At 45.6% G+C, this 72,089-nt stretch overlaps 5 non-coding genes across 5 annotated transcripts; 1 reads left to right on the plus strand and 4 right to left on the minus strand.

Moving 5' to 3' along the window:
* Window positions 1-13,924: 13,924 nt before the first annotated feature.
* On the minus strand, window positions 13,925-14,007 carry trnal-cag (transfer RNA leucine (anticodon CAG)). The gene has a single exon. It is a non-coding gene; the product is annotated as a tRNA-Leu (tRNA).
* A 3,742-nt stretch (window positions 14,008-17,749) lies between these two features.
* On the minus strand, window positions 17,750-17,832 carry trnal-uaa (transfer RNA leucine (anticodon UAA)). The gene has a single exon. It is a non-coding gene; the product is annotated as a tRNA-Leu (tRNA).
* A 13,567-nt stretch (window positions 17,833-31,399) lies between these two features.
* Window positions 31,400-31,471, minus strand: trnaw-cca (transfer RNA tryptophan (anticodon CCA)). Its single transcript has one exon. It is a non-coding gene; the product is annotated as a tRNA-Trp (tRNA).
* Window positions 31,472-40,616: 9,145 nt separating this feature from the next.
* trnar-ucu (transfer RNA arginine (anticodon UCU)) lies at window positions 40,617-40,707 on the minus strand. The gene is given in 2 exon segments: window positions 40,617-40,652; window positions 40,671-40,707. It is a non-coding gene; the product is annotated as a tRNA-Arg (tRNA).
* A 10,967-nt stretch (window positions 40,708-51,674) lies between these two features.
* On the plus strand, window positions 51,675-51,747 carry trnaf-gaa (transfer RNA phenylalanine (anticodon GAA)). Its single transcript has one exon. It is a non-coding gene; the product is annotated as a tRNA-Phe (tRNA).
* The last annotated feature ends 20,342 nt before the right edge of the window (window positions 51,748-72,089 follow it).

Here is a 72,089-nt window from a genome sequence, read left to right on the forward strand (position 1 = left end):
TATACAGCACTGATATAGGCCCTTTGGCCCACTGAGCCTGCACTGACCATCAACCACCCATTTATACTAATCCTATGTTAACCCAGAATTCCCTACCACATCCCCACATTTCTCCTATCACCTACCCTGGGGCCAATTTACAACAGTCAATTTATCTATCAACCCACAAGTCTTTCGTTGTGGGAGGAAACCAGAGTACCTTGTGGAAGCCCACATAAACAACTTGCAAACTCCACACAGGCAGTATACAGAACTGAATCAGGGTCATTGAAGTTGTGAAGCTGCAGTGCTCACCACTGCACCACCCTTAGAATGTGGATAGAGTCAAAAGTGAGATTGGATGGACAGAAGCAGTCTGAAAAGATGGCTCAAACAAAAGGTGAAAACCCTGAAATGTTAACTCTGTTTCTCTCTCCACAGATGCTGTCAGAGGTGCTGAGTATTTCCAGCACTTTCTGTTTTTATTTCAGCTTTGTAGGATATTGTTTTGATCTGAAAAAAATGCATGATCGGCTGTGGGTGCCAGTGAAATTCCACAGGAGCGAATAAAAGTCATGCCAACGGTGGCTCGTTGGTCTAGGGGTATGATTCTCGCTTTGGGTATATAAGTGATTAATATGTGAGAGATCCTGGGTTCAAATCCCAGACGAGCCCTTCTCTGTTGCCATTTTTAGTTTAAGGTCATCGATTGCTTTCAGCCTTCCAGAAAGCGGAATCGATTTCCAAACTGAGCCTGCTTGAGGACCGGGGAACTGGATTCAAAGAGCTTGTCGACAACATTGAAATGAACAAAATATACAGATTGTCAAGTGGGAATATAAGGTTGCAACAGTAACTAAAGGCCTGCTCGGGTCAGCAAATGAAACCCGACCCAAGCCTGACAGCACCACATCCGACCTGGTCCGAGTCCTTTCATTGTTTTCCCGTGCCCGAACTGACCACCAGAATGTTCAGTTAAACTTGCTTCCGTTTTTCACTTTTTAAGCTTGTGCAGATAAGGCAACAAAAACTGTAACTGGACTTGAAAGGTTGTTTAAATGTACATTAAGATTAGAGCTACGTACCGGAGGTGATGAGCCGAAGATTGTTACCATAGAAGTTAGTGATTGTTAGGTCACTAGTTAAAGAGAAACTCATGGAGTTGTGCCCAGACAGGTTGTCCCACACTGTATTGATTAAAATATTGCCCGAAGGCTAGAAAATATCATTATACATTCCCTAGACTCCTGCTTTACAGGTTGAAATACTTTCTGCAAGTTTATCCAGAGAGCAGCTGAGATGCAGAGACCAGGAAGGTCTTGAGTGATTAATTATTATAAAATATACATTCTTATATTAAAGAGATTGTGCTCTACCTTCGATGGAATCGCTCACTGCAGACTAGTGCGGAGTGTTTCCCGCCTTGATGTCCTGGCTGTCACTGGATCTTGAGTCCAGGCCTCTGGATTACTGGTCCAGTAATCTTTGAAATTTCTCCCTTGATCTAATATTTTAATCTGGTAAGTCAGATTTTACAAAAAAAAATTAAATGATTTAAGACTGCTTCATGTTCAGCAGTGCCAAATGAATAAAGAAATTCAAATATATTCAAAATTATATATCAACTATTAAATACTAATACCCAGCTTTGAATACAAAAAAATGCCTCTAATTGTGTTCTGGTCTGGAATGGAATTCTTCAGTGTTTCTGTTTAGCTTGGATTGACTCATCGATTTTCTTGTTTTTCACTTTGTCGATGCCTTTGAATAATTGTGGATTCTTCTTCAGGGAGTCTTCTTTCACCAGGTAGTTCTGACCTCTGATGATGTTGATCGTAATCAGCTTCAATTTGCTGATAGTTTTGGAAGTGAGCAGATTTCCTTTGCTTGAGTTTACAACATGGAACTTAGTCTGACGTGTGGACCCATGGGAGGATTTGAAAGCTGCCCTTGCATTGGAGCATACAGTTGCATCCATCCAAACAGAGGTACAGTAGAAGTGACATATTCAGTTCAGTCTGTCGATCATGGGACTTTTAATCTCAGGGTTGTGAGTTTGAGCGCCATTTAGTTTTTCCATTTTTTAGGCTTCATTAGCAGAGAGTACAAGGAGTGTTTGAAATGAAATTCAGCAACAGTCTGAGAAACTCTCTCTTTCATTCGGGACTCTTAACTCTCTGCAGCATCTCGCTGTGAAAGATTGAACTTTATCTCATTTCTTTTTCAGCTGGGAGTCAGTGCGGCTCAGTGGGACTTCTGGCTGTCTCCCACCTCACAATCCATCAGTGCTGAGAAAGCAATGGGAAATATTACTCATGGCTGAGTAAGCAGAGGACACCGATTTAAGGTGAATGGGAAAAGAACCAAAGGCAACATGAGGAAAAACCTTTTTTATGCAGCAAATGGTTAAGATCTGATATGTACTGCCTGAGAGTGTGACGGAGGAAGATTCAACCATAGCTTTCAAAAGGATATATGATAATTATCTGAAGGGAAAAAAAATTCAGGTTTTCATGGAATACATGAGGATGTGGCATGAGCTGAGTTGCTTGTGCAGAGAGGCAGCACAAGCACGATGAGCTGAATCCCTCCTTTTGTGCTGTAAGTATTCTGTGATCTATGATTCTATACAAAGTGAAACCAACACTCACATATGAGAAACTGACAGGTACAGTGTAAACCCCACACTAACAAACCAGCAAATGCCAGGGACAGAGTAAAACCAACAGTCCTAGACAAGAAACTGACAGATACTGTGTGAAACCCAAAAATCACTTATCAGGATTTGGCAGTTAATGTGTAAAAACCTCTCTTCAATATCCATCCTGCAAGGTACAAAGAAAATTAGGTACAAACTCGGGCTCATACTTCGAAGACTGAGAGATTAAGAGCAAAACACAGACTCACCTACAAGAGGCTGACAAGTACAGAGAATAAAACAGAGAGGGTGCAGATTAAAAACACATGCATGTAACGGATACTGATAGGGATAGAATCAAACCCTTTCTCACACATGACATGAAAATTGGTGGTGTCGTAAATAGTGAGGAGGAAAACCTTAGATTACAGGCCAATATAGATCGTCCGAGGCAGAGAATATAAGAGCAGGGAGGTTATGACGGAGCTGTATAAAATGCTAGTTAGGCCACAGCTGGAGTACTGTGTACTGTTCTGGGCACCACACTATAGGAAGGATGTGATTGCACTGGAGAGGGTACAGAAGAGAGTCACCAGGATGTTGCCTGGGCTGGAGCATTTCAGCTATGAAGAGAGACTGAAAAGGCTAGCGTTGTTTTCCTTAGAGCAGAGAAGGCTGAGGGGAGATAAGATTGAGGTTTCCAAAATCATGAGGGGCATTGATGGGTTAGATAGGAAGAAACATTTTACCTTAGCGGAGGGGTCAATAACCAGGTGGCATAGATTTAAGGTAAGGGGCGGGAGGTTTAGATGGGATTTGAGGAAAAACATTTTACCCAGAGGGTGGTTGGAATCTGGAACGCACTCCCTGAAGAGGTGGTAGAGGCCGGAACCCTCACAACATTTAAGAAGTATTTAGATGAGCACTTGAAATGCTAGAGCATACAAGGCTACGGGCCAAATACTGGAAAATGGGATTAGAATAGTTAGGTGCTTGATGGCCAGCACAGACACAATGGGCTGAAGGGCCTGTTTCTGTGCTGTATAACTCTATGACTCTATATCAGAAACTGATAGATCTGGACAAAAGCTGATGTTCACATCCAAGTTGTTGAAAGATATGTGGTGAAACTCACTTTTTTTTATTTCCAAAATATACTTTATTCATAAAAATCTGTAAAAATTACATTCCCAAACAGTTTAAAACAGCATCAAGTCAAAAAATACAAACACTGCAAAGGTGATCAGTTACCTTCTGTACAATCATGAGTTGCCTCACAACCCTTCCATTTCATTGTCATGCCATATACATTTTTACATTTACAGCACACAAAATTTCTCCGATACAGTTCGAGGGATTTCCCATGGATCCAGCCCCTCAGTTCAGCTTGGTGGGGGGACCTTACACTGTGGTCTTTCCCCATTGAGCCTTTGCTGCGGCTGCCCCAAGCTTTAGTGCGTCCCTCAGCACGTAGTCCTGGACCTTGGAATGTGCCAGTCTGCAACATTCGATGGTGGACAACTCTTTTCGCTGGAAGACCAGCAAGTTTCGGGCAGACCAAAGGGCGTCTTTCACCAAATTGATAGTCCTCCAGCAGCAGTTGATGTTTGTCTCGGTGTGCGTCCCTGGGAATAGCCCGTAGAGCACAGACTCCTGTGTTACAGAGCTGCTTGGGATGAACATCGACAAAAACCACTGCATCTCTTTCCACAAAGTTAACTCACATAGCAATAGCAGAAACAGTCACAAACCAAAAACTGAAACATACAGAGTAAAAACCCACATTCTCACACCAGAAATTCACGGCTACAAAGTGAAGCTGACTCTCTCCTCCCAGGCACTGACAGGTACAAAAGAAAACACGCACTAACATATCAGGAAATGAAATGTAGGAAATAAAACCTGATTATCATGTCAGAGATTGGCATTAATGACAGTTGTGGTACCTAGAATGCTCTGCGCTCCAGAATTTGCCTTGTCTCTGATAAGGAGCAGGCGCGGTAGTGGCTGAGCTCCATCTGCAGCTGGAGCGGAATATTCACAAAGTGCAGGGAGACCGCGCCCGTAGCGGGTGCACACAGCTGGAGCAGGGCGTCAAGGCCACAATAGGATGGAACAATCCCGTTTGTGTCCCTGCGGGTGGTGGTGAAGCTTTTCCCTGTGAGGCTTCCCGAAACTGCCCGCCAGCAAGGTCAACTGATCAGAGAACGTCTGTAAATGGATAGGAATTGGGGCTTGGGCAGGGAGCGTCTCAAAATGAATAAGATTTGGGGACTGGGCAAGGAGCGTCTGTAAATGGATAAGAATTGGGGATTTAGCAGGGAGCGTTTTTTCGTCCGTTCGTGGGATGTGGGCGGCGCTGGCTCGATCTCAGCTGCAGTAATGTGTCCAGTTCTGGGCACCAGGTTTCAGAAAGGACATCAAAGCTTTTGAGACAGTTCGGAGGAGATTTACGAGAATGATCCCAGAGATGAGGGGTTTCAGTTCTCTGGACAGGGTGGTGAAGCTGGGATTGTTGGCCAAAAATGTCAAGGGGAGGTGAGGAGCGATCTTTTTACCCAGTAACTGATTCGGATTTGGAATGAATTGTCTGACAGGGTGCTGGAAACAGATTCAATTATAACTTTCATAAAGGAATTGGACAAATATTTCAAAGTGAATTTCTCCAGGACTATGGGGAAATAGGCAGGGGGTTGGACTAATTGCATCATTTTTTTCACAGATTCAGCACAGGCACAAAAGACCGATTGGCCTCCTTCTGTGCTGTATGATTCTATGAAATAGTGACAGTCAGGGCAAGTCTGTATAAGAAGGAGAAATGGAGACAGGTCAGGGAGAGCACATCACCAAAACTGAGAGATACTACATTGGACAGGGAGGGTCGGAGGGGGAGAGAGCATGTACATACAGTCAGAATCAGCACCTTCAGGGGAAGAGAGAGAGAGGAACCAGTGAGTGTCGAACTGAATCCAGCCAGAGTCAACCTGCTGAAACACCAGTGAGTTCACACTGGGGAGAGATCATTCACCTGCTCCGTGTGTCGGAAGGGGTTCACTCAGTCATCCAACCTCACTGAACATCAACTTGTTCACACTGATCAGAGACCTTTTTAATGTCCTGACTGTGAGAAGAGCTTTAAAAGCAGTAATGATCTGCTGAAACACCAACACATTCACTCTGGGGAGAGGCCGTTCCCCTGCCATGTGTGTGGGAAGGGATTCACTCAGTCATTCAATCTGCTGCAACATCAGCAAGTTCACATGTAACTGCAGGGGTTGGATTCTGCTGTTGTTGCTGCTATTCATCACTTTCAGAGACAAAGTTGGGTCTTACTTTATAACCAGTGTAGTCCAGAGCAAAAGCGTCTTCTTAATGTTGAGATAAACGGGAGAAGAAAGCGGGAAGTGGAGGCGAGGATGGGGGAGGTGCTGCACCCTCACTTTAATGGTGCACCCTCCCTCCCCCGGGGTCCTCGCTGCACGCCCGCCAGGCCTGGCGGCTCTGATTGGGGTCCTGAGAGCCCCTGAGACTCGGTGCAGCTGAGGCTGCGCTCACCCCCGCTCAGCTCTGTTGTGATATTTAAAATACGAAAGGCCTGTTAGACTGAGAGCTGATCTGGAATTTAGAAAGCAGCATTACTGGAGGCTCATTGCTGCTCAGCACAATCTCACCCCCGATCCTGGGAATTGTTGATTCTACACCCTGTAGTTCAGTTCTTCACTTAACTAGAGGGGGAGATGTGTGAGCAGAAAAACAGAGCAAATTAAAAAACACAGCTGGACAGATGTGCAACAGGTCAATCCACTGTTACAATAACTCCATCACTGACTCCCTCCTGACAGTAATCAGCTCTTTCACAGAGACTGTGGGTGGCTCTGAAAAGAGCCTTTGGTTTATTAGATGTCATTTTGGCCGCTTTACTTTTTCTGGGAGCTCTGAGCGCTGGTTTTCTTGGGCAGCAGCACGGCCTGGATATTAGGCAGCACCCCGCCCTGAGCGATGGTCACCCCTCCCAGCAGCTTGTTGAGCTCCTCGTTGTTGCGGACGGCCAGCTGCAGGTGTCTGGGGATGATGCGGGTCTTCTTGTTGTCCCGGGCCGCGTTACCGGCCAGCTCGAGGATTTCAGCGGTCAGGTACTCGAGCACAGCAGCAAGATAGACCGGGGCTCCAGCACCCACACGCTCAGCATAGTTGCCATTTCTCAGGAGCCTGTGAACACGGCCCACCGGGAACTGCAGTCCAGCCTGGGAGGAGCGAGACGTGGCCTTGGACCGAGCTTTCCTGCCGGTCTTTCCTCTTCCAGACATTTCCACAATCTCACAAATACTTTCACAAAGAATGGATAATTTCTCAGCTTTTGTCATAAGCTTAAAACAGTCAGGTTGGCTGAGTGGTCTAAGGGGCTGTGTTCAGGTCGTAGTGTTTTCTGGAGGCGTGTGTTCAAATCCCAAATCTACCAAGTTGTGTTTTGACTGAACTGGAGGGATTTGGGAGCAGCGGTGAAGGGAAAGCATGGAAGAATATTGAGAAGGAAAATGAAAATGGACCCAAAGGTGTTTCTTCAATACATTAAGGTAAGAGGCAACTAAAGAAAGAGGAGTGCACTGAAAAGACCAAAAAAATCACAGTGATTTTTGACATCTTGCCAGGATTGAGTGGCGCGTGCACGGGATGATGTCATTTTGCAGCGCCAACGTCATCACATTTCCGCAACAAATCCATCTTCGTGCATGCGTGGTAAAGCGTCATTGGGTATCTAGCCACCCCATCCCCCCACCACTTGGCTGGAGGAAGTGGCTGAATGGGAGATTTTGAAGCTGTAGCTCTCCCCCCTCGGCAACACACTCCAGGCCTCGACGATTCCCCCCCTCAGTCGCTCGCTCCAGACCACGCGGCTCCCCCACTCCCCTGGCCAGTTGTTCCTCACTTCGCACTACCCCACTCTCTGGCCACTCGCTCCAGGCCGCGCCGCTTCCCTCCTCTCAGCCACTCACTCCTCCGTCGCCCTGTCACCCCTTGCGGCCCTCCTGCTTCTACAGGTGGCGCCTGGTGAAGAAATGTGGGAGCGAGTGTCACGGCCAGAGCTAGCAGCTGTGGGCTGGGCTGGGACAGGGTGGGGGGTGGGGTGTGGAGAGCGAACAGCCAGAGTGCGGAATTTCGCCAGTAGGGAGGAGGGGGAGAAAGCGAGTTGCAGAGGGGGGAGAGCGGTCAGTGAGGTGGGAGCTAGTAGCTGCGTTTGGGTGAAGTCAGTCCTGGTCAGTTATATAAACAAATCACAATAACGAATTGGCAGCACATTTTATCCTCTGCCCGATTTTCCTTTCCATCGATCGGGGTGCTAATTCACTATCTTCCAATGGAAATTCAATCATAAAATTCCTTTTGTATTTAATAGGATTACTGAAATGTTAAATGGATCTGAGGATTACAGTTAGTATTAGCAAACGCACCCGAGTGAATTAGCACCCCAATCGATGGAAAGGAAAATCGGGGAAAGTATAAAATGTGCCGCCAATTTCGTTATTGAGATTCGTTGAGTAATTCGATTCTGCCCAGCACTGAAATTGGCGGCTTTTTTGAATTCAACCTTTCTGCCAGGACGACAATTTAAGCCAATGATTTGCTGTATTTTCTAATTCGAGGCTCGGCAATTGGTTAAGACATGCGAATGGGAAGAGGGTGACCAATCAGAAGTGGGCTCCGGATAGCGCGGGCTCAAACTGCGGGAATTCCAGGTCCCTGAATGACTGAGCTGAAACTGATCAGTTTCACAAACCCTGTCAGTTTCAGTGCAGGAAACACCGTCTCGGGGGAAATAACATCACAAGTGGGTCTGGTTCCAGTGACCGATTCAACGGCTGCTGCAAAACTCCCGGATTCCCTCATTGCAGCGAAATCATTTTGAAATTCTATGAAAACAATGAGTGATTCTGGAGGAGTGATGTGGCTTTTCACTGAGGGCATGTGTCGACTGGGGAAATAACTAAGTGTAGAGTCTCGGGCACTGTTTACACAGCCCGTTTAGAAAATCAAATCCACTGCACATCCTTGCTACAAATGAAATGTCAAATTTGGGGATTCTAGTTTTGTATCTCGAACACAGCACAGATTTATTCCAGACAGTTCTAAACAGCCTATCCCAGCTCCCGTTTCCAGGTCACTGCTCTCTCTGTGAGGCGGTGGGTGGCTCTTAGAAGAGCCTTTGTTGTGTGTTTGCTGGAAAGGGTCGAGTTGTTCAGCCGCTGAATTCGTAGAGAGTGCGGCCCTGCCGTTTCAGAGCGTACACCACATCCATGGCAGTGACCGTCTTGCGCTTGGCGTGTTCAGTGTAGGTGACCGCATCCCTGATCACATTCTCCAGGAAAACCTTCAACACCCCGCGAGTCTCCTCATCGATCAAACCCGAGATCCGCTTGACCCCGCCACGGCGAGCCAGGCGGCGGATTGCTGGTTTGGTGATGCCCTGGATATTATCACGAAGCACTTTGCGGTGCCGCTTTGCTCCGCCTTTGCCCAGTCCTTTCCCTCCTTTACCTCTGCCAGACTTTCTTTTATTAATTTCCAAAATATACTTTATTCATTAAAATCTGTAAAAAAAAAATATATTACAAAACAGTTCCCAAAAGCACCAAGTCAAACAATACAAAGAGTGCAAAGGAGATCAGTTTCCTTCAATACAGGAGTGAGTTGCATCACAACCCTTCCATTTCATTGTCATGCCATGTACATTTTACAGCAAACAAATATTTTCTGGCTACAGTTCGAGTGGTTTCCCATGGATCCAGCCCCTCAGTTCAGCTTGGTGAGGGGACCTTACACAGTGGTCTTTCCACATTGAGCCTTTGCTGCGGCTGCCCCAAGTTTTAGTGCGTCCCTCAGCACATAGTCCTGGACCTTGGAATGTGTCAGTCTGCAACATTCGGTCGTGGACAACTCTTTGCGCTGGAAGACCAGCAAGTTTCGGGCAGACCAAAGGGCATCTTTCACCGAATTGATAGTCCTCCAGCAACAGTTGATGTTTATCTTGGTGTGCGTCCCTGGGAACAGCCCACAGAGCACAGACTCCTGTGCTACAGAGCTGCTTGGGATGAACCTCGACAAAAACCACTGCATCTCTTCCACACCTGCTTTGCAAAGACACATTCCAGAAAGAGGTGGGCAACGTCTCTTTTCCACCACAGCCACCTCGAGGGCCGCGTGTGGATGGGGTGAGACTTCGGGTGTGCAGGAAGGATCTGACAGGGAGGGCTCTTCTCATCATCAGCCAGGCTACATTTTGGTGCTTGTTTGAAAGTTCTGGTGATGAGGCATTCTGCCAAATGACTTTGGACTTCTGCTCAGGGGACCATCCGACAGGATCCACCATCTCCTTTTCCCGTCGGGCCTTGAGGATATTCCGTGCAGACCACTGCCTGATGGATTGGTGGTCAAAGGTGTTTTTCCACAGAAACTTTTCCATGAAGGATAGGCAGTACGGCACAGTCCAACTGGATGGAGCATTCCGCAGCAATATGACCAGGCCCATCCTTTGCAACACCGGGGACAGATAGAACCTCAACACGTAGTGACACTTGAAGTTTGCAAACTGGGGATCTACACACAGCTTGATGCAGCCGCACACAAAGGTAGCCATAAGGATGAGGGCGACGTTAGGTACATTTTTCCCGCCCTTATCCAGAGGTTTGAACATCGTGTCCCTCCGGACTCGGACCATTTTGGATCCCCAGATGAAGCGGAAAATGGCTCAGGTGATCGCCACAGCGCAGGAATGCGGTATGGGCCAGACCAGCACCACGTACAGCAATGTGAGCACCTCGCCCTTGATGACCAGGTTCTTACCCATAATGGAGAGAGATCGCTGCTCCCACATGTTCAGCTTATGTTGTACCCTGGCTACTCGCTCCTTCCAGGTTTTGGTGCACGTCCCAGCCCTTCCAAACCATATCCCCAGCACCTTCAGGTAGTCTGACCTAACGGTGAAGGGGACAAAGGATCGGTCAGCCCAGTTCCCAAAGAACATGGCCTCGCTCTTGCCGTGTTTAACATTGGCTCCCAAGGCCAGTTCGAGCTGGTCGCAGATGCTCATCAGTCTGCGCACAGACAGTGGATCCGAGCATAAAATGGCGATGTCATCCATGTACAGGGAGGTTTTCACCTGAGTGCCTCCGCTGCCTGGGATTGTCACCCCTCTGATGCTCGCATTCTTCCTAATAGACTCAGCAAAGGGTTCAATACTGCAAACAAACAAGACAGGGGAGAGAGGACAGCCCTGTCTGACTCCAGATTGGATCGGGAAACTTTCTGATTCCCACCCATTGATTGAGACTGCACTACTGATGTTTGTGTAGAGTAGTTTGACCCAATTGCAGATTCCCTCCCCAAACCCCGTTTTGGAATGCACATCCATCATGTAAGTGTGCGATATCCTGTCAAAAGCCTTCTCCTGGTCCAGGCTGATGAGGCCGGTGTCCACCCTCCTGTCCCGTACATAGGTGATCATATCCCTGAGTAGCGCAATGCTATCAGAGATTGTCCTGCCTGGTATAGTATAGGTCTGATCAGGGTGAATCACCAACTCCAGAGCAGACTTGAATCGACTGGCTATGACTTTTGACAGAATCTTGTAGTCAGCATTAAGCAGTGAAATGGGCCACCAATTTCTTATTTCTGTCCTCTCCCCCTTCCGCTTGTCGATGAGGGTGATGATGCCTTTGCTCATGGATTCTAACATACTGCCAGCCTGGAGCATACTCTTGTTTACTGCCAGACATGTTGATTCTTGCCTCAAATCAGTGCACAATAAAAGACACTGATTCCGTCAGGCTCCTTTTTATACAGGCCACCCGGACCTGGCTGAGAAAGGTAGAGTGAGAGCAGGGAGGGGAGGAGACAAGAGTGAAGATTAAACAGAGAGCTAGATGGAGGAGACACCCAGAGTGACAGACAGAGAGAGAACGGCCCCTCATCTTTCAGCTCCACCTCCATTTTCCTCCGGGCTGCCAATTTCAAACCCTTTATTAACAGTAGAACCGAAACCCAGTTCTCCACACAAACCCTTCCAGACTCGGTCTTCATAGTCAAGGCTTTCCAGAAAGCCGGAGCTTTTAAATATGGTCCCGATGCAATTAACACTCAGTAATATTCCCACCTAAACACAGTCCATTCTTTAACAAGAAACCTCCTCAGTAACATCACCATTTCCACACACATCCGCTTCCAGCAGTTTACAGCACCTTACTGCAGCTGTTTGGGGAATCTCCTGTGTTAAGATTGGAGTTGGAAAGCGGCCTTTACCCGGCAGTGTTATTGTCTCACACTGAATCTGCTAGATATCCTGTTCTCTTTATTGCGAGAGAGAAAGCACGGATTTAGGAAATGTTCATTTGAAATGATCCCTATTGAGAACGAGCCCGGCCGTGGGACAGGTATTCCAGTGCAAAGAGCTGTCCATGACCGAGTGTTGCAGACTGGCACATTGCAACGTCCAAGACTATGTGCTGTGGGACGGCATTAAAGCTTGGGGAAGCCACCATGGAGACTCAATGGGGAAAGGCTGCAGTCTAAGGCCCTAGTAGGCCATAGTACAGTGAGGGGCTGGAACCCGTGTAAAACCCCTCGGGCTGTTTGCACCAGAGAATGTTTGATGTGTAATGTAAATACTGTAAATATAACCTGTGCAGGCAGGGATAGTGAGATACATCATGTACATTATTGAAGGAAACTGATCTGTATTGTACCTTATGTAATATTAAAATTGAACTGCTTTGCAATGTAATTGCACAAATTATACGAATAAAATACATATTGTGCAAAAGAAAGCAGCTTTCCTGTCAACACACACCTTGTCTCAGGGCACAACTTTCCTGTGATCTTGTCATACCCAACTTCGCTCTATATCTTCTGACACACACACTTTACAGTCTGTCATTTCCAAAAACAAGCATTCTAAAATCAAAAGACCTTTTGTTTATTTCTCCTTTCTTTTCATTTCTCCTCTATTCTTCTCAATCACTCCCTTCAACAGTCCTATTCAGATCAAGGTGGAATGTGAAGAGTGTCACAACTCACCTGACACTATTATTACCCTTCTTTTCTCTTGTCTCGTTCAATGGGAAAGTTTTATTCACCAGTCTGTTGCTGTTTTACACTCTTGCCATACCATCTGGTATTGCATCCATCTGAATTCTGTGCTTTCATGGCCTTACATATCTTTTCCTCTTCTGGATGATTTGTTTGCTTCAGTTCCATTCAACCAGGCTGGACCACAGGGAAGCTTAGAACCTTTGCCTTGGACGGGTCCACGTTGATCCATTACATTCAGAATCACCTCCTTGAAATAACTCCATAGTACAACTACAGTAACCACACAGCATCTGCTTCAAACACTCCTCCACATTTTATCTGTTCTGACCGTCAACACCTCCAGCTCTTTTGTTTAAGTGGAACCCATCAGGTGTGTATAGGCTCCTTCTATTCTGAAAGCTGTAGCACTGGTTCAGGGAATTCAGCCCTGTTTCTCTACTCGAAAGGATCAGCCATGCTTGATCTGCCTCGTATTTTGCTTTTATTGCAACGTTACAAGACCTCCAATCCTCTGGCACCACACCTGTATCCAGTGAGGGATTGGAAAATGATGGTCAGACCTTCCACTATTTCTTAAAAGCAAACTACTGCGGATGTTGGAAATCTGAAACAAAAACAAGAAATGCCGGATTCACTCAGCAGGTCTGGCAGCATCTGTGGAAAGAGAAGCAGAGGTAACGTTTCGGGTCAGTGACCCTTCTTCGGAACTTCGGAGTTCCGAAGAAGGGTCACTGACCCGAAACGTTAACTCTGCTTCTCTTTCCACAGATGCTGCCAGACCTGCTGAGTGAATCCGGCATTTCTTGTTTTTGTTCCACTATTTCTTCCCTGGCTTCTTTCAACAGCCTGGGGTACATTTCATCTGGTCCTGATGATTTATCCACATTCAAGGATGCTCATCCCATTAAGACTTCCTCTCTCCTTAAGTTATCACGTCCAATACTTCACACTCCTCCTCCTTAATAACAATATCTGCATCACCCTCTCATTCGGGAAAACAGTAAAGTATTCATTAAGGATATTGGCAACATCTTCCACCCCGATACAAAGGTTACATTTTTGATCTTTTATGTGCCCTGCTGTTTGCTTAGTTGCCTCTTACTCTCATGTTTTGTTGCAACATCTTTGGGTCCATTGTTACTTTGTTTGTCCATGTTCTTTCCTGCTTTTTCTTTGCTTTTTGCCGCTGCTCCCAAACGCCTCCAGTTCAGTCAAAACACAATTTGTCAGAAGTGGGATTCGAACCCACGCCTCCAGTGGAGACTGCGACCTGAACGCAGCGCCTTAGACCGCTCGGCCATCCTGACTGCCTGCGATGTGCTATCAATGCTAAGGAAATTATTCATTCTTTGAGAAAGTATTTGTGAGATTGTGGAAATGTCTGGAAGAGGAAAGACCAGCGGGAAAGCTCGGGCCAAGGCCAAGTCTCACTCCTCCCGGGCTGAACTGCAGTTCCCGGTGGGCCGTGTTCACAGGCTCCTGAGAAAGCTAAGCGTGTGGGTGCCGGAGCCCCGGTCTATCTGGCTGCTGTGCTCGAGTATCTGACCGCTGAAATCCTCGAGCTGGCCGGTAACGCGGCCCGGGACAACAAGAAGACCCGCATCATCCCCAGACACCTGCAGCTGGCCGTCCGCAACGACGAGGAGCTCAACAAGCTGCTGGGAGGGGTGACCATCGCTCAGGGCGGGGTGCTGCCTAATATCCAGGCCGTGCTGCTGCCCAAGAAAACCAGCACTCAAGAGCTCCCAGAAAAAGTAAAGCGGCCAAAATGTCATCTAATAAACCAAAGGCTCTTTTCAGAGCCACTCACAGTCTCTGTGAAAGGACTGGTTACTGTCAGGAGGGAGTCAGAGATGGAGTTATTGGAACAGTGGATTGACCTGTTTCACATCTGTCCAGGTGTGTTTTCAGTTCCCTCTCTGGATTTCGCTCTGTTTCTCTGCTCACACATCTCCCCCTCCAGTTAAGTGAAGAAGTGAACTACAGGGTGTCAGAATCAACAATTTAATAAATCCCGCTGCCTTCGATTTTATAAATCCCGAGACCATCCCGGTACATTAACGGGAACTGGTTCGGAGCTGATGAATTAATTTAATAATGGAAGTGTCCGGGTTAATTCTCTGTTTTTCATTTGGACAGTTTGAATTGTGTTTTTTTTTCTCTCTGGTGATCTGAGCGCCGCTTCTCAATGAGAATCTGCTCCCGGAACAGAGTAAATGCAGGAAGGAAGAGGCCATTCTCGGGCTGTGTGTTTCTCTCCTAACCTGATCTGTTTCGACCGCACTGTTCCCAGAGGACGGAATCAGTGAGAGTTGTGCACACACAGGAGCTGAGTCCATTGCAGCGCTTTAATATGTGCCTTCTCCCCGGCCCTCCCTATTCTCCGGACACAGAGCTGTCTGTTTCCCCCGGCGGCGGGATAGAGTCGGGGATTCTCTCCCCGCAGTGTCAGGGTCTGCAACCCCGGGGAACTGGCGGTTTCAGTCAGAGTGACCGAGCTGCCTTACATATCCTGTGTACTAATCTCCAATGGATTCAAATATTAGTGAACTCATTGGGTAATGTTTGTAAATAACCCTCATGTGAACGGACCCGGCTCCATTAATGCCTTCCAAATAAAACTGGGATCCATTTCTTTTCCCCAAATGCCAGCTAACGGATCCCAGGAGCGGGGTTGAGATTGTGCTGAGCAGCAATGAGTCTCCGGTAATGCTGCTTTCTAAATTCCAGATCAGCTCTCAGTCCGACAGGCCTTTCGGGAAAGTGATGTGACAAAACAGAAACCATGTGACCGCCCCTCCAATCTAATGGGTTTGATGATGAACAGAGATGGCAGCTCTTTCCTTTGCTGATTTGGTGGCTCTGAAAAGAGCCCTTGTTACACTTGTTACTGAAGCTGGGTTTTAGGTGCGTTCCCCGCGGATGCGGCGGGCCAGCTGGATGTCTTTGGCCATGATGGACCGGGATCATTCTGGTGAATCTGCTCATTTTCCGGCAGAAGCATCAGTCGCTGTTTGAACTGTTTAAAGTCAGGGGTGTATTAGCAGCCAGAAAGTGAAGGGCAGTTCATTGCTCCCTGCAGCATTATCCGCCTCTTTCAGGAGAAAAGATCAGAAACCGCTCGTTTCTGTCGGTCCCCGAGAAGCCTGTGAGAAGCGGTTAGTCGCTAATTTGTTCCTTTTACAGAGAGGAAGCTGATATTTGTCCCGTTTTAAATTGCTGAACCGGACCTTCCTCCCGCCGCTTACAGTTAACAGATTGACAAATGAAAACGATTCCTAAAATCGCGTCAGGATTTTGTGACGGTAAATACAATAAAACAGAACATAAAATGAGAGGTTTTAAAATTGTTGCCTGAAAATTGAAATTTTCCATCACTTCAATTCCTTCCTGCTCTGGAATTGCCAGGCTTTTTCCAATTGGAAAATCTAAGCCAATGAGAACTTCTATTTACTTATATGTGATTCTCCTATTGGTTAAGAATTGGATTGAGAAGCGGGTGACCAATCAGAGACAGAGTCAAACTGTGGGGATTCCAGGCCCCCAGTAACTGAGCTGAAACTGTTCAGATTGACAAACCCTGGCAGTAGCTTCACACATTGGACACTTCACACTGAGTCATTCAAGGGCTGGTGTGAGAGAAGCTTCAGATCCTGTCATTACTCTCTGACTCATTATTCATCTAGAACCAAACAATTAGTAAATGTGAAGCAGTGAAGAGACTTTTCACTCTCACTGCAGAATGTGTCATCTGGGGAAATAAGGAACTATTATATTCGGAGATTCCAGGTACGTTCCTCCCTGAACAAATCCATTCCTAACATTCCCGATCACAGCCTATCCCAGCTCCTGTTGTCACCCGACTCCAGCTGAATTGGAGAAACTCATGTGTTGGGGTTTGAGTTGTGAGGTGGGGTTTCTCCGCCAGTGTTATTGTCTTACAGACTCTCCCCCTGAATTTGTGAACTGAGACTGCACCGAAGACATCCCCAGTTAGAGTGAGGGCCGGGTATCCCTCTGTTTTATTACAGAGTGGGGAAAGGGCTGGGTGGAGTGGATGTCAGCGAGTCACCAGGGATCCTGGATTTACTCCAACTCATTTCCATGTGGAATCTGCAGGCGGGGCCGGGACAGGGATCATTTGATCAGGGGATCAGCTCTTTCCTGAGAGATGTGGGTGGCTCTGAGAAGAGCCCTTGTGTTCAGATGTTTACAAGTTTCCCGCGCTTTCACTTCTTTCCAGACCCTGCTTTCTGAGACTTCGCTGCTTTCGGCTTGACCTTGCTCTTCCATGTCTGCACTTTCTTCAGCGCCTTTCCGCCCGCCGCACTCTTGCCTTTTTTGACCTTCTTCGTAGGAGACTTTTTCTGAAGCGCTGCTTTCTTCACCGCCTTATTTGGCGTTGCCGCCGCCTTGCTGCTCGTTTTCTTGGCTGTTACTTTCTTTGTTGTCACTTTCTTGTCTGCTGGTTTCTTCACTAAAGATTTCTTGTCTGCTGGTTTCTTCACTGAAGATTTCTTGTCTGCTGGTTTCTTCACTAAAGATTTCTTGGCTGCTGGTTTCTTCACCTTCTTTCCCACTTTTCCCTGGGTTTTCCTTCTTGCTGATTTTGAAGGAGCCAGAGGCGCCCTGTCCCTTGCTCTGCACCAGGGAGCCTTTGTTCACATTCCTCTTGATACTTCGCTTGATCTGGGTCTTGAGCTTCTCCTGAGCAGTGGCAGACCTGCAAGGAATCAACTACCAGCTAGCGTATAAAGCGAGACCAAGGCTCAGGGCCTTCAGTGACCTGGAGGGGAGTCGGAGAGGCAGCGGATCCTGTGAGGAACCACAATCAAGGAAGGATGAGAAGGTCATTGTCAGGGTACAGAGGAGATTAAGTTAAAGATTTACCAGTTTATAAGCAAGCGCAGAGCCAAGGAACGGTGCTGGGGCAGATCAAATAATCGGCAGTTGTGATCAGTTGGAAGGCAAGAGTGATTAAATGACAGAAGAGATGATGGTGCAAGGCAAAAGTCAGGGACAGAATAAGTAACATTTTGTAAGCACAGATACCAGGAGTGGGGTTTGAACCCACGCAGACACATGTCTATTGGATCTTAAGTCCAACGCCTTAACCACTCGGCCATCCTGGTACATTAACTCACCACTAAAAATGAAATTTAATGTGATCCGGGTGCCATCTGGCCTTTTCCAATATAAAGTTATGACTCCTCTCCCATGCTAAATTGGACCCTTCATTAGTTATGAACCTCAATCGGATCACCCCTCAGTCTAGGTTTCTCTAAGGTGTAGGGTCCCAAATCTTTTAGTCTAACTTGATAACCAAGATGTCTTATACTGGGAATTCGTCGAATGTCTCTCCTCTGTACCCTTTCCAAAGCCTCAATATCACCCATCATGTGAGGAGACCAAGACTGGATACAATATTCCAAGTGAGTCCTGACCAAGGTTTCATAAAAGGACAAATTCGGGACATCTCAGATACTGAAGGAGTCCGTGTCCAGAAGCAGCAAGACCTGGACAACATTCAGACTTGGGCTGCTGTGGCAAGTAACATTCACACCACATAAGTACCAGGCAATGACCATCTCCAACAAGAGAGAGTGTAACCATCTCCCTTTGACGTTCAACAGCATTACCATCGCTGAATCCCCCCACCATCAACATCCTGGGGGTTACCATTGACAAAAGCTTAACTGGACCATTCATATACATACTCTGGCTACAAGAGTAAATCAGACAGTGGGAATTCTGTGATGAGTAACTCAGCTCAAGGCACGTGGTGAAATGCTCATTAGGAGAGCTGGAGAAATGGACTGGTCAGGTGGGCAGAAAAGTGGCAAATGGAATTCAACTTGGAGAAGTGTGAGGTGATGCCTTTGGTGAGGTCAAACACAGCAAAGGAATACACAATTAATGGGTGAATGCTGAGAGGTGTAGAGGAAGTGAGGGACCTTGAAGTGAATGTCCACAAATCCCTGAAAGTAGCAGGACAGGTTGATAAGTTGGTTGAGAAGGCTTATGGAATCCTTTCCTTTATTAGCCGATGTATAGAATATCAGAGCAGCGAGGTTATGTTGGAACTGTATATAACATTAGTTAGGCCACAACTTGAGTTCTGTGTGCAGTTCTGGTCACCTCATTCCAGAAAGGATGTAATTGCACTAGAGAGGTAACAGAGGAGATTTACGAGGATGTTGCCAGGACTGGAAAAATGCAGCTATGAGGAAAGATTGGATAGACTGGGGTTGTTCTCCTTGGAATAGAAGAGGCTGAGGGGAGATTTGATTGAAATGTACAAAATTGTGAGGGGTCTGGATAGAATGGATGGGAAGGGTCTATTTACCTTAGTAGGGAGGTCAGTGACTAGAGGGCATAGATTTAAAGTGATGTGTTGAATAATTAGAGGGGAGATGAGGAAAGGTTTTTTCACCCAGAGGGCTGTGGGAGTCTGGAACTCACTGCCTGTAAGGGTAGCTGAGGCAGAAAGCCTCAACTCATTTAAAAGGTGTCTGGATGTGCACCTCAAGTACCTGAACCTGCAGGGCTACGGTCCAAATGCTGGGCAATGGGATTCAGCTGGGTGGCTCGTTTTTTGGCCTGCCTGTGCTGTAAACTTTCTATGTTCTATGATTCTATGCAGACACAATGGGCTGAATGGCCTCCTTCTGCACTGTAATAATTTTGTGATTTTTGACTCTCCAAAACTTGTCAACCATCTACAAGGCACAAACCAGGATGAGTGCAGCACCAACAATACTCTAGAAACTCGACACTGTTCAGGACAAAGCAGCCGCCTTGATTGTCACCCCATTCACCACCTTAAACATTCACTCCCTTCACCACTGACGCACAGTGGCAGTAGTGTGTACCATCTACCAGATGCACTGCTGCAACTCACCAAGGCTCCGCAGACAGCACCTTCCAAACCGAAGACCTCCACCACCTTGAAGGACAAGGGCTGCAGATGCATGGAAACACCACCATGTGCAAGCTCCCCTCCAAGTCACACACCATCTGATCTGCAAATATATCGCTGTTCATTCACTGATGCTGGGTCAAGATCCTGGATCTCCCTTCCTAACAGCACTGTGGGTGTACCTACACCACATGGAGTGCAGCAATTCGAGAAGGGAGCTCACCGCCACCTTGTCAAGGACAATTAGGGATGGGTAACAAATTCTGGACTTGTCAGTGTCGCTCACATCCCATGAAAGAATATGCCTCATCTTATACTCAATTATCCTCTGAATGCAGCTCAACCCTCTATTTGCTCCAACTATCACTTCACAGCATTGCTGCTGTACCTTTCGAGATCTGTGCACTAGAACATCCAGATCTCTGCTCAAAATTATTTTATTTTTTCCACCTACTTTAATGTTTTTCCCTGAAGGGTGTATGAATGTTGAGCATTCGCCCTGTCCACATGAATAACACTGCACTTACCCAAATTAAACATCATTTACCAGTCATGAACCCAATCTCCCAACACATTAAGATCAGCCTGAAACAGTCGAGTATCGTCTACAGTCTAAACACTCGCACAGATCTTCAAATCATCTGTCAATTTACAGATGGTGCCCCCTACACCTACATCCAGATCATTAATAAAAATAATAAAGAGCAACAGTCCCAACACCGATCCCTGTGAGATACCATTGGTGACTGGTCTCCAAACAGATCCAGATCCATCTGTAACTACTTTCTGCCTACGTCGTGCCAGTCAGTTCCCAATCCAGATCAATATATTACCACTGATACCAGGGACTTTAATCTTATAGAGAAGCCTCTTGTGTGGAACCTTATCAAAATCTTTTGAATGAGATCAGCTAATTGAACACAGGCTGAGGATTAGGCCTAGGCCTGTCCTGCTCTGTGTATGGGTCGCAGGACCAAACAAGGTGAGATCAGCTCACTGAGCACAGGCCCATCCTGCTCTATATGGTGCTCAGTACCTCACCAAATGAGAATAACTAACACACCACAGGCCATGGAGCCTCGGCCCATCCTTCTCTGATTGTGGTTCAGTGCCAACCAGGTAAGATCAGCTAATTCAGCACAGGCCGGAGATGGAAGCTGGACCTTTCCTGCTCTGGGGACTCCGTACCATACCAGGTGCGATGAAGTAAAATACCACAGGCCGGGGATGGAGCCTGAGATTTCCCTGTTCTGTGTGGGGCTCTGTACAACAACGTGTGAGAAGAACTATCATCCCTCAGGCTGAGGAAGGAGCCTGGGCCCATTCTGTTCTGTGTGGCTCCTACCACACTGAGTGGGATCAGTTAACTCAACACAGGCCATGAATATAACCAGGCCCTTTCCTGCTCCGTGTGGCTCAGTATCACACCAGGTGGCATCAGCTAACACAGCACAGGCTGGGGCTGGAGCTGGAGCCTGGGCCCGTCCTGCTCTGTGGGTTCAGTAACAACCCGTAAGATGAACTTTTTTCAAAAGACTTCAGTGTATTTAACTCTGTCCAACACTGTGAGGCAGCTTTCTGTGTTTATAAAGAGTGTAATTTATTGACTGGTCTCTTGGATCAAACAGGGTAACAGACAGAGGTCTGTGTGCAGAGGGTTTGGAGGTGAGCTCTGATTCCTAACCCTTTCTGGACTGTGAGGAATAAAGAATGAATGAGAGAGAGAGAATGTGGGAGAAGGGATGATGGAAGAATTTGTCCGTGAACCTGATTAAAAGTGGCTCAAACTCAAGATAATATTAAGATATCAAGAGCAGAACATTAACATAATCTGAGTTCCGCGATCTGGTCGGGTCCCATTCCCCTGAAGTGAGGAATGAACGGGTGGGAAATTCCGCCTGGAGTTATATTTGTCTCCAATGAAGATGAGTTCACAGTGAGGCCGGAATAGCTCAGTTGGGAGAACACTAGATTGAAGAACCAGGATACAATCCCTGGTTTCATCAGTTTTAATTTGGTGTCTCCATCAGTTTAAGTAGAGAGAATCAGAGGGGAGATTTTCCACTCTTGACCCCATGGGCTGAATTTTAAACTAACGGTGCGGCTCTCGGCAGAGGCACCGGAAGCGGGTGTCATCACCACACGAGTGAAATGTGGCCGACCGACCCCAATCACGGAGCAGCCGACCAATTAATGAAGGGGAGGCGTGGGGCCCATGTAAACAAGGACCAGAGGCAGGGAACGAGGCACCGATGGCACCGACATCTGACACAACGGCAGGTGCTGGCACCATATTGAAAGGGCTGCCAGACCTGCATTCACTGCTGCCTGGTTTAAAGGAGTGTCTTCCTGAGAGCCCTCTGCTGTCCCAGGACCCGTTCTGCTGCCTCTGCTGTCCCAGAACCCCTTCTGCTGCCTCTGCTGCCCCAGGATCCGTTCTGCTGCCTCTGCTGTCCCAGGACCCGTTCTGCTGCCTCTGCTGCCCCAGGATCCGTTCTGCTGCCTCTGCTACCCCAGGATCTGTTCTGCTGCCTCTACTGCCCCAGGACCCGTTCTGCTGCCTCTGCTGCCCCAGGACCCATTCTGCTGCCCCAGGATCCGTTGTGCTGCCTCTGCTGCCCCAGGACCCATTCTGCTGTCTCTGCTGCCCCAGGATCCGTTCTGCTGCCCCAGGACCCATTCTGCTGCCCCAGGATCCGTTCTGCTGCCTCTGATGCCCCAAGACCTATTCTGCTGCCTCTGCTGCCCCAGGACCTGTTCTGCTGCATCTGCTGCCCCAGGACCCGTTCTGCTGCCTCTGCTGCCTGATAGGTAAGCAGCTGAATGCGAGCCTGCAGTGACCATGGTCCCACAGTTTAGCGATGCCTTCCTGCAGGTTCGCCTCCAGGTGGCAAGAGATAGGTGGAAGATCCTCTTTCCCAGGGATGGGAGGTGAAGACCTGCCCACCTGACCAAGTAAAGCTGGCTGGAGATAGTAGGTGAAGTCAGCAGCTGTGGGGTCACCCCCAGGACATGGATCCAGTGCAGGAAGTGGGTCAATGACCTGATCCAGGCTGCTCAGGTGAGAACTCCAAACACTTTGGACCCTTTGGACATTGCATGTGGCAGAGTGAGAGGGAGTGTTTGGTGGAAAGGGAGTGACCACTAAGTCATGTGTATTGGGGAAGGGCAGCAGGACATGCTGCCTGAGGCTTGGCTGCATCTCGGTGAGAGGTGCACGTCAGTCATTGTATAAACTCACACAGTCCCTCGCGAGGGGGCCACATGCAGGAGGAATACGTGTGTCCCCATCATGGACTGCTGGACTATCACCATCAGAGATGTTGGGCTTGTCCCCGCTGGGAGACTAACTTTGTTCATCATAGTGGCTGCAGGAGAAGACAGCCCACAATCGGAAAGAGCGTGTCAAGACTGGCGGTGGAGTGCCTTATCTCCGTGTTTTCATCCCGATGGAGGAGGAGGCCATGGAACAGGCCGGGCAGCAAGGCAGCTGCTCCATAGCTGATGGAGAGACAGGGTCACCTACCCAAGAGAGTGACTGAACATCTCCTGGGGCACAAGGGAGCATCCGCTGCAAAGGAACCACACTGCACATCTGTTCACCACTGCATCAATGGAGCTGCACAGTAGGGGTGGTTGGAATGTCGCGATGGGCAGACCCTAACCCTTCAATGTCACTGTTTTTTCATGCAGGCTAGGATGAACGACAAGCATGAAGAGCTGGAGAGACTGGGGGACAGCCGGACACCTCTGAGGAGGAGGTGGGAGCCTCAGAGGGTGCACCGTCACATCATTCCCCTGCACCCTCCACCAGCACAGAAACCCTCACTCGGTGGGAATCCACTCGCTGTTAGATTTGGTCACACAAGCTGGTGAGCACGTCACAGACAGGCCCGGGCAGCTGACGGAGGCTGTGACAGCCGAGGCCACTGGCAGTTGGGAGTCTGTGGGAGGCCAGGCCCATGCTGAGTCCCAGGCTGATGACGTGCCTCTGGTGTCACCAGCAACACGGGAAATGCTGCAGCTGCAGCAAGAGGTCAGGCAACATCTGGCAGAGTTGCCGGAGGTTATGTGTACCCAAGCTCGGATGATGGAGGAGTCCATCCAGGCCTTGCATGCTGTACAGTCTCCGATGGGGGTGTGTCTGGCTTCCTTCCTTGAGAGAATGGTGACTCTGATGGAGAGCCAGATCCAGCCGACCAATCAGTGGCTGCCGGAGATGTGCGCAGACCTGCACTCCATCACTTTGTCCATGAGCTCCATCCAGCGGTGACAAGGCGAGAGGGGGGACGAGGCACCTGAACTCTCCACCAGGTCCACGTCCCTCTCAGGTCAGCAGGGAGGTACAAGTGTGTCTTATAACTGGGGAGGAGCAGCTGGCTGCTACATCTGGGGTCTCCTCTCTGGGTGCTCCTGGTGTGGACAGTAGCTCTAAAGCCCCTCTGCCAGTGACACCAGTGATGCCAGTGCCTGCCTCCATCACCCTCGATGACAGAGGGGGGTCTCTGTACCTGTGCAGGAGGCCCTCAGTGTGCCGGGGCCCTCCAGGCCTCAGGCAGCAAGAGGACGGCCACCAATGTCACCCCAAGCCATGGGGCAGCAAGGTCAGCAGCCTGTCTCCATCTCAGCTGACAGAGCAGGGGGAGCACCACGTAGGAGCACCCGGAAAAGATTTCAGAAGAGCACCTAGATTCACTTAGGGTTCATGGTGAATGTGCATTCCAGATGGATAGGGTTGCGTTTGTTGTCACACGGAAGAAAGAAATGATGTTCTCTCACTATGTCTCCTTCCTATTGTTGATGCCCTTTGGGACTTCATTTAAACCCTTCCTCCCAAGGGGCTGGAAGTGAGGGACCAAGCCCTGAGTTCACAAAGCTTCGGCCTTGTCACTGTGCGATGTGTACCCGGACTCTGCAGTGCAGAAGGAAGGAGGCGACAACAGGGCTGCTTAAAGCTAAGACTTTATTGCTGTGGTTCCAGAAGGTGGTAAGGCTCAAAGGAAACTTGAATGTATAAGGGTGTCTCATGTCTCCCTTGTGTGTATCTCATGGCCCCTTTCCTGCTGTGCGTGAGGTTCTTCATCTGGCACTGCTTGGGCAGCATCCTCCTCCACATCCTCATCATCAGAGGAGACATCACACTCCACGATATCCTCACTAGTCAACACCTCACCCCTCTGTAATGCCAGATTGTGCTGTGCACAGCAAACCACCACGATATGCGAGACCCTCGCCGGGACATACTGAAGGGCTCCACTGGATCGATCTAGGCACCTGAATCTCATCTTGAGGAGACCAATGGCCTCCTTGATGGTCGCTCGGGTTGACCCGCAGCAGGTGTTCTACCTCTCCTCTGCATCCGTGCGTGGGTTCCTCACAGACGTCAGTAGTCATGTCCTCAGTGGGTAGCCCTTGTCTCCAAGGATCCATCTCTGAAAGCGGATGGGGCCGCGGAAAGGTTCTGGCACCTGGGAGTGCCTTGGTATGCAGGCGTTGTGGCTGCTTCCCGGGATTTGTGCACACACCTATGGGATCCATTTGCAGTGGTCGCAGACCAATTGCACACTGAGCAAGTGGAAGCCCTTCCTGTTGAAGGCTGCTGGCAGGTCTGCAGGAGCCTTGATGGTCACATGGGTGCAGTCAATGACACCCTACACCTGGTGGAATCCAGCCATGGCCCCAAATCCTATAGCTCTCTCAGCTTGACTGTTTGGATCAATGTGCACATAGTCACCGGCCCTCCTGAACAGGACATTGGTGACCTCCTTGATGCACTGATTCACTACAGACTGTGAGATTCCACACATATCTCCAGTGGATCCCCACAATGATCTGGTGGTGCAGAGGTTCAGTGGCACGGTGACCTTCAGTGACACTGGCATCAGGTGCCCACCAAGTCGCATGGGGCACAGCTGCATCATGGCAGAGAGATCAGTGACGACCTCCGTGGAGAGGTGCAGTCTGCGGAGACACTGTCACTCGGACATCTGCAGGTAGTTGAACCTCGGCTGACGTGTTCCTCTGCCTCCTTCTCCAGCCTCCTGTTCGAGGCTGGCCTTCCTGTGGGCCCCCAAGCTGCTGTGGTGCCCCTGCTGGTGCCTGCGCCTCCCTCCCTTCCTCTCTACTCCTCCTCCTCCTCCTCAATGGGAGCCTCGAATGAGGCCCATGACAGGTTGCCCCTCCCTGAGTGCAAGGCCTTCACAGTAAACAACACCCAGCCACATTTACCTCATTTGTCATCCTCAATGAAGTGGCACTGCCCCAATGGCACCCTGGTGTTGTTCCCTCTGCAGAGCTGGCACATTGGCCCCCACTCCTGACAGTGTTTCCCGATGCCCTTTCCCCCTCTACCCTTGCTGCCAAGTGACGCTGCCTCACCCGACAGCTTCCCAGTGAAGCCAACACTCAGCTACCACCTTGCAGTTGCCTCCTTTAACCAGGCGAGGCACTGAAGCCCCGTGGTTCCCGTGTGCTATTAGCTCAATTGGATCCAGTGAATAAAATTGCTGACAATTGGACTCATAAATACTTTAAATGCCTTCTTGCCGTGTGGATGTGCGAAGTCTGCCCTCCATGTCAGCCGCCGACAGAAAAATCCGGTCCAACGTCTTCCATCCCTATTTTATACACCCCCTCCCCACTCCCCGTCCCCGGCCTCCATTCCCGTCTCCAACGGTCCCTTAAAATTCTGGCCCATGTCTCTAAGACTAATGGGAGAGAAACTACATCTGCTCCTTAGACTGAACAGGGAGAGCTGCTCTCTCTGTGTTTAAAGTGAATGAATCTGCTCTTTACCTTGTCTTACTGGAACGTTCACTGTCTGGAAATGTCTGTTTGAAAATGTTTTCCTGTTATATTAATGGAGCAGAGGAGCAGATGTGAGGTACTGTTGAACAGAGAGGTTTAGAAGTGGGTGAAGGGGTGGAGTGACGGTGTGAGTGAGAGGCGCAGTGATTTGGCCATTCTCAATAGAGTGTCAGGAATGAAGGTCAGAGGAACAGACCAGGCAGGAAACACAGAAAGAGCGAGGAGAAGCTGGTGTGAAAAACTGAGATTAAACAACGTGTTTGTTCATTTGGTTTGGGTCTGGTGTTTAGAATACCCGGAATCTGGGTTCACTTCCCTTCCAACTCAGCGAATTGTATCAACATTATGTTCATAAAACCAAAGAATGATACCCAAAGAAGGAGACCATTTGGTCAGTTGTGTCAGTGCTGTCTCCTGTAATCTGTACATTTTTCCTTCCAGTATTTATCCCAATTGCTTTTCAAAGTTACGACTGAATCTGCTTTCAAGTCCTGATCAGACAGTGCATTCCAGATCACAACACATCACTGTATAAAAAATCATTCCTCATTTCGCCTCTGGTTCTTTTCTCAATCACCTGATAAATACATCCTCTGGTTACTGACCCTTTTGCCACTGGAAACCATTTCTCCTTATTTAACTTATTGAAAACCTTCTTGATGATGTCACATACTAGACTGCCAGTAAAACTGAAGCCCATGGAATAAAAGGGACAATGACAGCATGCATATGAAGTTGCAGACTGATCGGAACATAGGAGCAGGAGTAGGCCATTCAGCCCGTCGAGCCCACCCTGCCATTCAATATGATGATGACTGATCATCCACTTCAATGCCTTTTTCCCACACTATCTCCATATCCCCTATGTCATTTGTATTTAGAAATCTGTCAATCTCTGCTTTAAACATACTCAATGACTGAGCTTCCACAGCCCTCTGAGGTAGAGAATTCCAAAGATTCACAACCCACTGAGTAAAGAAATTTCTCCTCATCGCTGTCCAAAGTGGTTTTCCCCTTACGTTGAAATTGTGTCCCCTGGTTCTAGACTCCTCAACCGGGGGAAACATCTAAGCTTCATCTACCTGTCTATCCCTTTAAATATTTTGTAAGTTTCAATGAGGTCACCTCTCATTCTTTGAAACTCTAGAGAATACAGGCCCAGTTTCCCCTATCTCTCTTCATAAGACAGTCCTGCCATCCCGGGAACAAGTCTGGTGAACCTTCATTGCACTCCCTCGATGGCAATGATATCCTTCCTAAGGTAAGGGGAACAAAACTTCACACAGTATTCCAAACTGCAGACCAACCAAGGTTATATACAATTGAAGCAAGACTTCACTACTCCTGTACTCAAATCCTCTTGTGATAGAGGCTAACATATCATTAGCCTTCCTAATTGCTTGCTGCACCTGCATGTTAGCTTTCAGTCACTTATTGACAAGGACACCCAGGCCCCTTTGTACATTCACACTCTTACCATTTAACAAATAATCTGCACATCTGTTTCTCCTACCAAAGTGGATAACCTCACATTTTTACACATTATATTTCATGTGCCACTTTCTTGTCCACTCGCTAAGTCTGTCCAAATTCCCTTGAAGCCGCTTTGCATCTTCCTCACAACACACATTCCCACCTAGTTTTGTGTCATCTGCAAACTTGGAAATACTACATTTGGTCCCCACATCCAAATCATGTGAATAGCTGGGTCACAGTGTGGTGGTGAACAGTTGTATTTCTGTCTGGAGGAAGGTTACAGTGGGTTCCCCATGGTTCCTCATAACTTCAGTTATGTGCAGACACTGGAAAAGCTGGGGTTGTGCTCCTTGGAGCAGAGCAAGTTCAGAACAACTTTGACAGAGTTAGAATCAAGGAATCAAATGGTTACAGTACAGAAGGAGACCATTCAGTCCATCATGTCCATGACAGCTCTTTGCAAGAGCAGATCAGCTAATTCCACTCCTCTGCCCTTTCATTGTAACCCTGCAAATTTTCTCTATTCAGGTGTTTATCCAATTCCCTTTTGAAAGCCACGATTGAATCTGCCTCCAGCACACTCTCAGGCAGTGTATTCCAGATCCGAACCACTCACTCTGTCCCACACCCCGGTACCATTGCAGAAAATCTTTTCTGTTCATTTCATCCCTCATAAATAATTGAAATGAAATGTTTATTAGGAAATGCACAACATAAAAAGGAGAGAGAAATAAATGCTGAGTAAAATAGAAGTCAATGTTTGGAAGGTAAAAAGAGCAAAAGATGTAACTTTTATTCTGGATGAGTGAGAGGAATATATCACACTTTGGGACTTTTGTAAGAGGATTTACTGATAAACCTGGGATTTGAGAGGAAGCTGGTTCATGGTTTACAGAACAAATTCAGCCCCTGGGGTGGAGCCAACAGCTGCACCGTCCAATAACAGACAGGACGGGGACACTGTCTCAGGCCTGGTGAGCTCAGTCGATGAAAGCATGAAACTCTGAATCTCAAGTTTTTGAGTTTGAGCCCACGGTGGGTGTTTTCTATTTCCTTTTTAGGCTGATTTTACAGGCGTTATCCAGCTCTGAATTCCTCGGCAGAGAGTTCAAGGAGTGTTTGAAATGAGATTCAACAGCAGGATGAGAAAGTCTCTCCTTGATTCAGGACTCTTACCTCTCTGCAGCATCTCGCTGCTGAAGATTGAACTTTTTCTCATTTCATTCTCAGCTCAGGGTCAGTGTGGATCACTGGGACTTCTGGCTGTCTCCCACTTCACAATCCATCAGTGCTGAGAAATCAATGGGGAATATTACTCACATGTTGTAATGTTTTATAAATACTTGAATGTATATCACACTGTGTCCAACAGTGTGAATCTCCCCTGGTATATCAGCTCACCAACACTTCAACAGAACATTCACATAATGTGAGCTCTGAGATCTGTTCAGATCCCATTCCCAAGACCTGGAAAGTGGGATTGGGCTGGATCGCTCTTTTTCAGCTGGCACAGACACGATTGCTAAATGGTCTCATTCTGTGCCATAAATGTTCTCCATTTTCTATGTTCTATGAAGTGAGGTGTGATTGGGAGGGGCAATTCCACCAGGGTTATATTTTCTACCAAAACAATGACACAAGGGATACTTCACTTTTTTATTCATTCATTCATGCGATGTGGGCATCGCTGGCTAGGCCAGCATTTACTGCCCATGAGAAGGTGGTGGTGAACTGCCTTCTTGAACCGCTGCAGTCCATGTGGGGTAGGTACACCCACAGTGCTGTGAGAAAGGGAGTTCCAGGATTTTGACCCAGCGACAGTGAAGGAACGGCGATATAGTTCCAAGTCAGGATGGTGTGTGGCTTGGAGGGGAACTTGCAGGTGGTGGTATCCCCTGCATTTGCTGCCCTTGCCCTTCTCGGTGGTAAAGGTCGCTGGGTTTGGAAGGTGCTGTCTAAGGAGTCTTGGTGCATTGCTGCAGTGCATCTTGTAGACGGTACACACTGCTGCCACTGTGTGCCGATGGTGGAGGGAGAGAATGTTTGTAGATGGGGTGCCAATCAAGTGGGCTGCTTTGTCCTGGACGGTGTTGAGATTCTTGAGTTGGAATTGCACCCATCCAGGCAAGTGGAGAGTATTCCATCACACTCTTGACTTGTGAATTGCAGATGGTGGACAGGCTTTGGGGAGTCAGGAGTCATGGATGAGTGAGAGGAATATATCACACTTTGGGGCTTTTGTAAGAGGATTTATTGATAAACCTGGGATTTGAGAGGAAGCTGCTTCATGGTTTACAGAACAAATTCAGCCCCTGGGGTGGAGCCAACAGCTGCACTGTAATTACTCATCTCAGGATTCCAAGCCTCTGACCTGCTCTTCTAGTCACGTTATTTGTATGGCTACCCATGGTAACCTCCATGATGTTGATGGTGGGGGATCCAGTGATTGTAATGGTATTGAATGTCAAGGGGAGATAGTTAGATTCTCTCTTGTTGGAGATGGTCATTGCCTGGCACTTGTGTGGTGCGAATGTTACTTGCCACTTATCATCCCAAGCCTGTGAGACTGAAATAGCTCAGTTGGGAGTGTGTTAGACTGAAGATCCCTGGTTCAATCTGGGGTTTTGGCAGTTCTCCTTTATTCTGCATCACCATTTGGTTTTGACTCTTGAGCTGCACAATTTACACTGAAATTATTTACCCAACTCTGAAGGTTGGATTGGAATAGAGAGATATCAAGGATGGGAAATATTTACATTGTCAGCTTTAGCTTATTCTCTATCTCCTTGTGTCCTTTTCCCCAGTTTTTGAATCTTTCGGGGCCGGGTGAACATTTGATTTGCTGCATATGTCCCAAACTGAAGCCTTTTCCACATCTCTGGGCGGTCAGACTTGCTCTGTCTGTTTTTGCTGCTCGTGACCATTAACGAGAACAGGCCACGAGTTCAATGTTTATCAGCAAATGGAAGATAATTGGAAAGAATTCTGTGTTACTCCAGACCAGTGACAAAGATGCAATGGATGTTATTCAAAATAAATTCCCTTTGACATTTGATGTAAACTTGTTTGCATCTAAAAGTTGGATTTTAAGTGTTACAAAAATGTGTCAAATTAATGACTGACCATGTGACAGCGCACATGGGGATCAAATCCACAGCCTTGTTGTTATCAACACTGCGTCCTAACCAACTGAACTAAGTGGCCTATAGACAGAGCCAGGTATGGGTTTGAGCCGCACGCTGTGCGGTTTGTGTTTTATTTCTCACACTGGGTGACAGAGCGATTGTACAAACAATGGACACATCACATCCCTGAAACATTGTTCTGATATAAAACAGTGTGAAATAAGAACTGAGCATGGAAATGGAACGGAACCAGAAATCAGGACTTTAATCTATTAAAGTTAATCTTGAAATTCTACCATGCACGAACATTCCAAGAGAACGAACTCTCTTCTGATATAAAATCCAGGAACTTGAACTGCTGTAAAATATAACTGAGCCTGATGTGATTTGAACACACAACCTTCTGATCTGGAGTCAGACGCGCTACCGTTGCGCCACAAGCTCACAGATAAAGCAAAGTCTTCCATTCCTGGCAGATTTACTTCTTGTTTAGATTCAGTGATTGAAATTAATTCAATCCTCATCTGACCTCCGCTCTGTAAAGGCCTGCCACCCGACCTGAACCCGACGGGACCCGACGACCTGTGTCTGGTCCGGGTCGTGTTGGGTCGCTCTTCCGGGTCTGGCTTTCGGGCTCGGGTCAGGTCGGGCCAGGTTCGGGTTGGGCTGGGTCCAGGTCGGGCTGAGTCCGTGTTGGACACACACAGTAAGTATTACATTTAACTCTGCTGGGAAGTTGAGTTTAATAAGTGTCAAAAGTTGAAAAGCCAACCTAAGCTGGGAGTCCGGGTCATCAAGGAGGGAAACTCTGAGTCTGCTCAGTGAGCAAGTGAGCATCTCTATGACGTCATTGCGCTCATGCTGCAGCTTCCTGTAGATTCGGAATCGGGAGGTAGATAAAGTGAACATTCCAGTGGTCGGGTAAGGCTCGGGTTAGTTTGGGCGTGGGAATAAATGGAGATACTCGGGCCAGGTCGGGCTCGGGTCCAATGTGGTTCTGTCAGGTTCGTGTCGGGTTTTTTTTCCTGACCTGAGCAGGACTTTACCGCTCTGTCAGTTCAGTGCCTTATTTAAAATATTACTTGGAGTTCTGTTTTACAGGGTCTCGGCTGTTTAAGTGTTTCCCAGACCCACTACTCTGATTAATCAGACATTTTGCTGCTAACTGCTGCTGCTACAATTGAAATGTAAAAAAGAATTTCCAGTGACCTGCAACCAATGGACAAATACATTTCAGAAAGATAAAGCTCATTCACCAATCCACAAATGTGTTTTTCTGCTTATATTTATAAACAACTCCTTCTCTCCACTATGAGAACTATACAATCACTACAGTTATTTGAAAGTTAGTATAAGATGTTCCAGTTCATCAATGTTAAAACTGCAGCAGGTATTTTCCAGAAAACTTCTCTGTTGGAACCTCAGTCCCATTTAGATTGAAAGTGGACAATTAATGTATTCACTTGTTCATTGTGGACAGGTGTCTGACTTAGAATAAATCTCATTAACTTTCAATGAGGTGGCAGTATTTCTGTGCTCCCATTTTACACAGTCTGTCCTGTTCATGCACCATGTTTTTATTCTCTTCTCCCATTCTCCACAGGATACAGATTACAAGCATCATCAATCTAGCTGTTGAAAAGCATTGGAAGAATCTGGTCACACAGGTATTGAAACATTCATTTTCTGCCATTTTCCAAGTTGGTTGCTTTAAACACAGTACGATGTGTAATCATCTTGAAAAGAGATTCTCTTCAATATCCAATACAAATTGAATTACAAACCTGACAGACAAACACAGGAGAACAAGTGACTAGTGAACACAAACCTCATGGTGCTCATTTTCAGATTTATTGCAGTCATCCGACAAAACAAGTGAAAGAATATTCCAGTGAAATGATTTGGAAAGTAGGTGTGACTTTTGTTGGTGCCTTTCTTTGCTCTGTTGGTGAAACTTTCTTGCACCTGACTCCTGTTCATGTCTCTGTTTCCTCTATTGAATGAGGAAGGAGGTATTTGATCAGAAATCAACTGGATTGTGTACCTTTGAGAGGGGATTTCTGCACCTTCAGGGCTGGAAACAGGAGTGAGTGAAAGACAATGTGTGGAGTTTGATTTTGTACAGAGGGAGAGCAAATCTAACAGGACTGTGAGATATTGGCCTGGATTTTACAGCCCCAATAGCGGTGAACTCTGAGACTTTCACTGCTATTGAGGGTCTGAACAGCACTGCAACTGCTGGTACATGCACACACTAACACCAGCATCTGGAAGTTGTGGTGGTGAGAAATGTGCTTAGAAGGAGCCTCTGATCATAATCGCACCAGCCCACTCTTTAAAGTGACAGGGACCTGTAGTTCAGCAATTTGGGCTCATTGCCCACAATGTACCCTGATTTTTACCTGGGTTGGATTAAAGCCGGTACCAACAGGCTCAGGGCTGCTCGGGAAGGACTTTTCTGTTGACACAACAGCTCCACTCTTCCAGGAAGACACCGGCAGCAGCAGTGGTCAACTTTCAGAGGGAGTTCAGACATTTTAAATGTTGTATTTTATTTCTTAATTGTATGTAACTTTTTAGCATAGCCTGATCAGAGTTCTTAAATTTACATCTGACTTTTTATTAACAAGATTGAAGTGCTTTTAAAAGATCTCTAAATGTATATGACTTTTTATCAAGATTTACTTGGCTTCTTTGAAAAGACTCTTGAGCAAGATTGAAGTGACTTTTAAAAACTACATCTTATCCTTTAAAATCCTGCTTCCATGTAGATGACATTGGAAGATGACTTCAGAATAGCTTAGACTATCTTTCTAACAGGTACTGCAACAGCTTAAGACCTACTTTTCTGCAAAAGCTGGTGAATTACCTTCCGGGAGCGGAGAGGAGCGGAGCGGAGCAGACCTATATGGACCGATATGAGGAGAATGTTGAGAGCGGAGCCTATGAATCCAATCCGAGGATCGAGGCCCAGTCTCTTCCCTTCCGGGAGTGGAGTGGAGATCTTCCAGTGTGCTGGAGTTTTGAAAAAAAAGAAGCCAACTGTGATGTCAGAGGAGAGCTGCAAGGTGATTGGTTGGTGAGTCACTGCTGTTCGTGTATTTAAATATCTTAAAGAAAAGGGCAAAGTTTTTTTACTTGAAAAAAAAACCTCTGCTGATAAGATGAGTACTACTAAAGTGTTTTTTTTATTCAGTGTAGCTTATGAAGGACTTTAGATTGTAGTGGGTAGAACAATGCCCCTAGTGTCATTAGTATTTTTTAATTAAGGGAGTAACTAATTAATCTAAGGGTAAGTCATGGCAGGAGAGCTCAGCCCCGTGATATGCTCCTCCTGCGCTATGTGGGGATTCAGGAACCCTCCCAGTCTCCATGACGACCATGTGTGCAGGAAGTGTATCCAGCTGCAGCTACTGGCTACTCGCATTATGGAGCTGGACCTGCGGGTGGTTTCACTGTGGAGCGTCCACGAAGCTGAGGGCGTCATGGATAGCATGTTTAGTGAGGTGGTCGCACCGCAGGTAATGGATGCACAGGCAGAAAAGGGATGGGTGACCACCAGATGGAATAGTAGGAGCAGGCAGGTAGTGCAGGAGTCCCCTGTGGCCATCCCCCTCTCAAACAGATACACCGCTTTGGTTACTGTTGGGGGGAAGACCTCCCAGGGGAAAAGAGCAACAGCGCGGTCCGTGGCACCACGGAGGGCTCTGCTGCACAGCAGGGGAGGAAAAGGGGTGGAAGAGCTATTGTGATAGGGGATTCTATCATAAGGGGTGCAGATAGGCGTTTCTGTGGCCGCAAACGAGACTCCAGGATGGTATGTTGCCTCCCTAATACTAGGGTCAAGGATGTTTCGGAGCAGCTGCCGGAAATTCTGAAAGGGGAGGGTGTGCAGCCAGAGATCGTGGTCCATATTGGTACGAACGACATAGGCAGGAAGAGAGATGAGGTTCTGCAAAGTGAATATAGGGAGTTAGGCAGAAGGTTAAAGAGCAGGACCTCTAGGGTTGTAATCTCAGGATTACTCCCTGTGACACGTGCTAGTGCGGGTAGGAATAGGAGGATTAGGCAAATGAATGCATTGCTGAAGACTGGCGAAGGCGGGAGGGCTTCAAGTACTTGGATCATTGGGATCTCTTCTGGTGCAGAGGTGACCTGTACAAGAGGGACGGGTTGCATCTGAACTGGAAGGGGACCAATATCCTTGTTGGGAGATTTTATAGTAATACACGGGGGGGTTTAAACTAGTCTTGCAGCGGGGGTGGGACCCAAAGTAGTAGTCTCTCCGATGAGATAGTTGAGGCAAATGGAGAGGTTAAAGCAAGCAAGTCCAGTAGGCAGGCCAGGCAGGGGCAGGACAGGGAGCGTGGAAGGTCTGGTGGGCTAAACTGCATTTACTTTAATGCAAGTATCCTTACAGGTAAGGCAGATAACTCAGAGCATGGATCGGTACATGGGATTGTGGTATTGTAGCTATTACGGAAACGTGGTTGAGGGATGGGCAGGACTGGCAGCTCAATGTTCCGCGGTACCGATCCTTCCGGCGTGACAGAGGTGGAGGTAAGAGAGGAGGGGGAGTTGCACTATTGATTAGGGAGGACATCACGGCAGTACTTAGAGAGGATATCCCGGGGTGAATGTCCAGTGAGGCCATACTGGTAGAACTTAGAAATAATAAAAGGGTGATCCCTTTGATGGGATTATACTATAGGCCCCCCAATAGTCAGAGGGAAGTGGAGGAGCATATATGTAGGGAAATCACAGATAGGTATAGGAATTATAGGGTTGTAATAGTAGGTGATTTTAACTTCCCTAATATTGACTGGGACTGCCTTAGTGCTGAGGGATCAGATGGGGAAGAATTTGTTAAGTGAGTCCAGGATAGTTTTCTGAAGCAGTACGTGGATGGCCCGACTAGAGAAGGGGCTACACTCGATCTCCTCTTAGGAAATGAGAATGGGCAGGTGGTTGATATGGCAGTGGAGGAGCACTTTGGGACCAGTGACCATAACTCTATTAGCTTCAAGATAGTTATGAAAACGAATAGGACTGGTCCTCAGGTTGAAGTCCTAAATTGGGGGAAGGCTAATTTCCATGGCATCAGACAGGAACTCTCAAAAGTTGAATGGGAGAGGCTGTTTACAGGTAAAGGGACGTCTGGCAAGTGGGAGGCTTTTAAAAGTGAGATAGGAAGAGTTCAGGGCCAGCATGTTCCTGTTAGATGGAAGGGCAAGGCTGGCAAATTTAGGGAACCTTGGTTGACGAGGGATATTGAGGGTCTGGTCAGGACAAAGAAGGAGGCATACGTCAGGTATAGGCAGCTGGGATCGAGCGAGTCCCTCGAGAAGTATAGGGGATAGAGGAGTATACTTAAGAAGGAAATTAGGAGGGCGAAAAGGGGCCATGAGATTTCCCTGGCAGATAAGATAAAGGAGAATCCTAAAAGATTCTATAAGTGTATTAAGAGTAAAAGGGTAGCTAGGGAGAGAGTAGGTCCCCTTAAGGATCAGTGTGGCAATCTATGTGTGAAGCCACGCGAAATGGGCGAGGTCTTAAATGAATATTTCTCGTCTGTATTTACCGTGGAGAAGGTCATGGAAGCTAGTGAGTTCAAGGGAGGGAACAGCGATATCCTGCAGCATATCAACATTACAAAGGAGGAGGTGTTGGAGGTTTTGAAGCGCATTAAGGTGGATAAATCCCCAAGGCCTGATCAGATGTATCCTAGGATGCTATGGGAAGCAAGGGAGGAGATTGCTGGGGCGCTGGCAGAGATTTTTGTATCATCGTTAGCCACGGGTGAGGTACCGGAAGACTGGAGGATAGCTAATTTGTTAATTAATAAATTAAATAACAAATCATGTCGCCTCTTTCTCTTCTAAACTCTGGCGGAGACAAGCCTAGCTTGTCCAATCTTTCCTCGTAAGACAGCCCACCCATTCCATGTATTAGTCTCGTAAACTTTCTCTGTGCTACCTCCAATGCATTTACATCCTTCCGCAAATAAGGAGACCAGTACAGTACTCAGTACTGCAGAAGAGGTCTCACCAATGTCCTGTATAGCTGAAGCATAACCTCCCTACTATTGTATTCAATTCCCATGGTGATAAATGATAACATTCTATTAGCTTTCCTAATTACGTGCTGGACCTGCATACTAACCTTTTGCAATTCATGCCCTCGGACACCCAGATCCCTCTGCATCTCAGAGCTCTGCAATCTCTCACCATTTAGATAATATGCTTTTTTATTCTTCCTGCCATAGTGGACAATTTCCGACTTTCCCACATTATACTCCATTTGCCAGGTCTTTGCCCAATCACTTAACCTATCTATATCCCTTTGTAGCCCCCTTATGTCCTCTTCACAACCTACTTTCCTACCTATCTTTGTGATCAGCAAATTTAGCAACAATACCTTCGGTCCCTTCATCTAAGTAATTTATATAAATTGTAAAATGTTGAGGCCCCAGCACAGATCCCTGTGGCACACCACTCGTTACTTCTTGCCAACCAGAAAATGACCCATTTATGCTGACTCTCTGTTTCCTGTCAGCTAGCCAATCTTCTATCCATGCCAATATGTTACCCCCGACACCATGAGCTTTTATTTTCTGCAATAATCTTTGATATGGCACCTTATCCTTCTGGAAATCGAAATACAATACATCCACTGGTTCCCCTTTATCCACAGCACATGTAACTCCCTCAAAGAACTTCAATAAATTGGTTAAACATGATTTCCCTTTCAAAAAACCATGATGACTCTGCCTGATTACCTTAATTTTTTCTAAATGCCCTGCTATAACATCCTCTGTAATAGCTCCAAACATTTTCCCTCAGACAAATGTTAAGCTAACTGGCCTGTCGTTTCCTGCTTTCTGTCTCCCTCCCTTTTTGAATAAATGAGTTACATTCACTCTTTTCCAATCTAACGGAACCTTCTCGAATCTAGGGAATTTTGGAATATTAAAACCAGCGCATCAACTATCTCACTAGCCAATTCAGGACCTGGCGACTTGTCAACCCGCAGCTCCAACAATTTGTTTAGTACCACTTCCCTGGTGATTGTAATTTTCTTGAGTTCCTCCATCCCTTCAATTTCCTGATATACGGCTAATACTGGGATGTTATTTGTATACTCAATAGTGAAGACCGATGCAAAGTATCTGTTCAATTCATCTGCCATCTCTTAATTATCCATTATTAATTCCCCAGACACACTTTCTATTGGACCAACAGTCACTTTGTTAACTCTTTTCTTTTTAAAATATCTATCGAAACTCTTACTAGTTGTCTTGAAATTTCTTGCGAGCTTTCTCTCATACTCTAATTTTACCTTCCTTATCAATCTTTTAGTCATTCTTTGCTGTTTTTTTTATATTCTGTCCAATCTTCTGACCTGCCTCCCACCTTTGCACAATTATAGGCTTTTTCTTTAAGTTTGATAGTATCTTTAACTGTTTTCGTGAACCATGGATGGTGAGTCCCACCTTTGGAACTTTTCTTTCTCGTTGAAATGTATCTATTCTGTGTATTCTGAAATATCCCCTTAAATGTCTGCCACTGCATCTCTATTGACTTATCCCTTAACCTAATTTGCCAGTTCACTTTAGCTAGCTCTGCTTTCATGCCCTTATAATTGCCCTTATTTAAATTTAAAATACTAGTCTGGGACCCACTCTCCTCTCCCTCAAACTGAATGTAAAATTCAATCATATTATAATCGCTACTACCTAGGGGCACCTTAACTATGAGGTCATTAATTAATCCTATCTCGTTGCACAATGCCAGGTCTAGTATAGCCTGCTCTCTGGTTGGCTCCAGAATGTATTGTTCCAAGAAATTATCCCCAAAACATTCTATGTATTCCTCATCTAGGCTACCTCTGCCCATCTGAATTTTCCAATCTATATGGAGATTAAAATCCCCCATAATTATCACAGTACCTTTCTGACAAGCTGCCATTATTTCTTCCTTTATATCCCATCCGACAGTGTGGTTAATGTTAGGTGGCTTGTACACCACTCCCACAAGTGACTTCTTGCCTTTATGATTTCTCATTTGTACTCAAACTGCTTCTGCATCCTGATCTCCAGAACTCAGGTCATCCCTCTCTATTACGCTAATACCATCATTAATTAACAGAGCTACCCCGCCACCTTTTCCTAGCTTCCTGTCCTTCCAAAATGCCATGTCACCTCCAATATTCACATCCCAATCTATGTCGCCCTGCAGCCATGTCTCTGTAATGACTATCAGATCGTACTTATTTATTCTATTTGTGCTCCCAGTTCATCTGTTTTGTTTCAAATGCTCCATGCATTCAGATACAGAGCATTTAGTTTTGTCCTTTTATTATTTTTGTCACCTCTAGCCTTATCTGTCGATTTACTCTTAGATTTGTACATTCTGTCCCTTCCTGTCACAGTCTGTTTATCATTTCCCATATTTATACCTTTCTCTCTTGCCTTGTCTCTCCTCCTTGATTCACCATATCTTCCCAAATTTGATCCCTTGCCCCCACTATTCAGTTTAAAACCGTCTCTACTTCCCTCGTTATGTGGCTCGCTAGAACACCGGCACCAGCACGGTTCAGGTGTAGACCGTCCCAACGGTACAGCCACCTCTTTCCCCAGTACTGGTGCCAATGCCCCACGAAGCAGAACCCACTACTACCACACCAGTCTTTCAGCCGCACATTACTTTCCCTAATCTTATTTGTCCTATGCCAATTTGCACATGGCTCAGGTAATAATCCAGAGATGATTAACTTTGAGGTTCTGCTTCTTAATTTGGTGCCTAGTTCCTCATACTGACTTTGCAGAACCTCTATCCTTGTCCTGCCTATGTCTTTGGTACCGACATGGACCACGACGACTGGATCCTCCCCCTCCCATTGTATGTTTCGCTCCAGCCCTGAGCAGATGTCCTGAATCCTGGCACCGGCAGGCAACACAGCCGTCTGGACTCTTGCTTTTGCTGCAGAGAACAGAGTCAATCCACCTTACTATACTGTCCCCTACTACCACTACATTCCTTTTTTCTCCCTCTTTGAGCCGCAAACACTTACTGCAGACGTGTTTGCCCTGGATCACACTGGCATCCAGGAACTCCCACATGCTGCAGCTGTGACACATCACCTGTCCTGTCATCCTTATCGTGTTTCAATTAACTACTTAAATATTTTATTCAATTATTCATTTTATTGCATATTTTATTAAACATACCACTAGTTTGTTTACTATTTTAAACGTTAGGACTAAAATGGATCTTAATCACTTACCAGATGCGCATCAAGCAGGTCGGTTCTTCCAAACCAATCAACTACCTGCTTGCCTGTGATGTCACAGCTTACCAGATCCTCACCAAACAGCTCCTTCCACTGCACCGAAGAAAGAATCAAATCCTGTATCCTCACCCCAGCGGCTCTCTGTTTCCCTGCTCTCACTCTCCATTGTGATGTCACTCCTCGATTTTTTTTCCCCTGCTCTGCTCCTCTCTCTCTCGCTCTGTCTCCGAGTCTGTGCTTTTGGTGCATTTCTTCATTTGTTGTTCCGTTGTGCTTCTCTGTTTCTGGTCCAAAAACTTGACTCTGGTGGGACTTGAACCCACAACCTTTGAATATCGTCTTAATCATTATTTAGAAGTCCAACACGCTATCCATTGCGCCACAGAGCCTCACACATTTTTATTAACATCACTAAGGCCTTTGATCTTGTCAGCAGAGACGGCCTCTTCAAACTGCGATGGAACATAGGCTGCCCTCCTGACCTCTTGGGCATCATCTCTTCTTTCCACAAGAACATGCACAGTTCCATCAGTTACAATGGAGCAACATCAGACGCTTTCAAGATCAGCAGTGGGGTAAAGCAGGGCTGCGCGCTGGCGCCAACTCTCTTAGGAACAGAGGAACACAGGAGTAAGCTATTCAGCCCGTCGAGCCTGCTCTGTCATTCAATTCGATCATGGCTGATCACCTACCTCAAAGCCCCTTTCCCATGCTATCCCCATATCCCTTGATGTCATGAGTATCAAGATTTCTATCAATTTCTGTCTTGAACATGCTCAATGATTGAGCTGCCACAGCCCTCTGGGGCACAGTATTCCAATGATTCACCACCGTCTGAGTGAAGAAATTCCACCCATCTCAGTTTTAAATGGCCTACTCCTTATTCTGAGACGATGTCCTTTGGTTTTAGACTCACCAACCAGGGCAAACATCCTGTCTACATCCACACTGTCACGCCCTGTAAGAATTTTGTCAGTTTCAATCAGATCACCTCTCATTCTTCGAAACTTTAAGGAATACAGGCCCAGTTTCCTCATAAGACAATCCCACCATCCCAGGGATTAGTCTGGTGACATAAAAACAAGAAATGCTGGAACCACTCAGCAGGTCTGGCAGCATCTGTGAAAAGAGAAGCAGAGTTAACGTTTCAGGTCAGTGACCCATCTTCGGAACTGACATATATTAGAAAAGTCACAGGTTATAAGCAAGTGGGGTGGGGGTGGGGCAAGAGATAACAAAGGAGAAGGTGTAGATTGGACAAGGCCACATAGCTGACCAAAAGGTCATGCAGCAAAGGCAAACAATATGTTAATGGTGTGTTGAAAGACAAAGCATTAGTACAGATTAGGTGTTAATGGACTGAATATTGAACAGCAGGAAGTACAAACCTGAAAAAAAACAGTAGGTAAGCAAACTGAACAAACTGAGATGAAATGAAATAAATGCAAAAAAAAGATTAGTCTGTTGACCCTCTGTTTCACCCCCTCTATGGCAAGTGTATCCTTCATAAGATGAGGAGACTAAACTGTACACAATACTCCAGTGCGGATTCACCAAGGCTCTATACAATTGCAGCAAGACATCTTTACTCCTGTACTCATGACCCCTCGTGTGGGTACAACATACCATTTGCCTTCCTAATTGATTGCTGCACCTGCACAAGAGCTTTTAGTGTCTCAGGAACAAGGACACCCAGGTCCCTTTGGACATCGACACTTCCCAACCTCTCACCATTTAAGAAATACTCTGTCTTTCTGTTTATTCTACCAAAGTGAATAACTTCACACTTATTCACATTATATTCCATGTTCTTGCCCATTCACTTAGCCTCTCCAGGTCCCCTGGAAGCCTCTCTGCATCCTCCTCACAACACACACTTCACCGAGCTTTGTGTCATCTGCAAACTTGTAAATATTACATTTAATCCCCACATCCAAATCATTTATATAGGTTGTTAACAGCTGTGGCTCCAACACTGATCCTTGCAGTACCCCAATAGTAACAGCCTGCCATCCTGAGAAGGACCCGTTATTCCTGCTCTCTGTTTTCGGTCTGTTAACCAATTCTCAATCCATATCAGTATATTATCCCCAAGCCTATGTGCTCTAATTTTGTTTACTCACCTCCTGTGTGGGACCTTACCAAAGGAAAATACAAATACCACACATCCACTGGTTCTCCTTTATCTGTTCTATAGGTAACATCCTCAAAACTCTCAACAGGTTTTTCAAACCTGTTTTCCTTTTCATAAATCTATGTTGACTCTGCCCAATCATGTCATCATTTTCGAACTGTCTAGTTATCACATCCTTTATAATTGGCATATTCTTCTCCATGCTGCTATTGTACACTTTCAATTACTCAGATATAGGTGTTCACCTGCACATCAGAGCTGACGACAAGCTGTTCAACTTGGCAAGACTGTGCGCCAAGACCAAAGTGGGTAAATTCCTAGTCTGTGAGTTGCTATTTGCTGATGATGCTGTGCTGACATCCCAAAATGAAGTTCAGTAACAGCAGCTTGTAGATCGGTTCTCCCTGGCCTGCAAAGAGATTGGACTGACAATCAGCATCAGGAAGATGAAAGTTACGGGCCAGGACGTAGAGACTCCACTTTCCATCAACATCGACAACCTCACTTTGGAGGTTGTCAACAGCTTCACATACCTTCAATCAACAATCACCAGCAATCTGGCCCTTGATGCTGAAATCAGCACCAGGATTGCCAATGCTGCAGCTGTCATGTCAAAGTTGAGAAGACAAGTGTGAAACGACAGCAAACTGACCGAAAATACAAAGCTCCACGTGTACCAGGCTTGTGTTCTCAGCACCCTCCTTTATAGTAGAGAAGCATCAACAACTTATACAAGCCAAAAAAAGCGGCTGAACAGCTTCCACCTCCACTGCCTCAGATGGATACTGGGCATCTCCTGGCAGGACAGAGTGCCGAATGCGGAAGTACACCAGCGTGCAGGGATCCGCAGCATGTTTGCCCTCTTGAGTCAGCGGTGACTCTGTTGACTGGGCCAAATGGATGACGGTCACATTGCCAAATACATGCTCTGTGGTGAGCTTGCTATCAGCATGAGATCAACAGGTCAGGGAAAAAAATCAAGTCCTTTGGAGAGGTTTGAGTTAATTCAGGAGAGTGGGCATGGATTTATCAATGGGAGTTCATGCTTGACGAATCTAACTGCATTTGTTGATAAACTATCTGAGAATACTGATGAAGGGAATGCAGTGGATGTTGTTTATATGGATGTTACGAAAGCATTTTATAAAGTACCACATAAAAGGGTGGTTAACAAAATTGAGGTTCATGGATTAGGAGGGTCAGTATCCATTTGGATAGTAAATTGTTTTAAAGACTGAAAACAGCGAGTCATATTAAATGGTTCTTGGTCAGACCGGAGGATAGTCGACAGTGGTGTTCCCCAAGGGTCAGTGCAGGAACCACTGCTTTTTTTGCTAAAGGTAAGTGACTTGGATCTTGGAATACAGAGTAGAATCTCAAAATATGCCGTTGACACCAAACTTGGAGGAGTGGCAAACAGTGAGGATGATATGAACTGCCTGCAACAGGACAGTGATAGGCTAGCAGAATGGGCAGACAGGTGGCAGATGGAATTTAATAGTGACAAGTGTGAGGTGATGTATTTTGGCATAAGGAATAGGGAGAGGCAATATATACTTAATGGCACAGTTCTAAAGAGTGCACTGGAATAGAGGGACTTGGGGTTCATGTGCATCAATCTTTGAAGGTGGCAAGACATATTGCGAGAGTGGTTCGCAAAGCATATGGGATCTTGGGCTTTATAAATAGAGGCATTGAGTACAAAAGCAGGGAAGTTATGCTGAACCATTATAAAACTCTGGTTAGGCCCCAATTGGAGTGTTGCTTCCAGTTCTGCTCAGCAGACTTTAGAAAGAATGTGAGGGTCCTTGAGAGGACGCAGAGGCGATTTACCAGAATGGATCCAGGGATGGGAGATTTTAGTTACAAGGTTAGGTTGGAAAAGCTAGGATTATTCTGCCTATATCAAAGGAGATTGAGTGGAGAATTGATAGAGGTGTATAACACCTCTAGAGAACAGGCCATCCTAGACTGGGTATTGAGTAATGAGAAAGGATTAGTTAACAATCTTGTTGTGTGGGATCCCTTGGGGAAGTGCGCCCATAATATGATAAAATTCTTCATGAAGATGGAGAGTGAGAGAGTTGATTCCGAGACTCGGGTCCTGAATCTAAACAAAGGAAACTATGAAGGTATGAGGCGGGAGTTGGCGATGATAGATTGGGGAACGTTACTTAAAGGGTTGACAGTGGATAGGCAATGGCTAGCATTTCAAGAGCGCATGGATGAATTACAACAATTGTTCATTCCTGTCTGTGCAAAAGTAAAACAGGAAGGGTGGCTCAACTGTGGCTTACAAAAGAAATTAAGGAAAGTATTAGATCCAAGGAGGAGAAATATAAAATGGTCAGAACAAGCAGCAAACCTGAAGATTGTGAGCAGTTTGGAATTTAGCAGAGGAGGACAAAAGGATTGATTAAGAAGGGGGAAATAGAGTATGAGAGTAAGCTAGCAGAGAACATAAAAACTAACTGTAAAAGCTTCTATAGATATGTGAAGAGAAAAAGATTCGTGAAGACAAATGTGGGCCCCTTACAGTCAGAAACGGGGGAATTTATAATGGGGAACAAAGAAATGGCAGACCAATTAAATACATACTTTGGTTCTGTCTTCACAAAGGAGGATACAAATTACCTCCCAGAAATGTTGGGGAACATAGGGTCTAATGAGAAGGAGGAACTGTATGAAATCTGTATTAGTAGGGAATGTTTGGGAAATTGATGGGATTGAAGGCCGATAAATCCCCAAGGCCTGATAATCTACATCCCAGAGTACTTACGGAGGTGGCCCTTGAAATAGCAGATGCATTTCTGGTCTTTTTTCAAAATTCTATCGACTCTGGAACAGTTCAAATGGATTGGACGGTAGTTAATGTAACTCCACTATTTAAAAAAAGAGGCAGAAAGAAAACAGCGAATTATATACCGGTTAGCCTGACATCAGTCGTGGGGAAAATGCTGGAGTCCATTATAAAAGATGTAATAGCGGAGTGCAATAATAACTCGTCTCCACTCCGAGTATTTCTAAATCCCACACATTCACTATAATGTGAACAATTATTTCCTGTTGTGTCTCTCTCAGATTTGTAAACTTCACTGTATTGGAGTGAGGTGACATCTAATGGCGGGAAGCAAGAACTGCAATCAAGCAGCAGAAACTCCACAGTCTGTCAGGGTTAAAGAAACATTGCAATGTGAGGATACAGCGAAGTGGTTTGATTGGGTAGATGGAGACATGATTCCACTTGTGGTGGTGTCTGAAGCAAAGGCCAGAAATACAAAATTGTCATTAATAAAAGAAATGAGGAATTCATGAAAAATGTAGTAACGTAGTGAATGGTTAGAATGTGAATAGAATAGAAAGTGAGATTGGATGGACAGAAGCAGTCTGAAAGGATGGCTGAAACAAAAGGTGAGTGCCCTGAAACGTTAACTGTGTTTCTCTCAGCACAGATGCTGCCAGAGCTGCTGAACATTTCCAGCACTTTCTGTTTTTATTTCAGCATTTGCAGGATGTTGCTTTGATCTGAAAAAAAAATGGATGATTGGCTGGGGGGTTCCAGTGAAATTCCACAGCAGCTAATAAAGCCTGACCTGTCAGTGACTCGTTGGTCTAGGGGTATGATTCTTGCGTTGGGAGTATGGTTAATTAACGTGCAAGAGATCCTGGGTCCAAGTCCTGGATGAGCCCTGGTCTGCTGGCATTTTTAGATTAAGGTTATCTATTGGTTTCAGCCTTGCAGAAGGTGGAATTAACTTCCATACGGAGCTGGCTTGAGGACCAGACAACTGGATTCAAAGAGCTTGTCGACAAAATTGTAATTAACTAAATGTACAGATAGCCAAGTGGGAATATAAAGTTGTTGCTGTAATTGTGACCTAACTCCAAAAACAACAGGACTGGGTTCTGGACTGGAATGGAATGGAATTCTTCAGTGTTTCTGTTGTTTGGCTTGCATTGACTCATCGATTTTCTTGTTTTTCACTTTGTCGATGCCTTTGAATAATTGTGGATCCTTCTTCAGGGTGTCTTCTTTCACCAGGTAGTTCTGACCTCTGATGATGTTGATTGTAATCAGCTTCAATTCGCTGATAGTTTTGGAAGTGAGCAGATTTCCTTTGCTTGAGTCTACAACATGGAACTCAGTCTGACATGTGGACCCATGGGAGGATTTGAATGCCACCCCTGCGTTGGAGTTGCATCCATCCAATAAGAGACCGAGTAGAAGTGACAGTTCTGTCAGTCGAATATGAGACTTTTAATGGCAGGGTTGTGAGTTTGAGTGCCATTCTGTTTTCCCTTTTGTAAGGCTTCATGAGCAGAGAGTACAGGGAGTGTTTGAAATGAGCAAGTCTCGCTTTGATTCAGGACTCTTACCTCTCAGCAGCATCTCACTATGAAAGATTGAATTTGATCTCATTTCATTCTCAGCTCGGGGTCTGTGCGGCTCAGTGGCACTTCTGGCTGTCTCCCGCTTCACAATCCATCAGTACTGAGAAAGCAATGGGGAATATTACTCACATGTTGTGTTCTTTAATTTTTTGGAAAACTTGAATGTATGTATTTTCTTCCAAAACAAGGACACCAAACCACTGTTAATGTGGGGCTGAAATAGCTCAGTTGGGAGAGCGTTAGACTGAAGGTCCCTGGTTCAATCCCGGGTTTCAGCAATTTTGCTTCCTTATGCGTCCCTTGCCTTGGTTCTGATTTTCCGGTTGCACAATTTACTTTGAAATTATTTACCAAGCACCAGTGGATTGAATTTGAGAAACAACACAGAGTCATTTACAGCACAGAAGGTGGTCGTTTGGCCTATCACGTCCATGCAGGCTCTCCCCGGAGCAATCTAGTCAGTTCCACTCACCAGCTCGGTCCCTTTCCTCCTGCAAGTTTCTTTCCTTCAAGTATCCATCTAATTTCCTTTTCAAATCATTGATTGTCTCTGCTTCCACCACACTCGTGGGCCAAGACATTACTACCCACAGCATAAAAAATTCCACCTCATCAAGGATGGGAAATACTTATATCTTCTATATTTGCTTATTCTCTATTTCTATGAGAATAGACTGACAGTCAACATGAAAGGGAACCCAAAAATCTTCGAGCAGCATGTAAATGATAAGTGGGTAGTAAGAGGTTGAGTCGGGCCTATTAGGGACAAAAAGGATAATATAAGCTTAGAGGTGCAGGGCAATGTTAATCTACTTAATGAGTACTTTGCATCAGTGATCACTAAGGAAGTGGAATTTGACAAAATATCAGTCGAAGTGAAGAAAGTAGAGACAATGGAGAGAGTACAAATTAGGAGAGGGAGGTACTAAAAAGGCTGGCTGTGCTCAGGGAAGATAAATCACCTGGTCCGGATGGCTCACATCCCAGGTTGCGAAAGGAAATGCGGATGCAGATAACGGAAGGGCTTGCTATAATCTTCCAATCTTCCCTGGATACGGGGGAGGTGCCAGAGGATTAAACAGTGGCAAATGCGACACCCTTATTCAAGAAAGGGTGTAAGGAAAGTCCGGGTAACTACAGGCTAGTTAGATTAACAGCAGCGGTGGGTAAGGTTTTAGAAAGAATAATCAGGGTAAAAAATCAACAGTCACTTGGAGAGGTTCGAGTTAATTAAGGAGAGTGAGCATGGATTTATAAATGGGAGTTCATGCTTGACTAATCTAACTGCATTTTTTGATGAACTAACAGAGCAGGTTGATGAAGGGAATGCAGTGGATGTTGTTTATATGGATTTTAAGGAAGTGTTTGACAAGGTACCACATAAAAGGGCGGTTAACAAAATTGAGGTTCGTGGCATAGGAGAGTCAGTGTCCAATTGGATAGAAAATTGGTTTAAGGACAGAAAACAGCGAGTCTTATTAAATGGTTCTTTGTCAGACTGGAGGATAGTCGACAGTGGTGTTCCCCAAGGGTCAGTGCTAGAACCACTGCTTTTTTTGCTCAAGGTAAGTGACTTGGATCTTGGAATACAGAGTAGAATCTCAAAATATGCCGATGACACCAAACCTGGAGGAGCGGCAAACAGTGAGGATGATATGAACTGCCTGCAACAGGACAGTGATAGGCTAGCAGAATGGGCAGACAGGTGGCAGATGGAATTTAATAGTGACAAGTGTGAGGTGATGTATTTTGGCATAAGGAATAGGGAGAGGCAATATATACTTAATGGCACAGTTCTAAAGAGTGGACTGGAATAGAGGGACTTGGGGTTCATGTGCATCAATCTTTGAAGGAGGCAAGTCATATTGCGAGAGTGGTTCGCAAAGCATATGGGATTTTGGGCTTTATAAGTAGAGGCATTGAGTACAAAAGCAGGGAAGTTATGCTGAACCATTATAAAACTCTGGTTAGGCCCCAATTGGAGTGTTGCTTCCAGTTCTGCTCTGCAGACTTTAGAAAGAATGTGAGGGTCCTTGAGAGGACACAGAGGCGATTTACCAGAATGGATCCAGGGATGGGGGATTTTAGCTACAAGGTTAGGTTGGAAAAGCTAGGATTATTCTGCCTTTCTCAAAGGAGATTGAGTGGAGAATTGATAGAGGTGTATAACACCTCTAGAGAACAGGCCATCCTGGACTGGGTATTGTGTAATGAGAAAGGATTAGTTAACAATCTTGTTGTGTGGGGTCCCTTGGGGAAGTGCGCCCATAATATGATAAAATTCTTCATGAAGATGGAGAGTGAGAGAGTTGATTCCGAGACTCGGGTCCTGAATCTAAACAAAGAAAACTATGAAGGTATGAGGCGGGAGTTGGCTATGATAGATTGGGGAACGTTACTTAAAGGGTTGACAGTGGATAGGCAATGGCTAGCATTTAAAGAGCGCATGGATGAATTACAACAATTGTTCATTCCTGTCTGTGCAAAAGTAAAACAGGAAGGGTGGCTCAACTGTGGCTTACAAAAGAAATTAAGGAAAGTATTAGATCCAAGGAGGAGAAATATAAAATGGCCAGAACAAGCAGCAAACCTGAAGATTGTGAGCAGTTTGGAATTTAGCAGAGGAGGACAAAAGGATTGATTAAGAAGGGGGAAATAGAGTATGAGAGTAAGCTAGCAGAGAACATAAAAACTGACTGTAAAAGCTTCTATAGATATGTATAGAGAAAAAGATTAGTGAAGACAAATGTGGGCCCCTTACAGTCAGAAACGGGGGAATTTATAATGGGGAACAAAGAAATGGCAGACCAATTAAATACATACTTTGGATCTGTCTTCACAAAGGAGGATACAAATTATCTCCCAGAAATGTTGGGGAACATAGGGTCTAGTGAGAAGGAGGAACTGTATGAAATCAGTATTAGTAGGTAATGTTTGGGACATTGATGGGATTGAAGGCCGATAAATCCCCAGGGCCTGATAATCTACATCCCAGAGTACTTAAGGAAGTGGCCCTTGAAATAGCAGATGCATTTCTGGTCTTTTTTCAAAATTCTATCGACTCTGGAACAGTTCCAATGGATTGGACGGTAGTTAATGTAACTCCACTATTTAAAAAAAGAGGCAGAAAGAAAACAGCGAATTACATACCGGTTAGCCTGACATCAGTCGTGGGGAAAATGCTGGAGTCCATTATAAAAGATGTAATAGCAGAGTGCAATAATAACTCGTCTCCACTCCTAGTATTTCTAAATCCCACACATTCACTATAATGTGAACAATTATTTCCTGTTGTGTCTCTCTCAGATTTGTAAACTTCACTGTATTGGAGTGAGGTGACATCTACTGGCGGGAAGCAAGAACTGCAATTAAGCAGCAGAAACTCCACAGTCTGTCAGGGTTAAAGAAACATTGCAATGTGACGATACAGCGAAGTGGTTTGATTGGGTAGATGGAGACATGATTCCACTTGTGGTGGTGTCTGAAGCAAAGGCCAGAAATACAAAATTGTCATTAATAAAAGAAATGAGGAATTCATGAAAAATGTAGTAACGTAGTGAATGGTTAGAATGTGGATAGAATAGAAAGTGAGATTGGATGGACAGAAGCAGTCTGAAAGGATGGCTGAAACAAAAGGTGAGTGCCCTGAAACGTTAACTGTGTTTCTCTCAGCACAGATGCTGCCAGAGCTGCTGAACATTTCCAGCACTTTCTGTTTTTATTTCAGCATTTGCAGGATGTTGCTTTGATCTGAAAAAAAATGGATGATTGGCTGGGGGGTTCCAGTGAAATTCCACAGCAGCTAATAAAGCCTGACCTGTCAGTGGCTCGTTGGTCTAGGGGTATGATTCTTGCTTTGGGAGTATGGTTAATTAACATGCGAGAGATCCCGGGTTCAAGTCCCGGATGAGTCCTGGTCTGCTGGCATTTTTAGATTAAGGTTATCTATTGGTTTCAGCCTTGCAGAAGGTGGAATTGACTTCCATACGGAGCTGGCTTGAGGACCAGACAATTGGATTCAAAGAGCTTGTCGACAAAATTGTAATTAACGAAATGTACAGATAGCCAAGTGGGAATATAAAGTTGTTGCTGTCATTGTGACCTGACTCCAAAAACAACAGGACTGGGTTCTGGAATGGAATGGAATGGAATTCTTCAGTGTTTCTGTTGTTTTGCTTGCATTGACTCATCGATTTTCTTGTTTTTCACTTTGTCGATGCCTTTGAATAATTGTGGATCCTTCTTCAGGGTGTCTTCTTTCACCAGGTAGTTCTGACCTCTGATGATGTTGATTGTAATCAGCTTCAATTCGCTGATAGTTTTGGAAGTGAGCAGATTTCCTTTGCTTGAGTCTACAACATGGAACTCAGTCTGACATGTGGACCCATGGGAGGATTTGAATGCCACCCCTGCGTTGGAGTTGCATCCATCCAATAAGAGACCGAGTAGAAGTGACAGTTCTGTCAGTCGAATATGAGACTTTTAATGGCAGGGTTGTGAGTTTGAGTGCCATTCTGTTTTTCCCTTTTGTAAGGCCTCATGAGCAGAGAGTACAGGGAGTGTTTGAAATGAGCAAGTCTCGCTTTGATTCAGGACTCTTACCTCTCAGCAGCATCTCACTATGAAAGATTGAATTTGATCTCATTTCATTCTCAGCTCGGGGTCTGTGCGGCTCAGTGGCACTTCTGGCTGTCTCCCGCTTCACAATCCATCAGTACTGAGAAAGCAATGGGGAATATTACTCACATGTTGTGTTCTTTAATTTTTTGGAAAACTTGAATGTATGTATTTTCTTCCAAAACAAGGACACCAAACCGCTGTTAATGTGGGGCTGAAATAGCTCAGTTGGGAGAGCGTTAGATTGAAGATCTAAAGGTCCCTGGTTCAATCCCGGGTTTCAGCAATTTTGCTTCCTTATGCGTCTCTTGCCTTGGTTCTGATTTTCCGGTTGCACAATTTACTTTGAAATTATTTACCAAGCACCAGTGGATTGAATTTGAGAAACAACACAGAGTCATTTACAGCACAGAAGGTGGTCGTTTGGCCTATCACGTCCATGCTGGCTCTCCCCGGAGCAATCTAGTCAGTTCCACTCACCAGCTCGGTCCCTTTCCTCCTGCAAGTTTCTTTCCTTCAAGTATCCATCTAATTTCCTTTTCAAATCATTGATTGTCTCTGCTTCCACCACACTCGTGGGCCAAGACATTACCACCCACAGCATAAAAAATTCCACCTCATCAAGGATGGGAAATACTTACATCTTCTATATTTGCTTATTCTCTATTTCTATGAGAATAGACTGACAGTCAACATGAAAGGAAACCCAAAAATCTTCGAGCAGCATGTAAATGATAAGTGGGTAGTAAGAGGTTGAGTCGGGCCTATTAGGGACAAAAAGGATAATATAAGCTTAGAGGTGCAGGGCAATGTTAATCTACTTAATGAGTACTTTGCATCAGTGATCACTGAGGAAGTGGAATTTGACAAAATATCAGTCGAAGTGAAGAGAGTAGAGACAATGGAGAGAGTACAAATTAGGAGAGGGAGGTACTAAAAAGGCTGGCTGTGCTTAGGGAAGATAAATCACCTGGTCTGGATGCCTGGCATCCCAGGTTGCGAAAGGAAATGCGGATGCAGATAATGGAAGAGTTTGCCATAATCTTCCAATCTTCCCTGGATACGGGGGAGGTGCCAGGAGTAAACAGTGGCAAATGCGACACCCTTATTCAAGAAAGGGTGTAAGGACAGTCCGGCTAACTACAGGCTAGTTAGATTAACAGCAGCGGTGGGTAAGGTTTTAGAAAGAATAATCAGGGTAAAAAATCAACAGTCACTTGGAGAGGTTCGAGTTAATTAAGGAGAGTGAGCATGGATTTTTAAATGGGAGTTCATGCTTGACTAATCTAACTGCATTTTTTGATGAACTAACAGAGCAGCTTGATGAAGGGAATGCAGTGGATGTTGTTTATATGGATTTTAAGGAAGCGTTTGACAAGGTACCACATAAAAGGGAGGTTTACAAAATTGAGGTTCGTGGTATAGGAGGGTCAGTGTCCAATTGGATAGAAAATTGGTTTAAGGACAGAAAACAGAGAGTCTTATGAAATGATTCTTTGTCAGACTGGAAGATAGTCGACAGTGGTGTTTCCCAAGGGTCAGTGCTGGAACCACTGCTTTTTTTGCTAAAGATAAATGACTTGGATCTTGGAATATTGAGTAGAATCTCAAAATATCCCGATGACAACAAACGTGGAGGAGTGGCAAACAGTGAGGATGATATGAACTGCCTGCAACAGGACAATGATAGGCGAGCAGAATGGGCAGACAGGTGGCAGATGGAATTTAATAGTGACAAGTATGAGGTGATGTATTTTGGCATAAGGAATAGGGAGAGGCAATATATACTTAATGGCACAGTTCTAAAGAGTGTGCTGGAATAGAGGGACTTGGGGTTCATGTGCATCAATCTTTGAAGGTGGCAAGACATATTGCGAGAGTGGTTAGCAAAGCATATGGGATCTTGGGCTTTATAAATAGAGGCATTGAGTACAAAGCAGGGAAGTTATGCTGAACCATTATAAAGCTCTGGTTAGGCCCCAGTTGGCGTGTTGCTTCCAGTTTTGCTTACCACACTTAAGAAAGAATGTGAGCGTCCTTGAGAGGATGCAGAGGAAATTCACCAGAATGGATCCAGGGATGGAGGATTTTAGTTACAAGGTTAGGTTGGAAAAGCTAGGGTTGTTCTACCTGCATCAAAGGAGAGTGAGGGGAGAATTGATAGATGTGTTTTCGGCTATGACAGTTTTAAATAAGTTGGCAAGGAAACATTGTTCCCGTTAACTATTGGTACAAGGACTAGGGGACACAGATTGAAGGTTTTGGACAGGAGGTACAGGGGGAATGTGCGGAAGAACTTTCTTACACTGATTGGTGATGATCTGTAACTCGCTGCCCACGAGGGCGGTGGAAATGGAGATAATCGAGGATTACAAAAGGAATTTGAATGGGCACTTGAAGGAAATAATTTTACAGGGCTATGGGGATCGAGCAGACAAGTAATAACTCGTCTCCACTCCTAGTATTTCTAAATCCCACACATTCACTATAATGTGAACAATTATTTCCTGTTGTGTCTCTCTCCGATTTGTAAACTTCACTGTATTGGAGTGAGGTGACATCTACTGGCAAGAAACAAGAACTGCCGTGATGAGATCAGCCATGATTGTATTGAATGGCAGAGCAGGCACGAGTGGCTGAATTGCCGACTCCGGCTCCTCGTTCTTATGTTCATAGAATCATACAGCACAGATGGAGGCCATTCGGCCCCATTGTGCCTCTGCTGACTCTCTAACAAAAAGATGCAATTAGTCCAACCCCCTGCCTATTTCCCCATAATCCTGGAGAATTTCACTTTGAAATATTTGTCCAATTCCCTTATGAAAGTTATAATTGAATCTGTTTCCACCACCCTGTCAGACAATTCATTCCAAATCCGAATCAGTTACTGGGTAAAAAGATCCTTCCTCACCTCCCCTTGACATTTTTGGCCAATTATTTTAAATCTGTGTCCTCTGGTTACTGACCCCCCAGGACAGTGGAAACAGTTTCTCCCTCTCTACCCTATGAAAATCCTTCATGATTCTGAACATCTCTATTAAATCTTCCCTTAACCTTCTCTACTCTGAAGAGAACAATCCCAGCTTCACCAGCCTGTCCAGAGAACTGACACCCCTCATCTCTGGGATCATTCTAGCAAATCTCCTCTGAACTGTCTCAGAAGCTTTGATGTCCTTTCTAAAGCCTGGTGCCCAGAACTGGACACATTACTCGAGCTGAGATCGAGCCAGCGACGCCCACATCCCACGAACGAATTAAAAAAACGCTCCCTAACCAGTCCCCAATTCTTAAGCATTTATAGACGCTCCCTGCCCAGTCCCCAAATCTTATTCATTTAGAAATGCTTCCTGCCCAGTCTCCAACTCTTATTCAATTATAGACACTCCCTGCCCAGTCCCCAGTTCTTATCCATTTACAGACGCTCCCTGACCAGTACCCAAATTTTATTCATTTAGAGACGCTCCCTGCCCAGTCCCCCAATTCTTATCCATTTGCAGACGCTCCCTGCCCAGTCCCCAATTCTTATCCATTTACAGACGCTCCCTGACCAGTACCCAAATTTTATTCATTTAGAGACGCTCCCTGCCCAGTCCCCCAATTCTTGTCCATTTGCAGACGCTCCCTGCCCAGTCCCCAATTCCTGTCCATTTACAGACGCTCCCTGACCAGGACCCAAATTTTATTCATTTAGAGACGCTCCCTGCCCAGTCCCCAATTCTTATCCATTTGTGGACGCCGTTTCGGGAAGCCTCACCGGGAAAAGCTTCACCACCGCCATCCGCAGGGATACAGATGGGATTGTTCCATCTTATTGTGGCCCTGAGGCCCTGCTCCAGCTGTGTGAGCCCGCAAAGTCTTCTCGCACTTTGTGAATAGCCCGCTCCAACTCCGAACCCGCAGCTCCAGCTCCTGACAAAGCTCTCTACCGCGCCTGCGCGCCCCGCTCCTGTCACAGATAGGGCGGATTCTAGGCCGCTGAGCATTCTGGGTACCACACCTGTCATTAATGCTATTCTTTCAGCTGAAAGGTTTTATTACGTACATTTCATGACCTGGTATCGTCGTGAGTGTTTTCTCTTGCACCTGTCAATGCCTGGGAGGATAGAGTCAGCTTCACTTTGTAGCCATGAGTTTCTTGTGTGAGAAAGTGATGTTTAACTCAGTATATTTCAGTTTTTGGTCTGTGACTGTGGGTATTATTCAGTACCTGTTTGTTTCTGCTATTGCTCTGTGTGTTTCACCACATATCTTTCAGCAACTTGTATGTGAGCATCAGCTTTTGTCTATATCTATCAGTTTCTGAGAAGTGAGAAAGGGTTTGATTCTATCCCTATCAGTTTCTGTTACATGCATGTGTCTTTAATCTGCACCTCCTCTGAGTGTGTCTTCGTCTCTGTACTTGTAGGTGAATATGTGTTTTGCTTTGTATCTTTCAGTCTTTGAAGTGTGAGCCTGGGTTTGTACCTAATTTCCTTTGTACCTTGCAGTTGGGATATGAAAGAAAGATTTTTACACGTTACCTGCCAACTGCTGCTACGTGACTGTGGGTTTCACACTGTATCTGTCAATTTCTTGTCTGGTAATGCGAAGTTTACAGTGTACCTGTCAGTTTCTAGTCCAGGACTGATTGGTTTTACTCTGTCCCTAGCATTCGCTGGTATGTTAGTGTGGGGTTTACATTGTACCTGTCATTTTCTTGTATGTGAGTGTTGATTTCACTCTGAAAAGAATCATAGATCATAGAATAGTTACAGAACAAAAGGAAGCCATTCAGCTCATTGTGCTTGTGCTGCTTCTGTGCACGAGCAACTCAGCTCATGCCACAGACTCATGTATTCCATGAAAACATGCAATTTTTCCACTTCAGATAATTATTTTATACCATTTTGAAAGCCATGGTTGAATCAGCCTCCATCACACTCTCAAGCAGTGCATATCATATCTTAACCACTCGCTGTGCAAAAGAAGTTTTTCCTCATGTTGCCTTTGGTTCTTTTGCCATTCACCTTAAATCGGTGTCCTCAGGTTACAGAGCCGTGAATAATATTCCCCATTGCTTTCTCAGCACTGATGGATTGTGAAGCAGGAGACAGCCAGAAGTCCCACTGAGCCGCACTGACCCCGAGCTGGGAATGAAATGAGATGAAGTTCAATCTTTCACAGCGAGATGCTGCAGAGAGATGAGTCCCGAATCAAAGTGAGACTTTCTCATACTTTTGTTGAATTTCATTTCAAACACTCCTTGTACTCTCTGCTAATGAAGCCTTAAAAAAGGGAAAAACAAAATGGCACTCAAACTCACCACCCTGAAATTAAAAGTTTAATGTTTGACTGACTGAACTGTCACTTCTACTCGGTCTCTTATTGGATGGATGCAACTGTATTCTCCAACGCAGGGGTGGCATTCAAATCCTCCCATGGGTCCACATGTCAGACTGAGTTCCATGTTGTAGACTCAAGCAAAGGAAATCTGCTCACTTCCAAAACTATCAGTGAGTTGAAGCTCATTACGATCATCATCATCAGAGGTCAGAACGACCTGGTGAAAGAAGACAATCTGAAGAAGGATCCACAATTATTCAAAGGCATCGACAAAGTGAAAAACAAGAAAATCGATGAGTCAATGCAAGCCAAACAGCAGAAACACTGAAGAATTCCATTCCATTCCAGTCCAGAACCCAGTCCTGTTGTTTTTGGAGTCAGGTCACAATTACTGCAACAACTTTATATTCTCACTTGGCTATCTGTACATTTAGTTAATCAAGCTCTTTGAATCCAGCTCTCTGGTCCTCAAGCAGGCTCCATATGGAAATCAATTCCGCCTTCTGCAAGGCTGAAACCAATCAATGACCTTAATCTAAAAATGCCAAAGAAGAAGGGCTTGTCCAGGATTTGAACCCAGGATCTCACACACATTAATTAATCACTCACCCTAAGCAAGAATCATACCCCTAGATCAACATGCCACTGATGTCAGAACTTCCTTTTAGCTCCTGTGGAATTTCACTGGCAGCCAAAGCCGATCATCCAATTTTTTTTCAGAGCAAAGCAACATCTTGCAAATTCTGAAATAAAAACAGAAAGTGTTGGAAATGTTCAGAAACTCTGGCAGCATCTGTGGAGAGAGAAACAGAGTTCACCTTTCAGGGCGTTTACCTTTTGTTTGAGCCATCCTTTCACACTGCTTCTGTCCACCCAATCTCACTTTCTATTTTACCTAGATTCCACCCACTCACTACCTAAATACATTTATCATGAATTCCTCATATCTTTTAATAATGACAATTTTATATTTCTGGCCTTTGCTTTGGACTCCACCACAAGTGGAATCATGTCTCCATCAACCCAATCAAACCCATTCACTATTTCCTCACATTGCAATGTTTCTTTCACCCTGACAGACGATGGAATTTCTGCTGCTTGATTGCAGTTCTTGCTTCCTGCCAGTAGATGTCACCTCACTCCAGTACAGTGAAGGTGACAAATCTGAGAGCACACAACAAGAAGTCATTGTTCACGTTGTTCATTGTTCAGTGAACAGGTCCCTCTATTCCTGCACACTCTTTAGAACTGTGCCATTAAGTATATATTGCCTCTCCCTATCCCTTCTGCTAAAATGCATCACCTCACACTAGTCACTATTAAAATCGATCTGCACCTGTCTGCCCATTCTGCTAGCCTATCACTGTCTTGTTGCAGGTGGTTCATTTCATCCTCACTGTTTGCCACTTCTCCAAGTTTGGTGTTATCGGCATATTTTGAGATTCTACTCTATATTCCAAGATCCAAGTCATTTATCTGTCGGAAGTAAAAAGCAGTGGTTCCAGCAGTGACCCTTGGGGAACAGCACTGTCGACAACCTTCCAGTCTGAGAATGAATCATTTATTACGACTTGCTGTTTTCTGTCCTTAAGCCAATTTTCTATCCAATTGGACACTGACCCTCCTATTCCATGAACCTCAATGTTGTTAATCACCCTTTTATGTGTCGTTTCTTAAAATCCATATAAACAACATCCACTGCATTCCCTTCATAAACCTTCTCTGTTAGTTCATCAAAAAATGCAGTTAGATTAGTCAAGCATGAACTCCCATGTATAAATCCATGCTCACTCTCCTTAATTAACTCAAACCTCTCCAAGTGACTGTTGAATTTTTCCCTGATTGTTCTTTCTGAAACCTTACCCACCACTGCTGTTAATCTAACTGGCCTGTAGTTAGCCGGACTGTCCTTACACCCTTTCTTGGATAAGGGTGTCACATTTGCCACTGTTTAATCCTCTGACACCTCCCCCGTATCCAGGGAAGATTGGAAGATTATAGAAAGCCTTTCTGTTATCTGCATCCACATTTCCTTTCGCAATCTGGGATGAAAGCCATCCGGACCAGGTAATTTATCTTCCTGAAGCATAACCAGCCTTTTCAGTACCTCCCTCTCTCAATTTGTACCCTCTCCATTGCCTCTACACTCTCCACTTCTACTGATATGTTGTCAAATTCCACTTCCTTAGTGATCATTGATACAAGGTACTTATTAACTAGATTAACACTGCCCTGCAGCTCTAAGTATATATTACCCTCTTTGTCCCTAATGGGGCCCACTTCACCGCTGACTACCTGCTTATTATTTATATACTGCTCGAAGATTTTTGGGTTCCCTTTCATGTTGACTGCCATTCTATTCTCGTAGAGATAGGGAATAAGCTAAATATAGAAGATATAAATATTTCCCATCCTTGGGTGAGGTGGAATTTTTTTATGCCGTGAGTGGTAATGTCCTGACCCACGAGTGTGGTGGAAGTAGAGACAATCAATGATTTGAAAAGGAAATTGGATGGATACCTGAAGCAAAGGAACTTGCAGGAGGAAAGGGATCGAGCAGGTGAGTGGAACTGAGTAGCTGGCTCCGATAATTGCTGCAGTCACTGCGATCCCCCTTAATTTTGTACAAGGTGACAATGTTTGCATCACGCATGTTTTGAGCCCTTGTTGAGCTCGACTATGGAGGGCTCACTGTCCAGTTCCTCCATGACAGGGAAGTCTGGAATGGCACTGAGAGCTACTTCAATGACAATGTTCTCCGTTATGTAGAGTTCAAGATAATGCTCCAGTCACCTTTCCATCTGCTTGTTAGGTTCAGTGATGATCACCCCTCTCTTTGTCTTCAAAAGGTGCTGATTTAGTTACTACTGGGCCCATTGCTTTCTTAATTCCTTCATACATCCCTCTAGCATCCCCGGATTCATCAGCAGAGTTTTAACCAGTATTGATTGGTGCAGTGCTGAGCAGTCTGCAGAGATTTGTTTCTGGCAGCTCTGAGAGCATTTAGATGTTGTTTGCTGGGGACTTGTTTGTAGTTCATGAGGGCTCTCCTCTTAGTTACAGTAACTGACTCCATTTCAGTCCAATAAGCCTCAAACCAGTCAGCATTCCTCCCATCTCTTTTCCCATACACAGTGAGTGCAGAGTTATAGATGGTGGTGTGCAGATGATTCCACTTTGACACTGCACTGAGGCCTTGAGCATTGTTGTCTGAAAGAGCCTGATCGAGGATGTTGAGGAACTCCTGGGTCCTTTCTGGATCAGTGGTTCGGCAAGTGTTGATCAGAAGACGAGCTTTCATCATGGATGGATGAAGCTTCCTTGGCTGAAGCCTGACCTTGTTACACACCAGGGAGTGGTCAGTGTCACAGTCAGCGCTGTGATAGCTGCGAGTGATGAGGACACTGCTGAGGGTGTTATGTCTGGTGAAGAGAAGGTCTAGCTGGTGCCAATGGCATGATCTCGGATGTCTCCAGGACACCTTGTAGCACAGCTTGACCTGAAAGTAGCTGTTCATCACACAGAATCCATGGTGACAGCATAGCTCCAGCAACCTCTGTCCATTTTCGTTCATCTTGCCAATCCCCTGGTGCCCTATGCACATTGGCAAAGCTGTGTAGTCAGTACCCAAGCTTGTGTTGAAGTCTCCTAGAAGGTACAGTCCCTCAGTGCTGGGAATTCTACTGATGGCAGTGTCAAGTGTCACATAGAATTGATCCTTGACATCTGGGGTGGAGGTGAGTGTCGGGACATAGATTCACATGAGATTAACTGGGCCCACACTTGTTGACAAGTGAAGAGTAAGAAGTCTCTCTGAGCCTACTGTGGGTGGTTCACTCATCTGAAGTGGCGTGTATTTTACTGTGAAACCCACTCCATGCTCACGAGTTGCCTCTTGGGCTTTCCCCTGCCAGAAGAAGGTGTAGTGTTTCTCTTTGAGGGATCCACTTTGAACGAGTCTGGTTTCTTGCAGCACAGCAATGTCCACATTGAGCCTTGTGAGTTCCTTGTCGATCACAGCTGTCTTGTGTGTGTCATCAACCTGCAGAAGGTTGTCGGTAAGGCCAGGACACATGGTCCTTACATTCCAGCTTGTGATGCGAAGGACTGGTGTCTTCTTTGTTGAGTTTGTTTTTCTTGGTGCATTGATTATCAATCCGCCTGTTGAGAGATGACTCTCTAAGCTCCAGGCACCCATTGAAGCAAGCAGGTCGTGGCTTCACAGCACCTAACTGACTGGGGGCTGCTCAGCTTGGAGTGAATGGTAGCTATCCAATGAGACACTAAGAGCTCTCCCACTGTCCGAAGTAACCCCTGGCGCTCATACTCTACACCAATTGAATGAGAGCTTATAATCAGTAACTGTTTATTCCCGGGTTGTGCTCATGTTTAACCACGAAGCTGGAGTGTCCTCTCTAGGGCACAGGCCTGGGCAAACAGTATGGAGACCCTGAGCATCAGGACCCCCTCTCAGCATTGCTCGTATTGTCCAAAGGAAAGGAAAAACCAGTACTGTTTGTTACCAGTTCTGCTGTAGGAGTTGCTGGAAAACTGCCTGATAAGTCACAGGTAACCGCCTCCATTCGCCAGAGCTGGCGGGCAGCCATAAAGACAGGGCTAAATTGTGGCGAGTCGAAGAGACTTAGTAGTTGGCAGGAAAAAAGACAGAGGCGCAAGGGGAGAGCCAACTGTGCAACAGCCCCAACAAACAAATTTCTCTGCAGCACCTGTGGAAGAGCCTGTCACTCCAGAATTGGCCTTTATAGCCACTCCAGGCGCTGCTTCACAAACCACTGACCACCTCCAGGCGCGTATCCATTGTCTCTCGAGATAAGGAGGCCCAAAAGACAAAGAAAAAAAGAAAGAACCGCCTCCAGGACTCCACTCCGGATTTACTGTCCAGGTTTACTGCCTCAGCCTTCTTATTTAATTATTTAGAGATACAGAACTGAAACAGGTCCTTCCAGCCCACCGAGTCTGTACCGACCATCAACCACCCATTTATACTAATCCTACATTAATCCCATATTCCTACCACATCCCCTCAATTCCCCTACCACCTACCTACACTAGGGGCAATTTACAATGGCCAATTTACCTATCAACCTGCAAGTCTTTGGCTGTGGGAGGAAACCAGAGCACCCGGCAGAAACCCACGCAGTCACAGGGAGAACTTGTAAACTCTGCACAGGCAGTACCCAGAATCGAACGCGGGTCACTGGAGGTGTGAGGCTGCAGTGCTAACCACTGCGCCACTGTGTCTTCTCGAGACACCCCTTGAGAAGTGAGACTTTTTGCCCAGAGATGGGGCTCTGTTTCTTGGCATCAGGATGGAACCACACACCAGTGGGCCTGTATGACATGCACAAGGATATCACACACTGCCCCATCTCTGGTCCAGATCAGAGTCAGACACTGAACAGATTGCAACCCACAAGGACATCACAACCTTCCCGCTCTCTGGGACAGGTCAGTGTGATACACCAAACAAACAGCACCCCACAGGGACCTCATAAATGCCACGTCCCTGTGACAGATCAAGGTCAGACACTGCAAATATTGCAACCACAGGAACATCACAAATTGCCCCATCCCTCGGACAGCTCGGGGTCTGACATTGAACATATTGCAACAACAAGGACATTACTGTCTTACTCCCTCCATTCTGAAAAACAAGCATTCACCCTACTTTTTACCCTGCAGCCAATTTTGGATCCACACTGCCATTGCCCCTTTAATCCCATCTGCTTGAATTTTGTTAGCAAGTCATAGAGAGATGCAAAACTGAAACAGGCCCTACGGCCCACTGAGTCTGTGCTGACCAACCACCACCCATTTATAGTAATCCGACACCATAATCCCATATTCCCTACCACATCCCCACCATTCTCTTACCTACACTAGGAGCAATTTACAACAGCCAATTTACCTATCAACCTGCAGTCTTTGCTTGTGGGAGGAAACCGGAGCACCCAGCAGAAACACACACAGTCACAGGGAGAACTTGCAGACTCTGCACAGGCAGTACCCAGAACTGAACCTGGGTTGCGAGAGCTGTGAGGTTGCAGTGCCAACCACTGTGCCATTGTGCTGCCCCAAGTCTAGTTTATGGTATCTTTTCAAACACAATTTTGATGTCCAGACACGTACCATCAACCTCACCACCCTCGTCAACTCTCTCTGAAACTTCATCAAAGAAATTAATTCATTAATTATTTCAGACACAATCTTCTGTTAACCAATCTGTTCTGGCTGTCATTTATTAGCCCATGTTCTACCAAGTGACAGTTAATTTCCTCCTGGATAATTGTCTCTAAAAGTTTCCCCACCACCGACATTAGACTAATTGGTCTGTAGTTCCTGGGTTTATCTCTCTTTTTAAACAGGGCTGTAATATTCACAACCCTTGCAGACTTATCTTTTAATTCTGGAAAGTCTATTGCAGACAATCACTTTGGGCATGACTTTAACCAATTAAAGCAACAGGATACTTGATTAATAAGTCCAGAACTTTTATTGAGAGTAAAATAGTACTTAATAATTGAAAGTAAAATTATACTTAACAAACTTGGGGAATATAACTTTACAGCTCTGGGGACTGGTCGAGCTTGGTCTCAGAGCGTCACGGTCCTCTTTGTCCAGCCTAGATCCCTCATCAGGTGGAGAACTTGGTTGATGATCTGAGTCTTTACCCCTGAGATCTTCTAGTGTTCCTGCACACTGAAACCTTACAAGCTCCCTACTTTTAACCCCTGGATGGCCATCACACCACCATGTAAAATAATAATTGGTCCTAGCTGTTGCTAGGTACATTTAATTAGTTCTTAATAATGTCTTCCACTAACAGTCACCTGTCCTCAGAATCTCAGACATGAGTACAATGGAGTGGTTTCACACTGTCTCCCAATCTGATCTGAAACAAGTTTCCTGTTCATAAAATCTAGACTCTTGAAGGTCACGATGTAGCATACCATGGGTTTTATCAGGGGTCCGAGAAAGGTCCATTGTTTGAATACATTTAGCTGAAACTGTCCTTTCCCACACAGACACAGAAACTCACAGTAATTAGATTGAACTAACTTTAAATGAAAACCCATTCTCTCTAAAATGTTTATTGATTCATTAATTATAACTCAATCAAGGTTCATTACTTTTACAATCATCTGTTTCAGGATGGGTAGCTACTCATTAATTATACAGGATATAAACGTTAGTACTGAACACAAAATGGTTCCTTTGGTCATGTGTTCATTATAAAATGGCTTTCTTAACGTTGTTAGTTATGACAATGGATACATGATAAAAATGGTCAAGTTAAACTGAGATTGAACTACCCAAGCTTACCTCCATCCTCCAGTCCTCTGGCATCATTCCCATATTTAAGGAGGATTGAAAGATTGTGGTTCGAGTCTCTGCTATTTCCACCCTGACTTCCCTCAGCAACCCAGGATGCAGCCCATCCAGAACGGGTGACCTGTAGACAGGTGTGAGCACTGCTAACCTTGTAATTGTCTCCTCTTTATCTATTTTCATCCCCTCCAAATTCTCCACTTCCTCCTCCTTTACTGTGACATTTGCAGCACCCGTTTGTTTTGTGATGACAGATGAAATGTACTTAATTAGTACCTCAGCCACACCCTCTGCCTCCACAGGATCTCCTAATTGACCCACCCTTTCATTGACTGTCCATATGTTGGTAAAAGTCTTCAGTGTTCCCAGTTATGTGACCTGCTAATCTTTTCTCATACATTCTCTTGCTGATCTCATTTCCTTTTTCAGCTCTCCTCTGTACTTTCTGTATTCTGCTTGTTTCTCTACTGCATATGAATCCTCACATGATTTTTCAGTGAATGGTTTTTGAACTATTTTGTAAAAGGATTTAGTTTTGTAAATTTCTCCCCAGCTCCCCTCATGGTCAGGCAGAAAGTTTAACTGCTGTGTTTTCAAACAGCAACAGCTTTATTTGAAAAGCCATTATGACAGGATTCCGGGTTTTAATCCAGTCACAAATCTGGTTCTGATGTCTTGTGGCTCCAGCTGTCACATGACCTGTCAGAGGATGACCTCATAATTGACCCAGTCATGGAGCTGTGGGTTGATGTTTAAATTGCTTCAAAATAATTTTCCAGAAGGACAATCAAAATGAATCAATATATAAAAGGTAGATTTTGTGAATTTGTGCTCCCAGTGGAAATTCCTGCAGAGTCTGCTGGTTTTCATATCCCCAATTCCCCACAGGAAGCTCTGTGCTCGGAGTCTGTATTCATTACAGCAACATTATACAGAATCATTTCATGGGAGACCCCAGTGTGAATTGTAGACAGGTGGGTCAGTTTTAACTTTCAAAGTAACACAGAAGCAAAATACTGCTGATACTGGAAATCTGAAATAAAAACAGAAAATGCTGGAAATACTCAGCAGGTCTGGCAGCATCTGTGGAGAGAGAGACAGAGTTAACGTTTCAGATCTGTGACCTTTCATCAGAACAGAGCTGAAATTGTCTGAGGGACTGCGATTGTGGAATCAATTTCAGGGTAAGGATAGGAAGATGGAGATTATTAAGTATAGTGCAAAAATACAGATGCTTTTACATTATTTTAATCAAAATTGATTTAAACTTTGTGCTCATGAATCCTATCTTTTGATCACAATGACACTGATAACAATGGAAAAAGCAAGACTTGCATTTCACGACCACAGGACATTGCAAACCCTTTTACAGCCAATGAAGGAAGGACTTTTAAAGTGTAGTCACTCAACAGTACAATAGAGTACCCTACAATAAAGATGTATAAGATTCTCACCACACAACTGCCAGACAATGACCATCCCAAACAAGAGAGAATCTAACCATCTCCCTTTGACATTCAATGGCATTACCATCGCTGAATCCCCCACTCTCAACAACCTGGGGGTTACCATTGAGCAGAAACTGAACTGCAGTAGCCATATAAATATTATGGCTACAAGAGCAGGTCAGAGACTAGGAATCCTGCGGCAAGTAACTCACCTCCTGACTCCCCAAAGCCTGTACATTAGTCAGGGGTATGATGGAATACTCTCCACTTGTCTGGCTGGGTGCAGCTCCAACAATACTCAAGAAACTCAACAGGACAAAGCAGCCCGCTTGATTGGCACCCCATTTACAACATTCATGCCCTCCATCACTGGCACACAGAGGCAGCAGTGTGTACCATCCACAAGATGCACTGCAGCAATGTGCCAAGGCTCCTGAGACAGCACCTTCCAAACCCGCGACCTTTATCACCTGGAAGGACAAGGGCAGCAGATGCATGGGAACACCACAACCTGCAAGTTCCCCTCCAAGCCACACACCATCCTGAATTGTAACTGTATCACCGTTCCTTCACTGTTGCTGGGTCAAAATCCTGGAACTCTCTTCATAACAGCAGCACATGGACTGCAGTGGTTCAAGAAGGCAGCTCAGCACCACCTTCTCAAGGCAATTAGGGATGGATAATAAATGCTGGCCCAGCCAGCGACACCCACCTCCCATGAATGAATAAAAAAAATGATAATATCCTGTAATCCTCCAAAGTAGAAAATACAGATGGAAATGAAAAATAATAAAACACAGTCAGCATGGATTTCACAAAGAAAGACTTGATTAACCTTATCTTTGAAAAATCAACAGCAAGAGTAAGAAAGCAGATGTAGAAGAGTTTAAGTTAATAAAGCCTCATCCATTTATGTGCTTGAACCATCAAATTGTGGGTTAACAAACAAACACACTAACTGACAGAGCTGCATGTTGTGCTTTCTAAATTACCCTAAAGTAGGGTGTTAATGAGTTAAAGCTTCAGGTTGCTGCAACCAGAATAGCCATTGTCCACTATCAGTTTTACTGTTATAAATAAAGATGGAACATTCATTGTGAATCTATAGAAACAGTCTGGTCCTGCACACTGCAGACACATCCACGTCATCACCAACCAGCTCTCCTATAATTGATGCAGTTATTTGACTTTGCCCCATTCGCTCCATGGAATTACTTTTAAAAGATTTTAAATTACAAGCAGTTTTGTTAATGTTCAGCCTTTGAGAAGAAATCATTCCCTGGCCACAGTGGAGACAGCATTGAATATAAAACAGTAGACTACCAGGTAACACAGTGAAAGCTGATCAGCTAATCTATAATTACTTACATTTCTTAATTTTGCTCTTGCTATTCGGTTTTTCATCATTTTCAGCTCCTGACTGTGGATATTATTGTGATTAAATGTGAAAAGATGCACTGTGTCTCAGCCCCGGTATATTGGCTCTTTCTCTGTACAGTGCTGTATACACTCAGATACTGACAGTGTCTCTCCCTCCCTCAACTTTCCAGCCCTGACGGTGCAGAAAGTGCTTCTCAAAGTTACACATTCTGACTGTTTGCAGTTGATTAGTGAGAGATTATTAACGTATCCTTCTGCAGCGCTGCCTCGGTTAATAACAGCAGATCTAAGCCACATTTCAGATACAGAAACAGACGCATCAATTATTCACTCTTTCCCAGAGTGAGTGAGGCCGGGACAAGCAGCAACATTCCAGCCCCACACTCTGCAATTACCCAGCACCAGCGGAAAGCAGTGAATACAGATTCAATCAGTGGGTTAATGTCCATTACAGGGATGCAAGATTCCACAGCCCAGGATAAACATCCCCATACACCGAGAACAAGCTCAGGAAAACCCGGGGGAGTTAATATCCCAGTCACTGAGCATTCCAGCAACATTGAACAAGTTCCTGAACTGAGTGAACCTTTCAAAGTACAGAAGCGATGACGAGGTCAAAAAGGTCTGAACAGTTGAGGTGACTGAGCGGTTTCAGCTTCTCTGTTCAGGTTGCAGCTTTCACTGGAGGCATGTGTTTAAATCCCACTTCTGACAACTTGATTTTCAGTTACTTTGCAGAGCTTCCTTGAAGGTTTGAGGTAGAGTAAATACTGAGGAACTGTTTCTAACTGCTGAAAGGTCAATAACCGAAGGTTATAGATTTAAGGTGACTCACAAAACCAGAAGGAACTTGAGGAAAAATCGATTTCTGCAACATGTGGTTAGGATTTCAGTTATGTGGATAGATTGGAGAAGCTGGGGTTGTTCTCTTTAGAGAGGAGATTTGATAGAGGTGTTCACAATCATGAGGGGTCGTGACAGACCCGATAGAAATTGTTGGTAGAAGGATTGAGACTCAGGTAAAAGCTATGGCTCAGTTGGTCACACTCACCTCGAAATCACAAGCTTCTGGGTTCAGAGTTCACAGCTGACACTCCAGTGCAGCACTGAGGGTGTTGAAGGTGCTGCCTTTCAGGTGTGATGTTAAACCAAGACCTGGTCTGCATGTTTGGGTGAATGTAAAAGATCCCATGCTGCAATTTCAAACAAGTGAAGAGCAATTGTCCCTGGTGTTGTGATCAATATTTGCCCCTCAATCAGATCAGTTGGTCATTATCACATTGCTGTTTGTGGGTATTAGCTGCTGCATTTCTGACATTACATCAGTGATTACACTTCAAAAGTATTTCATTGTCTACAAAGTGCTTTGATATGTCCAGTGGTCTTGAAAGGTGCTATATAAATGCAAGTCTTTTCTTTCTTTATCACAACACATTGCTGTGTAAACAATGGTTCTTCATGTCACCTCTGGTTCTTCTGCCAATCACCTGATATCTGTGTCCTCTGCTTACTGACCCTTTTACCACTGGAAACAGTTTCTCCTGATTTAAACTATTGAAGAACTTCATGATTTTGAACAAATGTGTCAAATCTCTTCTGAATTTTCTCTGCTGCAAGGAGAACAACCCCAGCTTCTCCAATCTCTCCACATAACTGAAATCCCTCACCCTGCTACCATTGTGGTAAATCTCTTTTTTATTCTTTCATGGGATGTGGGCACTGCTGACACAATGTGATTCCTGTCAACGCAGCGGCCCGCTGACATCATCGGACTGTGCCAAGCTGTGCATAGGCACAGCTACATCTTGCCAGGATTAAGTGGCACATGTGGAGGATGATGTCATTGCGCAGCGCCAAGATCATCGCATATCCGCGCTTGGTCCATCTTCGCACATGTGCGCTAAAGCGTCATCAAGTATCCAGCCCCTCACTCAGCTGGAGGAAGCGGCTGAATAGGAGACTTTGAGGCTGGAGCTCTCCCCCCTCGGCAACTCGCTCCAGGCCTCGATGCTTCCTCCCCTCAGCCGCTCGCTGTACACCTCGATGCTCCCCTGGACAATTGTTCCCCACTCGCGTCATCCAGCTCTATGGCCGCTTGCTCTCTGCCCCCTAACCCCCGCTCCAGCCGCTAGCTCTAGGCTGTGCCACTTCCCTCCTCTAGGCCACTCACTACTCACTCCTACGTCACACTTTGCAGCCCACCTTGCTTCTTCGGGCGGCGCGTGGAGACTGGACAAACGTGGGAGCAAGTGGCCGAGAGAAGGGAAGCAGCGCAGCCTAGAGCTAGTGGCTGGAGGGGAGGGGGGTGGGGAGTGAGCGAACGACTGGAGAATGGGGTGACATGATCGGGAGACAATCAGCCAGGAAAGTAGGGGGGGGAGCAGCGAGGTCTGGAGCGAGCGACTATGGAGTGTGGAAGCGGCCGGTGCAAAGCAGGGGGAGAAAGCGAGTTGTGCAACCTAGTGGTTGCGTTGTCAGCAAACGCAGCCTTTATTGTCCATCCTGAATTGCCCTTGAGAAGGTGGTGGTGAGCTGCCTTTTTGGAGCTGCTGCAGTCCATGTGTTGTACGTAAACCCACAGTGCTGTTAGGAAGGGAGTTCCAAGATTTTGATCCAGTGACAGTGAAGGAATGGTGATATAGTTCCCAGTCAGGACAGTGTGTAACTTGGAGGGGAGCTTGCAGATGGTGGTGTTCCCATTCATCCAATGTCCTTCTAGGTGGTCGAGGTTGGGGGTTTGGAAGGTGCTGTCGAAGGAGGCTTGGTGAGTTGCTGCAGTGCATCTTGTAGATGGTACACACTGCTGCCACTGTTCACTGGTGGTGCAGGAAGTGAATATTTAAAGTAGTGGATGGAGTGCTGATCAAGTGATCTGCTTTGTCCTGGATGGTGTTGAGTTTCTTTGGTGTTGTTGGAGCTCCACTCATCCAGGCAAGTGGGGAGTATTACATCACACTCCTGACTTGTGCCTTGTAGATGGTGGACAGGAGGTGAGTTACTTGCAACAGAATTCCCAGCTTCTGACCTGCTCTTGTAGCTACGGTATTTATATGACTGATCCAATTCAGTTTCTGCTCATTGGTAACCCCCCGGATGTTGATTGTGAAGGATTCAGCAATGGTAATGTCATTGACTGTCAAGGGAAGATGGTTAGATTCACTCTTGTTGGAAATGGTCATTGCCTGGCATTTTTGTGGCGTGCATGTTACTTGCCACTTATCAGTCCAAGCCCAATCTTGCCCAGGTCTCTCTACATGTGGACACGGACTGCTTCAGTATCTGAGGAGTTACTAATGCAACTGAACATTTTGCAATCATCAGTGAACATTTCCACTTCTGACCTTATGATGGAAGGAAGTTTATTGATTCTAGACAGATACATGAATGGGCAGGAAGAAAAGAGATACAGATCCTTAGAAAATAGGCGACATGTTTAGATAGAGGATCTGGATCGGCGCAGGCTTGGAGGGCCGAAGGGCCTGTTCCTGTGCTGTAATTTTCTTTGTTCTTTGTTTGTTCTTTGATGAAGCAACTGAAGACGGTTGGGGCCGAGGACACTACCCTGAGGAACTTCTGAGCGATGTCTGGTACTGAGATGATTGGCCACCAACAACCAGCACCATATTCCTTTGCGCAAGGTATGACTCCAACCAGTGGAGATTTTTCTCCTTGATTGCCATTGACTTCAATTTTGCAAGGGCTCCTTGATGCCCTAGGCAAGAGCAGTCACTGTCACCTCACCTCACCTCCTGAATTCAGCTCTTCTGTCCATATTTGGGCCAAGGCCATAATGAGGTCAGGAACTAAGTGGCCCTGGCGGAACCCAAAATGAGCATTGGTGAGTAGGTTATGGCTGTGTAAGTGCTGCTTGATAGCACTGTCAACGACACCTTCCATCACTTTACTGATGATCAAGAGGAGGCTGATCGGGCAGGAATTGATCGGGTTGGATTTGTCCTGCCTTTTGTATACAGAACATACCTGGGCAATTTTCCACATTGCTGGGTAGATGCCAGTGTTGTAGCTTGGCGGGCGGTGTGGCTAGTTCTGGAGCACAGGTCTTCAGCACTGCAGCCAGGATGTTGTCAGTATCCAGAGCCTTCAGCCATTTCTTGATATCATGTGGAGTGAAGTGGATTTAGCTGAAGATTGGCACCTGTGATGCTGGGGACCTCAGGAGGAGGCCGAGATTGATCATCTACTTGGCACTTCTGGCTGAAGATGGTTGCAAATGATTCAACCTTGTATTTTGCACTGATATACTGGTCTCCCTTATCATTAAGGATGGGGATATTTGTGGAGCCTCGTCCTCCTGTTAATTGTTTAATTATCCACCACCATTCAGGACTGGATGTGGCAGGACTGCAGAGCTTTGATCTGATCTGTTGGTTGTGAGATCACTCAGCTCTGTCTATTGCATGCTGCTTCCGCTATATGACATGCAAGTAATCCTGTGTTGTCGCTTCACTCATTTTTAGGTCTGCTTGGTGCTGTTCCTGACATGCCCTCCTGCACACTTCATTGAACCACTATTGCTCCCTTGGCTTGATGGTAATGGTAGAGTGAGGGATATGCCAGGCCATGAGGTAACATATTGTGTTGAAAGACAATTCTGCTGCTGCTGATGGCCCACAGTGCCTCATGGATGTCCAGTTTTGAGCTGCCAGATCTGTTCATTTCTTCCCTCAGATATAATTGAAAAAAACATTCTGAAGAAATGCATGAACTAAATAAAAAGGAGAGAGAAATAAATACTGACAAAATGGATGGCAGAATTTGGAAGGTAAAAAGATTTCAGTTTTATTATTGATGAGTGAGAGGAATATATCACACTTTGGGGCTTCTGGAAGTGGATTTACTGATAATCTGGGGAATTGATAGGAAACTGCTTCATAGTTGGTGGAACAAATTCCCGCCATTGGGGTGGAGCCAACAGCTGCATCCGTCCAATAACAGACAGAGTAGAAGTACTGTATCAGGCCTTGTTAGCTCAGTTGGTAGAGCATGAGACTTTTAATCTCAGGGTCTTGGATTTGAGACCCTTGTTGTGTGGTTGTTCTTCCCTTTTTCAGTCTTCATCAGCAGAGAGTTCAAGGAGTGTTTGAAATTAAATTCAACAACATCACCA

The sequence above is a fragment of the Heterodontus francisci genome, chromosome 35, assembly GCF_036365525.1.
Source record: "Heterodontus francisci isolate sHetFra1 chromosome 35, sHetFra1.hap1, whole genome shotgun sequence".
In the NCBI taxonomy this organism is placed as follows: Eukaryota; Metazoa; Chordata; class Chondrichthyes; order Heterodontiformes; family Heterodontidae; genus Heterodontus; species Heterodontus francisci.